The sequence below is a fragment of the Camelus dromedarius genome, chromosome 4 (assembly GCF_036321535.1).
Source record: "Camelus dromedarius isolate mCamDro1 chromosome 4, mCamDro1.pat, whole genome shotgun sequence".
NCBI lineage: Eukaryota > Metazoa > Chordata > Mammalia > Artiodactyla > Camelidae > Camelus > Camelus dromedarius.
Window position 1 is genome coordinate 64,617,713 of NC_087439.1, and position 72,089 is coordinate 64,689,801.

The 72,089-nt window shown below is 38.5% G+C and overlaps 2 protein-coding genes across 5 annotated transcripts in view; both read left to right on the forward strand.

Annotated features, from left to right (window-relative positions):
* Positions 1–4,679: 4,679 nt before the first annotated feature.
* LANCL1 (LanC like glutathione S-transferase 1) lies at positions 4,680–35,276 on the forward strand. 4 transcript variants are annotated; one of them, XM_010994792.3, is made up of 10 exons: positions 4,680–4,730; positions 5,043–5,139; positions 8,588–8,705; positions 20,285–20,492; positions 27,207–27,342; positions 27,880–28,026; positions 28,838–29,020; positions 30,847–31,023; positions 31,467–31,539; positions 32,135–35,276. In XM_010994792.3, the coding sequence occupies exons 2-10, from the start codon at positions 5,059–5,061 to the stop codon at positions 32,209–32,211; spliced, it is 1,200 nt and encodes a 399-aa protein (XP_010993094.1). In that variant the 5' UTR covers positions 4,680–4,730; positions 5,043–5,058; the 3' UTR covers positions 32,212–35,276. The 4 variants fall into 4 exon arrangements, with proteins under 4 accessions (XP_010993094.1, XP_010993093.1, XP_031307699.1 ...); XM_010994791.3 differs by having other exon boundaries at positions 4,699–4,808; XM_031451839.2 differs by lacking the exon at positions 4,680–4,730 and adding an exon at positions 4,735–4,834.
* A 34,918-nt stretch (positions 35,277–70,194) lies between these two features.
* MYL1 (myosin light chain 1) overlaps positions 70,195–72,089 on the forward strand; it is a 20,970-nt gene continuing 19,075 nt past the window's right edge. The window contains exon 1 of the mRNA XM_031451841.2: positions 70,195–70,624. Within this exon, the coding sequence (XP_031307701.2) occupies positions 70,484–70,624 (141 nt within the window). The 5' untranslated portion in view covers positions 70,195–70,483. The remainder of the gene's footprint in view (positions 70,625–72,089) is intronic.

The following is a 72,089-nucleotide window of genomic DNA, read 5'->3' on the forward strand; positions in this document are numbered from 1 at the left end:
CTTTCCCCTGCCAGGAAATAGGACTCCAGATATGCCAAAAGAACACCTTGAAATGGGACATTTTGCAAAGCTTTGGTGATAAATCATCTCATTCCATAGGTGAGCTGTGTACAGTTGAGTAGGGATGGAAGCAAACATAATCCGCCTGACTAATGCTTCACGGTAGTGAGAAGGCTGCTCTGGTAAGGGACACTTCCCATTTCTACCTTCATTATGCATTTTAAGCATAGAGAAGAGATGGGGATCTGCATAACTTTAACAACCTACATAGGTACGTATTTTCAACAATAAAGGGAAAAACCTCTTTTTTATTTTGCTAGTTAAGACATGGACTGACACTGCTGATCAAGAGCCTTTCTCACATGTTAAGCATAGAGAGGAAAAGACAGTTTAAATGTTTGTACAATGTTTTACCAACTTTCTGTATTCACAGTCTTTAATCTCCCAAGAAAACCCCAGCACACCTGTCTCACATAATAGCATCTCTCACCCAGCCAGCGGGTACATTTAGAGAAAGGAATCTGTCAGCACACTAATAACGGTCCTGACAAGGGAGGAAGGGAGTGCTACCAGCACCACAGGAAATACTATCTCCGGGAAATTAAAAGCGTACCATGGTGCACGTGGGGTATGTCTGTTCATGCCCTTGTTTCCCCCACTGTCAATACCTCCTTTCAATCCCAGGATTCTGTACTGTAAATGAAACAGAAAATTGCTTCAGTATTACACAGTCCCAGATGGACGTTAAGCCAACAGCACGGCGATATTAAACTCAGACTTAGAAAACTCTTGTTTTTACTTCTTTGAGCTGAAACGGAAATAGGGTATTCTCCACAAAAGATGTAATACTTAGGAGAAAAGTGCAAAAAAATAGCCATTTGCCTGATTTTCTGTGTGCATTTTGTTTTATTTTGTTTTGAGAGGGGAGATTTTTCTAGAAAAGAAAAGAAAGACTATGGAGTCTTACAATCTGTCTTCTACTTTATGTCAGTGACCCAGAAAGTTCAAGGGAATACAGAGAAGACTTGGTTGCTTGGAGGTCAGAAGCAAAGGGAACACTACAGAAATTTAAGCATGTTGCCCCTTTGATAGGAGACACACAGTATCAGTGACTAGAATTTATGCGCTGGAGACTGCTAACTGACCATCACAGTTAGTCTCTCCCTTCTTTCATTATAGGTAGGCACACAGCAGCTCAGCAGAAGACTTTTTTTTCACAGCCTCCTAGGCAGCTAGAGGTGACCATGTGCCTGAACTCTCACCACTGGAATAATGTGGAAAGTGATGGATTCCACTTCCTGGTCTGAGGTTGAAGGCATCAGATGTGCACTTCTCTGTGTTTTCCTGACCTTCCCACAGGGATTATCTGGAATACAAATGTGACCAGCATGGATCTTGCAGACAAGGATAACACACTAATGGAGGGAGAAACAACAAGATGGAAGGAATCTGTGACCCTAAATAGCTACATGGAGCAAAGATAACCTCAAGTAAGAGAAAAATTAATTTCTCTTCATGTCATGCTTTTGAGCCTCTTTATAAGTTCGCTTTCACTGTAACTAATACACATTATAGCATTTTGAAATTAAAGTCTTAGAAGAGAACTAAAGAGTCCACAGATGACACATGTTTTCTCAGTTTAATATAAATGTTCCCAGATTTCTAGAGGTATTTTTTAAAGGCAATAGTATAATGACTATTTCCTGAGAGTTTACACAAAATAGATTCACAAATTAAAAGAAAGAATATGGCAATATTTTTCAAAAAATAACATTCTAAATTTATCAAAAGTGGAATGGTCCTTAAAAAATAATCAATAATCAAAACCGTGTTAACCACAAATGTGTGCAGCCACTATAGCCAGAGGTGAAAATGTATGTGCTGTTATGGGCTGAATTGTGTCCCTCAAAATTCATGTGTTGAAGCCCTAACTCCCAGTACCTCCACATGTGTCTGAGTTGGGAGGTGCAGGTTTTTCAAGGAGGTAATTAAGGTGAAATGAGGTCAGTAGGGTGGGCCTAAGCTGATATGATTAGTTATTTGTATCAGAAGAGATCAGGACGCAGACACATATGGAGAGAAGACCATGTTAAAACACAGAAGACAACCATGTGCAAGCAAAGGAGAGAAGCTTCAGGAGAGAACAATGCCGCCAGCACCTTTATCTTGGATTTCCAACCTCAGAACTGTGAGACCATAATTTCTGTTGTTTAAGCCACCCAGGCTTGTGGTACTTCATTATGACCACTCTAAAAGACTAATACAGGTACGTCAGTGTCAAACACTTTTCTTCTGAGCCAGAACCAAGGAGAAACTCTTTGGGTTCCTTCTAAAACAAAACAAAAGAAACAAGTTCTAAATGATTTCTAGTAATTCAAATCTTTGGGTTTTTTCTGATTAAGAGAGGACTTGCCATGCTTGGTTAACCTTTCAAAACAATTCTATACCCTTCCAAAATAAGTTTAGATCCATGCTTCACACTAGGTTAAAAACTAAACTCCAGATAGGTTCAAGACTTAAATGTAAAAATACACCCATCCTTGGGGGAAAGAATAGGTAAAATGAGGTGGAGATGTACTATGAAAATATTAAGTATACAATTAACTAAAACAACTAACTGTACACAGAGCAACACAAATAGATCTAGAACACACATTGTTACTTACAGCACTACTCCACTTTTTAAAAATGCATACCTAGGGAAACCATGACATATTTTCCAAAGAATATGCAAATTAAATATGTTGTGGTGATTGCCTCCTGGAAGAGAGGAATGAGTAGGAAAATGGAATTAAGGGAAAAGTTGAACTAGAATTAGGGTCTTCCATGTACCAATGAGCGATACTAAAAACCAAAGAGTAAAATTAATTCATTTCTGCACTGAGATTTAAAAACACACACACACACACACACACACACACACACACACACACACCCCTATAACCCCAAGTTCTTCCTGAGTTCCTGTCAGCACGTTATTCTCACAAACCATATTTGCAATGACACTGGAGTAAAACCCTGCAATCTTATTAAACATTTTTGGTTACAGTCTCTCACTAGTTCACAACCAGGATCAGTTTTGTCCCTCTCTCCCCCCTCAAGGACTTTTGGCATTTGGCAATGTCTGGAAACATTTTTAATTGTCACCACTTGGGGACAGGGTGCTACCAGCATCGAGTGGGAGGAGGGGTGGGGGATGCTGCTGTACACACTACAATGAACAGGACAGCTTCCGCAACAAAGAAGCATCCCTTCCAAAACATGAGCAGTGCTGAGACTGAGAGCCCGTGCATGACCTCACTAATTATCCATTCACTTCTTTGGTCTTCAGGAGGCTGGCCTTCCAAATGCAAGACCAAGATGCTCCTTTCTTCTTTCCCATCTTCCTCCTCCACTTAATCTCCTTCCATCCTCCTCGTCCACTCTTCTTTCATTTCTGTTCAAACACAATCTACTCTTTTATGATGCCGTCTCCCTCTAGGAGTCATTAATCTACTCAATATCACACTGATACTAACTGCTCAAAGACTGTGAATGGATAAATGATAGTAAGCCTTTAATAATTTAAGAAAAATCATTGATGAAATGCCTTTCACTTCTTTCCCTTTTATCTCTTAAGAGATGCTTCTCCACACACATGTCTATTAAAATAGGAACGGTGTCCAATTTAAGATTCACTGAGGGCTTCTACCAAACCTTCATGAATCTGGTGAAGGAGCTAACAAGTAAGTGTCTCAGGAGGGCAGCAGTTTAAAAAAAAAAAAAAAAAAACTGAGCCAGAGGGGGTCAGAAGTAGACTTTGGGATGGCAGCCACAGAGGGACAAGTTTGGACCAAGGTGGAGCTGGGGCGGGGACTGAGCTTCAGCAATAGGCTTGAGACTAGGGTCCTTCATTGAAACAAGAGGGAATGAAAGAGAAGAGACAGTGACTCTTTCTATTTACCTGAACTTCAAAATTCTCTGAGCAACAGAACGGGCCTAATGTGTACCAGGTGGGATTTAAATGTAAATGAAAGCAAAAATTTTCAAATACTAGAGACTGCTAAACTTTGAGGTTGAATGATATGGATGTCCTGCTCTACTGGACTTTGTTATTTTTTTTTTTAAGGGATTTGATATATAGTATTATAGTCCAATTTAGGCTAAGGAGAAGATTAAGTTTCTTAAGAGCTGTAATTTGTGTTTTTGTGTTATTTTTCCTGAAGTTTTAGCAATAGCCATTTGATATCTTGCCCTTGGCCACTCACACCAACTGAGTGCCTTTGAGGTTAAATTATCATAAATTATTTCCAAAGATTGTTGTCATTGTTGTTGCTAATGATAGTGGTGCTTTTTGATTTTTTAAGAAATGAAAGAAAAAGTTTGAAAAGTATATGAGAATGTTCAGATCTCAGAGCAGTCTTTTTTCTTCTCCAGGTTTTAAAAAAAAAAAAAAAAAGTCTGATTTTTGGTATCATCTGAACTTGAATTAGTTTAATTTTTTTTTTTTTTGAATTTAAAAGAGAAGAAAGGTAGGACACATTGGGCACAGTTGCTCCTTATTCTAAGATATGTCCCCACTCCAGAAATTGAGTCACCCTGCATCATCCTTCAGCAGCCACACTCCTGTCTCTTTAACAAACTGGAAATGAGAAGGGGGCGGGCCTCCGGAGTGGCGAAGGTTCTGATTGGTCGAGCTAGGCAGGAAGTGGGCAGTGAAAGCGTCGCTTCTGTTGTCCGGAGGCTGCGGGGTGAGTGGCCCGAGGCTGCGCAGGGCTTCGGGACGCTGGACAGACAGTTGCTTCAGCTCACAAGAGTGCCAAAGTGGGGTACAAAACGGGTCCCCTTCATCGCGGTGGGTTCGGGGCCCTGGCAGCCTTTTCGCGGAGGTGCCACGCCCTAGCGGCTGGGCCGCGGTGGGCCCGGGGTCCACTCGGACCACCAGGACCGCGCAGTGGCCCAGGAGCTGGAAAGAAGGTGTCTCCTGGGCGCTGGCCGCCGCCCTCGCAGCTCAGCCGAGGGCCCTATCTCAACATAGATTCTCTTTTTCCCCTTTTCTGCAGGCTCGTTTCTGGCGTCATGGCTCAAAGGGCCTTTCCGAATCCTTATGCCGATTATAACAAATCCCTTGCCGAAGGCTACTTTGATTCTACAGGGAGGGTGAGTTTGGGATTTATCTGCCTGCATCCCTGCCTTAAACGCCCAAGTGTTTGGAAAGGAGCTCATTTTGACTAAAAGAAAGGCATTATCAGCCCTTTTTTAAAAATATAGAATTTCAGTATAAACGTATGAAATCTATTTAAAATATGTAAAATATACAATTTGAGCTCTAACATGTTGAACTTCTTTCTATAAGGAGACATTGTTAATATTATTAATATTAATAATTGAAATAACTTCCTTGATAATTAAATTATAAAAGTTGGCAGCTATGCAAATTCTGGGTAATTTTGCTTTTTTGACCATTTTTGGTTTGTATTTTAAAGAAAGGTGAGAAATTTTGGTGATATTTCACATGCACCGTGTTACTGTTTTATGACTGAACAGGAGTACAGGCAGGGTAAGGCAAAAAGTAAACCAAAATGTGGTAAAGACGTCTTTATACTGAAAGTGCTAAGAGAAATTTGGCACATAGGCCTGAAATTTTTTTGCACCATTTCCACTCTTCCCAAGACATCCCCACAGCTGGCAATAAATAAGTAAATAACTGGTAAATTAAACTGGTTAGCACCTCACAAGTCACCGTGTGAAAGAGAACCTGGACATGAGATACCAGAGGCCTGTGTTTTCTTGTGGCTCAGTTGTTAAGAGGGAATACAGTTCTTGTTAAGAATACCTGGTTGAGAAATCTTAGGAGTTAGGTTGGAAGAGTGATCTCTTTACATATACACACTTTTTTTTTTACCAGTTCATTTCTTCTAAGCTCATCAGTCATGCAAAAAAGCATTTTCACATGTGGTTCTTAAATCTTCAAGATTTCATATCTGCCAAGTTAACTTTCAGTGATTCTGTTGGTTCTTTCCCTAAAACACTTGTCATTATAGGTGAACTTGGGTGAGTAATGCAGGAAGGAGGAATGAAAGAGATGGAGAAGAGCTGGAGGATCGAAGGGTGCCAAGATGTATACGGAGCTAGAATCAATGTGGTTCTTTTAAGACCAGAATTGAACTGCACAAACAAAGCTTCTGAGAATTACCTTGAAGTCAGATGGCTTCCTTTTGGCCATTTGGACCTGCGTTCTGCCCAGCTCTGCAGATCCTGAAGCTGAAGCACTTGTCTTGTCTTGTTGGAGGAAGACATGCTGCTTCATGCTTACTTAGCAAAGAGAACACTTGAGGATGGATCCTAATGTCAGAAGCTGTCAATAAAATGTCGCTCACTATTTAGGCTGTTTATGAAGTAAATGCTTTTTTACAAATTTAACTCTGTTTTCTAAGGGAGAAAAAAAGATATCCATAAATTTGAACTCTGGCCCCAAAATTATAGTGGGATTTATTGACTAGCACATGTTTTTTGGAACCATCCCAGAAAGAAATTGACCTACAAGTTCTAAAATTGTTTAATGTTGAACACCAAGGATCAGACCCTGGAGATCTGTCCTCCTTAACTTGTTAACACAAAGATTTCTATACAGAACTGCTCTGTTTTCTGGTATCAGAGAAAAGGGCTTTTAGAGTCTTCAAATTATTGCCAGGTTTGAGTAATTTCGTGGTCTGCCACAAGCAATCAGTGTTCTTAGGCAGCTCCCCTTTATTAAATGCAATTATGTGACACACAGAAAGTAACTTCCATTCTTGAGGCTGAGGCATTTGCATTATTCTTGGTTGCTTACAGTAAGTCCAGGCAAGATGATAAATTATCCATGATATATGAACAGGATATGTCATGTTGTCATGTAGAGGCACTCTTCTATCTAGTTGAGATTTATAGACCTTTTATATTAATACTGAAGTATATTTTATCTTACTAAATGTATATTTAAGGCTTGTTGAAATCTTAACCTCTTGGCAGAAATTGTTAAATAATGGGAGTGTGTCCATCAAACACTGTGGTTTCTTCTTTGGAGTGTGGATTAAGGGATCATGGTGATGCCTCAGAATAAATAAGCCAGATGTGACTGACTGTCTGTTTTGCCTATCAGAGATACTCTTCAGAGCATCAGTAAAACTTAAAATCTTTTGTTATTATCAGTAATTCTGATACTGCCTTTCTTACTTTTGTCAATGTTAAGATGCCTTTTTTTAAAAAATGACATTATAATGCACACAGGGAGTCGTCAGGTTTGTTTTTACAATCCTCATTTGGTGAAATAAGATGTTTGTACCCCTGTCATGTTTCCTGCCATTGTTTCAGCATTTTACTGCTTTGTGAAATCCAAGTCTGGGAATCACAGCAGATTCCTAAAATTATTGAGGGATACATTATGGTGACCTTTAAAGACACTTCATGATTCAGGGTATACAGAACTTTCAAAATATTTTTCAGTTACCTTTGGGACAAATAACAATTATTGGATAGACTTCACCATTTGCCCCGCATCCGGGCCTTCATGCAGATGTCACAAACCCCACACCCCAGCCTTAGTGTGTTTTCAATCCATATCCAAATCATTACTTTTTATAGACCATTGGACTGCTTAAAATAGTAAAAATGTCAACATTCACATCCCTGAGTACAAAAGGCATGAGACACACAATCTCGTTCGATCCTCAGTACACCTTTTGAAATTGGTGGGGCAGGTATTATCCTGACTTCACAGGAAGTCATAAAGAAGTTAAGGGGTGAGCATGATCACTCAGCTAATAGCAGACAAGGATGTAGCCAGTCTCATTCATGAAGCGATATTTACTTTTTTGAAGCCTGCTGGGTGCTGTACTGGGCGTGGGTTTTTGATGCTAGGTCTCTTTCCACTCTGCTTCAGCCTCCTGAGATCGGTGAATTTATTCTGCATTTCTTATGCTACTTCTACAATTTTTTTAAATGATTATCTATTTTTTCTAAAGGGATTTTGATAAATGTTCATCTTCATTTTTTAAATAACAGAAACAATTCATGTGTTTCTTTAGAAAATTAACATTGCTGCTATCTGAATACTAAAAATCCAGTGGCTTGAAAACAGCAAACATTTTCTGATTTCTGTTTGGTTTAATAAAATGACTTTTATTATAATAAAAATATTGGTTTAAATAATAGATGATTCCTGTCAGGTGGAAATTACTGTGATCCAGTTTATCACTGGCAGTCTGATAAATATTTAAGTTACAGCAAAATTATTTAAGTTACAGCAAAATTAAATATTTAAGTTACAGCAAAATTATTTCCTCACATGAGTAAGAAAACAGAGTAGTACTTTTAAGTTTAGTTAATTTGTTCTTGCTGTTAAAAGTAAAATAATTATCCAGTCTCTAAGGCAAAAAAACAAATGTAGCTTAAGTAGAAATGAAAGACCCTCCTATTATTTATTGAAATATACTCATTTTACGCTATTGCATCAGTTACATGTATGACTGAAACACCAGAAAGCACTCCACTATTTTTGATAGCCTGTGGTCTGTGACACCAAGTGGCCCTTATTTTTTGATACTTGTTTTCCCTCTAATACCTACAGCTAACTCCAGAGTTCTCACAACGCTTGAACAATAAGATTCGAGAGCTTCTTCAGCAAATGGAGAGAGGCCTGAAGTCAGCAGACCCTCGGGACAGCACCGTTTACACTGGCTGGACAGGTATGGAGTGCTGCCTGTGAGCTGGCACAAGCATGGTGAGAGAGAGCCTAGGCATTACCTTCCAGAGCTGTGTGACTGAATGGTGCACCCTTAAACGATTCTGGGGAGAACACAGTGCCCTCAGCCTAACCTGGGTGTCTCCTGGATCTTTAGCAGTGCTTAGAATTTAGGGCAGGGTAAACATATTCATGGAATTCATGCCTGACACAGATTTGGATGGCTGCCATACTTGGAAGAAAAATTTATGTTCAACATTACATGGTTCATTCGGAGATGGGATTCAGTGGGAAGAGTTCCATAATACAGTGCATGAAACAGGAGAATTTACCTATGGAAATAAAACATGTCCAGAATTGTCTTTTTTTTTTTTTTCTTTAGGTATTAGTGATCCATACAGGGACCCAGGGTCAAGTATAGATTCTGTGAACTAAACCTTCCATTTGGTCATTGCTGGTTGGTTGACATTCACTGTTTCGCCAGTCATTAAGAGGTCAAGAAAGTTTGGGAGAAAATAGTACGTGGCTGTCAAAAAAGGTGAGGGGGAACCACAGAGGGAAAGTTGAAGAACTGCAGCTAGCTTACTAATGCAGAGACACAGAAAGACAGCTTTCTAATCTTGAAGAGAGCACAGCTTAGAGACTCCGTGTTTCTCAGTTACTCTCAAAAAGTAGACAAGGAGGAGCAGGTCTTCAGCATAAGAAATTTGGATTTCATTTTAAGGCAGTGGTGCTTATCATAAAAAATGCAGGTTCCTGGACCTCGCAGCCGAGATTCTGCTTCAGCAGGTCTTGAACAGGGCCCAGAAATCTGCAGTTTGCAAGCCTCAGTGGTCCTGATACAGACAGTCAGCTTTAAAGTGTACTTTGAGAGCTTTCCTATGAGAGAAATTTACTAATAGCAGTCTCTTAGCAACCTCTTTTAGTAATGGCAAGTGATTCAGTCTTTTCTGATGGGAATTCTTTAAACCCTGCAGCTGTGTCATATTGGCAAATGAGGCACTTATTACCATAAATCCCTCTGGTCTCTCTCATACTTATCCCGGAATGAAGGGTTATGAATAATCAATTTTTCAGCCAATAATTGAGAGTTAAAAAATTATTACTGTACATTAATGTTCAAAGACAAGAATTTAGTACTTTAATAATAGAATATATTGAATGAATTTTGGCTCTTAAAGGAATGAAGATCATCAGTTTGTAGTTTCATGATCATTTGACTGTTAAAGGACAGAAGTAAAACACATTTCTTGTTAATGTTACCAGGATTGACATTTGAGTGACAGGAGTCAGAGTGTGTGTGTGTGTGTGTGTGTGTCCCAATAACTAATGAGTGACAGGAGTCAGAGTGTGTGTGTGTGTGTGTGTGTGTGTGTCCCAATAACTAATGTTATATTCCAGACACTGATGTAACTGCTTTGTATTAAATAACCCATCTAAACCTCAGAATAACTCCATGGCATGGATATCATTCAGACCCCCATTTCGTAGATGAGAAAACTGAAGCAAAGCAAAGCTGAGTACCTTGTTCACGGTAACGCAGCTAGTAAATGACAAAGATAGGATTCAACCAGCAAGCTTGGCTTGGAGTGCAAGTGTGAGTGTATGAGTGCATCATGTGTCTTTTACTTCTCCTACATCTGGGATCACTCCATATATTTTATAAGTGAAGAAGATCTACACGTAAGCTGTAAGTTGGAGTAATTTGAGCAATGCCAACATGATGCCACTCATGCTGTACGAACTTTTTAGACATGGCTAATGACTAGTCAGTGTTAAGTGTTTTAGAAAAAAAATCACAATAAACCCTGCTAAAACATGACAGGAATTTGGAAAGGTAGAAGAAAACATGGCTTGTTAGATAGGCAGGAGTAATTGCTATTAAAATGTCTACTAAATAACATTATTTGGGATTGGACATAGAGTAAACCCTCTAAAAATTTATGGGCATTTGCAGCTAGAAAGTGAAATCTCCAGCGCTGTTCTGCAAAAGTTGTTTTTCCCCTTCCTAATCCTGAATTAATTTATTCAGCATGGTTTCAGGATGAAAAATTAACTGGGCCAAAACAAACCTTTTCCTCATAATTGTTCATATTTGAAAAGGCTTGTGGAGGATCTTCTTGAGTAAAATAATCGCCTATCGTCTGAAAGCAATTAGTAGCTCTTGCAACTGTTAATAAGCGATATTTGAAATGAACAGCCTCAGTTCTTTTCACTGAAATCCTCCTTTATAAAATTTAGTACACTGAAGTATAGTGCATCATGATTTTGATGTATGACACATGCCAGCAATAAACATTGAGTTGTTCTTTTTGGCCTTAATCCTTTCCCGGTAGATTTACAAGAGCTCATTAAGTATCTGTTCCCAGCTTGGGAGGCAAGGGAAGCCATTTGGTCCTTTAGATGCTCCATCAAGAACTGTTCCATGTGCCTGTGCACATAGCAGCAGGCAGTGCAGGAAAACAGCAGGCATGGAAGCCCCTTAAGATCAAATCTGAAGGCCCGCTGCTGAGTGGTGGTGGGTAGTGTCCAGGGGTCTGTGGGGACTCACCAGAGAGCATAATGCAACCTGCCATTGGGCTGCTGTGGGTTTTATTCCAGGTAGATCATAGGTTCTAGGGGAGAGAGGATTTTAAAGTACCTTATAAAATGGAAAACATGAAACACTGGTGAGGAATTGTTACTATAAAGGATTAAATGAGCAGATGAAGTATTCTCATGTTAGAAATAAGCATTTACTAGGAAAGATTGGTTCCCTTGCAGATAACATAGTAGAAAAGTTAAGTAAACCCAAGGGATGGCTGATCTCACTAGTGTCTTCAAGAGAGAATGAGGAAATGTGCTAGCCTTCATTTAATTTTATTTTTTTCCACTCTTAACTATGATGATTCCTAAGGGAAATGATGATCAGCTCATGCTTAAAAAAAAAAAAAATACACAGAGGACTCTAGGGGATTTAGTTCCAAAAGACATGACCCAATCTTATATAACCAACTCAGAAAGTTAATGAGGCCAAGATTGGCCTGTATTTCCTCTTTTCAAGTATTAGATAACATTTTAAATAAGAGGGTATGCAGCATAATCCCTGGAGTAATATTAACTCACACTCCAAATGCAGGTTATTAAAGTGTTTAAAGATGCTGTTCGTCTGATCTGCCAAATGTATAGCTTCTGAGCTGCAGCTTTAGTATGTGGGTCTTAGTTTCTGCTGATACCAGACTTATTTAAAAGGAATCACTCTGGTCTGATGTCTTTTTTTTTGCAATTTGATCTCCTTATAAGTAGCTCTTAATCAGAGCCAGCATTTCAATGTCTAATTTGAGCCGTGACCAAGTGCCCTTCACCTTCATGAGAAGCACCTGTGCCTTCCAGCCAGTGTTGTTAGGACAAACGGAAGGGATCAACAGCATGGATCTACACCGGGTTTATTAGAGCCCTTCGCAGTGACTGCTAGACAGATGGATGTGCCAAGAATGTCGCCTGCTTTCTTTGTACCTGTAGGTTATCTTAAATTGCTGAGACACAGGCTTGAAGCAGCTCTAGGGTTTAGATGCCACCAGTGTGCTTGGGTGAAGCACAGAGAACGGGATGAGACTGTTGATAGGTAGATCAGAAGAAATGGCCAGAGGTAAAGAAAGAAGGCATATCTAGGCACTTGATTTTTACAGACAGTACCAAGGAGACCGGGACCACATTTTGTTATTTTCATTCCATTAACTTCAGTAGTTACACAACGCCAGCTCCATAGTTGATGCTTGATAAATATTCGATGAATGAACAAACGAATGAGTGGACAGAGAGTGGCCTGCCATTGCCACTGCAGCTGCCACCTAGCAAACTAAATGTCACAAATAAAGCCAGGTGGAATCGGGAAAGGGCAGGGATCTAACTCATGTCATGTCTATTAGGATGTGAAAGAGTCAGTTAATCACAAGTCTTTCCCTTCAGCCTCAGATGCAGTTGAGAAATGAACTTAGAAATGAGGCCGGTCTCATAATATCTGCTTTATACTTGGTAAAGCTGGATAAAGAGCATATGTTTAGACCTGGACATGAAATAGGCTTCCTCCCTTTTGCCCCCAGTTTGAACTTACTTCCCCAGACTCAGAGAGCACCTAGACAGCCCAAGGTATGGATTACCACATAAGAAACAGGATTGAGAGGAAGAGAGAGCCTGAGGACAAGAAGACTTTCAGAAAGCTTGAGAGGCCAGATGCACGTGTGTCGGGAGCACTTGGCCAGCTGTCCCCAGCCAGAGGAGCCAGTGAGGGCGGAGAAAGGCAGGGAATGGAAAAAGGAAGAGGAGAGTATGGCTCCCTCTGTACTCTCTGGCATCAGAGATGAGACATGAGAAGTGACTCATTCAGCACACACAGAGATTCACAGTCTAATGGGGTTGGGCATTTATTGAGTGAGTACTATGTCCTGGGAATGATTATATTGATCAGCATGATTCACACGCAGTAACTGGAGTAGCTACTGTCATTTCCATTTTATAGATAAAGACTCAGGCACAGAGAGATTTAGTAAGTAGGGTAAGATAACACAGCTGGGAAGCGGCAGAGCCAGGCTTCAATCCCAGGCAGTGATTCCTGAACCCACGCTCTTAACGACGACTGTGCTGAAGGATTTATCACCTGTTAATGGTAGTCTGAATAAAAGACTGGGAGCACTTCCTAATTTGATGGTTACACAAAGCAGTACACTGCAGGGCAACTGAGGGAAGGAGGGAGGAAATTATGATGTCTCCTTTTTAAAATTTTAATCTCTTTTCCTCTTGTGCTCTGGAAATAAAGGAGAAAAGAAGATACATCTTCAGAGGGCTCATTTGCCCTCTATTTACTTTTCCACTTCTTTGTGTGGGGCAGTATTATTAAATCAAGAGTGTAGAGTGGCAACTGGTTTCGTCCCCAGATTACCTGTATGAAAAGTACTGGAGTTGGAAAGCCAGCACCATGCCCGGCTTTAATCTGAAGACTGTATGGATGTACTAGTCAGGGCAGTGTTTACTCCAGGGTTTGTGGAGAGCGCTACAAATAGTAACTGCAGTCACTGGAAAACAGGAATCCTACCCTTAAGACACTGTCATCTTGTTGAAGAAATGGAAATTCACACACTCAAACACACACAAAATTGAGGCACAGTTACAAAACATTGCATTACAAAGTACCAACCTACTTAGAAAGCAGGTGATCATACTGTATGGGGTTAATCAGAGAAAATTTTCGTTTCTTATATTTTCATTAATCTGAAAGGGGAAAAAATGACAAGCTTTTAAAGTTTCAACTAGGAAACAGTTTATTTGAAATTTAGGTTGGAACAACCCATACCCCTTCCTTTAGGAAGTTCTTGTCTACACATCACTGTTGAGACCCATTCTTGGGCCTTAGCTGAGCACCTCCAGTGACTCCAGCAGTATCTGTAACCTGAACATGGTTTTTCCCACCAGAGTACATGAAGAGTCTTCAAAAGCACCTGGCCTGCAAGGAAATAACTTGCAGAGCTGAAGTGGCAAAGGTTTTTACATCAGTGTAGGCTGTTTGTAAAATAAATGAATAGTGTTAAGAAGCAACCTCTAAAATGCAGAATTACAGAGAAGTGTTTTGAGAGCTGCATACATCTGTGGAGATTTTTATCATCTCCATAGATATTTGAGATGCACCAGGGTCTTGATTGGTCAAGATGAATAGGACTAATGATCCCTCAGAAATTCAAAGGCTTAGTATTAATTACTACTCAGCAGCTGGCTATATTTATAGTACTACTGAGGATAAGTAGCTGAGTAAGGAAACTGCATATTTAAAGTGTCCCTAAACAATTTACCCTCCCTCCCTAGAGTACTAGCTACAGAAGGAAACCAAATAGAAAAAATCTAGTTCAGAGCTTTCATACTGAGAGCCAGGATGGGTTCCTGTTACAGCAAAGTTTTATTTGGTCCTCATAGTCTATTTTTTGTCTTTCAAGTAAATTAGTTGTCAACATTTCAAAACCAAGTGACTCCTAGGATGAGACATGAGGCAGTGCCAGACATCCGGAACTTCTTATAAAGAATGACACTGTCCCTAGTGTTCAGAGCAGCACTGTCCTTAGACCTTTCTGCAGTGATGGAAATGCTACTTTGCCATCCATTACAGCAGCCACTAGCCACATCAGGGATGTGACAGACTCAGTCACATTGGCCACTGCGGTTCTGAGCAACCAAACAGGTTCCAGGAGTTATAAGATGGAAGCAGTAGGTATCTGGGCTTCTGCTGGCTTCTCAGATCACAGAAGCTGATAAGTAGGTTCTGTTTATTTCTTAGAGGGCATTTATCCAACCTCTCTTCCCTGAACTCCAGATTCACACACCCTGCTACATGCTTGACATCTCTGCTTGGATGACTAATAAATACCCCAAACCCAACCTGTCCGAGGTTTGGCTCCCTCTTTCTGCCGTCTCCCTGCCAGGCCCCATTTTAGACACTTCCAGGGCTCACCCTATCTGGTGTCCCTCTCCTGGGCTCCTGGGAGGTTACACCTCTTGATGTCATTGTAGCTAGGTGAGGCCACCTGTTCTGGTGCAGGGGCCACAGGTGGAAGCCAAAGCATGCAGCTGCAGGTGTGTGCCCGCGGTACTCTTCCACGGGGCTCGTGTCTAGATCTGCTTCCCTAATAAAGGCCCACATGTTCAGTCCCATCGTGGAGGTCCTGGACTAACACCTGTAGCCAAATTTATCTTTGAAAAACGCTGTTTTTGAATGCTGCTACTCTATATAAACTAGCAGATTGGCATCAAATCTAAATTTCTGTGTCTGGCTTTTAATAATCTGAACCCCCAAGGAGGTCCAGCCTTACTAACCAGGTCATCCCCTGGTCTTCTTGTGCACGTGGATTTGCTCAGCTGATTCCACATGCTGGGAGTGCTGTTTGCATTTGCTCCATTTTAGCCTTCCCACATGTGAAGCCTCCCTTTCAGTCCATGCCCCACCCATACCTACTTCTCCTTGAGGTGGTTTTTTTTCCCCCAGGATGGAGGGGATACTCTGCCCATCTCTCTCTGTTCCTTCTCCAAGTCAGCTTCCAAGGCTGTGAATAACTAAAAAACTAACATGCTATTTCTGAAATTAGTGACTTCCCATGCATGATTCTAAATGATACTTTATTGATTGTTTTTGACTGATGTTACTTAAATTTGCCTGGATTTGCATGTAAAATAAAGGTGGTATCCCCAAAACAACTTTCCCATACCCTTTGGGAAATGAAGACCATCCAGAGTAGGAATAATCTCCTTTTCCTGAAGGACGGTACTCATTACTTAACAGAATTAGGACATTATCGAAATATTATTGATCACCGTTAATGACTTGAGTATTAATGGGAAAATAATGGCTTAGATTTTGCTGTACTCAGTTCTCAGCATCTCTCTCTTCATGTGGGTTATTTTCTCTTTTATAATATGTCAATATGTTTAAGTCATATATATGAGCAAATCTAACAAGATAGTAAAATTCAGACCAAAAAGCATTGGTTTCCATAGCTAGCGACAGTAGTTATCATGGAGTGGACTAGCTAAAAAAGAAGATTTAACTTAAATTTTGTACCAACAAAAATGTCAGAATTCATCCAGAGTCATAAAAGGTGGGGGAGGGATTTTTTTTAAATTATTCTAAAATCTAAAACAGTTTGGAGTATATTCTTACAATTAATTGCAATCAAATTTTAAGTCTCAATTCAGTCTTCTCTGGTCTGGAGGAAAAAGTGAAAGGGTAGAGGAAGAAAGTAAATCTCTATTATTCTACTTTTTGTTTAATAAACAATAAAGGAGGAAATTTTATCTGCTATTCAAATTTAAGTCCAAGGATATTCTTGATTAAGTAGCATATTCTGTGATTAAAGAAAACATTAAAAAGTGTAAACTCCATACATCATCCTATATTGAGTCTCATAAGCATATTTGATGGCTTTTATTCTAGAAGCCAGTAAGAAACATTCTTTGTCATTATATTAAATGTCTTTTAGAGACTGGAATCATGTTTGGGGATGAGTTTACGAATGGGTACAACTGTAATCGTCCCTCCAAAATCTGGCCATCCCCTAGAGGTGTCGGCGGGTCTCAGAGGATCGCCCATCTAGCAATTGAAGGTAGACGTCTGCGAGTCATCTAGACATCTCCCCCTCAGACGTTCCTTACCACTTTCTGTTGATTTTTGCCTTCCAGACAGTTATCTTTACAGTTCAGTCTTACTCCATCTCTACTGCAACCACTGTCTCTCACTTGTATTCCTGAAATATCCTCCCTAACTGCTCCCCCTGCATCCACTGTTCCATACTCTTTAACAAACCTTATAGTGCAGTTACAGTGAATTTTTAAAATAAGAAATTTAATTATGCTATTCCTGTGTGTTAAAATGGTGCTTTTCAAATAAAACTTAAAATCCTGAACTGGTTTACAAGACCCTATGTGGTCTCCAACTACTTTGGGGGAAGGGGCTGGGATCCCCAGGAATTGGACCATCACCCACTTTTTGACCTTTTATGATCAGTCTTGAAACTGTCATGGCATCTGTGGGAGTACCATTTAGCAGCTATTGTGTTTCAGTGAATGTATTTCTACCTACCTCTCCAGCTTTGAAGAGAGCTGTATTCTTTAGGACTAAGCTTACTAGCATGTGGGAATACACCTGAAATAACAGTGGCTTTAACACAACAGAACTTCTCTCTTGTGTCAGTAGACAGTCAGGGACTGGTGTGGCGGCAGCTTCAGAGTCCTTTGGGTTTTAAGTTTCTTTGATCTTGATGCTTTACCATCCTCATCACAGAGCTGCCACTTCATGGTCTAAAATGGCTGCTCAAGCTACACCATCACATCTGCATTCCAGCCAGGAGGAAAGAAATTGCAGGTCCCCCGCCTTTCAGGAACATTTTCTGAAGCTACCCTCATTATCCCCACTATGTCTCACTGGTCAGAACTTACCCATGCACATGGCCATACCCAGCTGTAAAGAAGACTGTTCTGGGCAGCATGTACCTAGCTAAAACCCAGGGTGTTATTGTTGAGAGAAAAGGGAGATAAATTTGAGAGGACTGCTTAGCAGTCTGTTATAAGAGCTAAGTTCTTATCTTCGAGAATGGAATGTGAATCAAAACTGTCTGATACAGAAAAATCAACAGAAAGCACCTAACATACTAGAAATGTGGAGGCAGATACTAAGGAAATGGCTAAAATTATTGAAAGTGGTTGCTTCTGGGAGGCAGGAATAGAGTAGGGCAAGAAACGGCAAAACTCTATTAAGCCTTGCAGTACTGTTTGACTTTTTTCAATGAAGAACAAATTTATTTTGATAAAAATTACATGTGAAAAGAGTAAGCATGGACTGAGGCAGGGCTGTGAGTAGGTATGAGGGCTGGATGAGTTTTCCCTGCAGAGCCCTTGCGGTTGTGTCTTTATTTCCCACCTTGCCAGTTACCTCTCAATCTTCAGTATTTATGCAAAGTTGATGTTATAAGCATGAATATTGTCAAAGGTTAGAAGATTGTAAGAATCAGGTTCAAGACAGTGGGTTATAGGCAATTCCCCCCATTTTTTCCATTATCAAACTAGGCCACCTGATGTATAAAATATTGATGAGGCATTAAATGTCTTTGACTTACTGCATTTTGTCTTATTTTCCTGACCTAGACTGATTCATAGTAAGCTTGTCCAGGAACATTTTTCTAATTGGCAATAGCACTCCTCACTTGAAACCCTTTTCACCGTTGGCTGTCTTGCAGCAGGGAGGAAGGTAGGCACTGTAAACTGCAAACAGCAGAAGGTTTGCTTAATCAAAATACGCAGACATAGAGGGCCAGAATTGAAGGATGAGAGAAATAGAACTGAGGTCATGGGGAGCCAATTCTCCGGTGATCGAAAAGAAAAAAAAAAAAAACTTTTCATATAAATGAAATATTGTGAGACTTTGAGAAATGACTGTGTTTTTCATGAGAAATGCATCAGACCTTACAATTGCACACCTTAATGGGTTTTGTTTAGTAACTATTTAGGCCAAGAGAAATTCTTGATAATGAGAGACAAAGGTCTGAAAAGGAAGACAATCATTGGGTTTGTATTTAATCACTTTTTATTTTCTCTGGTCTCAGTCATGTCATTATCTGGCTTCAGTGCCTACATAACTTAATTAGGGAAGTTCTGGCAGCGATGGGAACAGGAGGGCAAAGTGAAAGGGTAACAATTTAAACGGGTTGCCTGCAGATGCCTGCTGTGGATGGAGATGAAGCCTATTAAGGACCTAATTCTAGAAAAAGCTCTTGACATTGATCATTTGTGAAAAGGAGAATTTTTTTTTTCCTTACCCACATACATGGTTTTGTACACTTATGTCTACAAACCTTAAGCACTGGTACATCTGATCAGCAGCTTGTGGAATTACTAACACCAAGCCACTTTGAAAGAGCAGACAAGGTTATTAACTTTGGCAGGAAATGAAAATTTGGCCTCAATATACATGTGAAATTGAATTGTCTGTAGCACAAAGCTTTGGAGATTACCCATGCAAAATGAGAAAAGTATCTAAATTTAAAATTGTCCTCAGTACAGTGAAAAGTAATTTTGCAAACTGCGTTTTTACTGCATTGAAATCCATGAAGAGATTGGCTCTATTAATTTAGATTTAAACAGAGACTCTGTATCTTCTAAAAATGGTAAATGAGATGGAAAATGTACTTTAAGGGGAGAAATGAGTTTCTGGAAATGCTGCAGGCAGGCAGGCAGGCTCCCTACCCCACATCTTTGAGTCTGCCCTGAGACCAGTCGGCTTCAGAGGAAAGGATCCGTCTACTGTGACAGGCATTTGGAACGAAGACGTGCAGACAAGGCCTCAATTACGTATAGCCAGCTTTAAGAGCAGGATAAGAAGCAAGTCAAGTAAGGCTCAAAGCAGAAGTTTTTGGCAGCTTCTACAGCACAGTTCCTAAAGTGGCTGGGTCCTCGACAGTGAGAAAAAAAAAAAAAGAGGAATTGAGTTCATTTTCTCAGATCTCAGATAACTTAGTACTTTTCTTATAATCCCTGCCTGGAACAATACTGGGTAGGGGACTTGGTTACTCTGTCTTGTCATGGAAGAAATTATCTTCTATGCAAAGAAAAATTGAGTTTTTCCTTTGCTAGTCTGTGAATTTCTTTAGCTCACAAGAACAAACATTTCTTGTTTATTATTAAATTAATTATTATTTGTTAAATAAGTATGTGGCGATTTATTTGGAACCATAGGTTTATGGCCTATCATTTAACCATCAAAAAGAATATATTAACACAATAGCCAGAGTGCAGGAAGGATTAATATTAAACTTGGGTTTAGAGTTCTTACAGTTCCTATTTTGATTTAGAGTTGTAATGGTAAGGAAACTGGGAACAAGTGGTTGCCTGCTGGTTCTTAGAGCTATTTAGTAATAAAGCTGAGTCAAGAACTAAGGTCATCTGAACTTCCAGATAATTTACATGTTTATTATAGCTTATCGAAAATCAACACTGCTGGGTCGGCAACACACACAAAACATACAATCAAATGCCCTCTCCTCATCTGTACGTGATTTTCTTTTTGCTTTCCAGGTATTGCTGTGCTTTACCTACAGCTCTATGATGTGTTTGGGGACCCTGCCTACCTACAGATGGCACATGGCTACGTAAAGCAAAGTCTCAACTGTTTGAGCAAGCGGTCTATCACCTTCCTCTGCGGGGACGCGGGCCCCCTGGCAGTGGCTGCTGTGGTGTACCACAAGATGAACAATGAGAAGCAGGCAGAAGACTGCATCACCCGGTAATCATGTTTCTTTCTGAGAATTATTATCTATGTCATGAGGCTTTAACTCTTTGTGTGTTAGCAAAAGAACATTTTAGTGAATTTACCTCTCAGCAGTAAATCTTAGTACTGGCATTTGTCTCAAATTATTCCTGTGATGTAGTTAAGGAACAACCATTATAATCCCTATTTTATTGCAAGATACAGTGACACTGACACCTTCCAGATCAAACATCAGTTCAGTAACAAAAATGAGATCAAAAGCCTGATCATGTGATTACTAATCCAGAGTGCTATGCAAGATCAGTAATTCAAAGAAGTGTGGTTCACGGCAGGCAGTAGGCTGGGAGAGGCCTCCTGAGGGAACACAAGCAGATTCAAAACTGCTTTTCTTACGGGCAAGTGACATGCAAATCCAGGTTTTCATTTTTAATACAAATCAGGGCAACTCACTAGAAGCTTGTGACTCATGAAGATTACTAAACTTTTGCACTCATAAACTACATTTATTACTTTACTGGAGTTTACTGAACACTCTTTCAGAATTGTGCTAAGAAGTCTGCTGCCATGCAGCTCTGCATGCAGTGCTGTTAGGCTCCCACTGACTGTGCTAACAAGCAGAGTTACAATTCCAGCAAAGGGTTTTTTTGTTTCATTGTTTAGTAGACTTGACTTTTGAGAGCAGTTTTCAATTCACAGCAAAACTGAGAGGAAGGCACAGATATGGGTGTATTTCCCAAACATCCCCCTACCCCACACACTCATAGCCTCCCCTGTTACCAGCATCTTCTACCAGGCAGTCCTCTGATTGCAATCAATGAACCTACATTGACACATCATAATCACCCAGCCTACAGAGTTTACTCTTGGTGTTGTACATTTTGTGGGTTTGGATAAATGTATAATGACATACATCCATCATTATAGTATCATACAGAGTAGTTTCACTGCCCTAAAAATTCTCTGGGCTCTGCCTATTAATTCCTCTTGTCTCCTTCCTAACCCCGGCAACTATTGATCTTTTTAAAAAGGTCTGTCTCCATGGTTTTGCCTTTTCCAGAGTGTCATAGTGTTGGAATTGTATAGTATGTAGCCTTTTCAGATTGACTTCTTTCACTTAGTAAAATGCGTTTAGATTCCTCCATGTATTTTCATGGCTTGATAGCTCATTCTTTAATGCTGAATAATATTCCATTGTCTGGATCTATCCACAGTTGATTTATTCATTCACCTGCTGAAGGACACTTTAGTTTCTTTCAAGTTTTGGCAATTGTAAGCAAAGCTGTTATGAACATCCATGTGCAGGTTTTTATGTGGAAATAAATTTCTAGCTCTTTTGGATAAATACCAAAGAGCATGATTGCTGGATCATATGGTAAAAGTATGTTTAGTTTTGTAAGAAAAGTTACAGTCTCCCAAAGTGGCTGCACCACTTTGCATTCCCACCAGCAACGAATGAGAATTCCTGTTGCTCCACATCCTTATCAGCATTTGGTACTGTCAGTGTTCCAGATTTTGGCCATTTTAATAGTTATGTACTGGTATCTCATTGTTTTAATTTGCATTTCTCTTATGGTGTATGTTTTGGGGCATCTTTGATTTTTTAGATTTCTGGAGTTCATGGAAGAACAGAAGAAAAGAATTATTTGTAAATTACTTTCACATCTCCTCCCTTTTAGAGGAAGAATCTCTAAGTCTTTTCAATTCAATTTCAGGAAATCCAAAAATACTTGATGTCATGATTTATTTAATAAACCTACTTATTTATTTTACTTTTTTACCTAACCTTCTTCCTCATATCACACAGCCATTTTGAGATGTCACAGACACTCAAAGTCTCTGTATGGTATCCACTGCCAACATCATATTTCAGCGTCCCTTTCCTGGATTTTCTTAATATAGTGGTCTTTAAGAATAATAATGTTTAGTTTTAGAAACCAAAAGGGCCTTTGTGATCAATGAAAGTCTAATCCTTAGACAGAGAAACTGAAATCCAAAGAAATCAGAGTTTCCCTAAGGTAGGGATTCTTAACTTTGGAATTTTGAGAATTTTAGGGCTTCCAGAGATATATTTAAAACCCCCAAGTTGTATTCAGCATGAAGAGAACATTTACACTTTTCTTGGAAAGGGTCTCTGACACCGCAGAAGGAGTGTGAGTGTGAGAGAGAGAGAGGGAGTGAGTGAGTGTGTGTGTGTGTGTGTGTGTTTCTGCTCAGATTGTCCTGCAGTTGGCTGAGGCAGGTGGCAGGGAGGATAATGAATAGCACTAGTTCTTTGTACTGCTTGATTTATACTGTTTTCTCCCTTCCTTCTACGCATAGATAGTTGGTGCCTCTACACGAATAAAGAGCATTGCCTGTTTTGTGCCCAGTTAAGTGACTAACTTCACATATATTTTACTTTGGGGCCAGTACTTAGAGTGATGAAGAACTCAGGCTTTCTGGTCAGAAAGTGTATACCCTCTCTCTTTTGTTGTGTCAGGAGTAAGTAAAGGACTTCTTTTTGATAATAAAAGGCAAAAACTCTCCCCAGTAACACCCTGGGGAAATATTGCTAGGAGTGAAACAGAATTATCCTGTTTTTATATCTTTATTCTTCCTTCAGTGACATTTCAGTGACTTGTCTCTTCTAAAGATCAGTTGCTATTAATATCAACATAGCAAAACAAATAAATGGAGCTGCAATGATGTGCTTCTAGGTTTGAGAGTTTCTGAAAACACATAAAATAACCATTATGTTTCATAAATGCTGTTATTTCTTCATTTTATCTTAAGAATATAGCACGTAAAACGTGCAGCTGCAAGTCCTACCTTTAGTAATTGGATCCAGTTAGATCCAGCAGTCTTAATGATTTGAATTCAAGTCCAGAAGGAAAAAAATGAAATACTTCCTTTCTTAAGTACTATCTTAATGAGATGCACTGAACAATATTTTTGAGTATTTGAAAGGTACTTGCTATCTACTTTGAGCTTTCCAGATGCAAATGAGTTTGGTGGCAAAATGATTGGTATGCTAATTATGTATCGCCACCTAGTGGTAACACAGGTCATAAAGTTGGCAAATAAAGGAGTGGTGTTTTCTAATTCAGTGGTTCAAGCACATTTTATTTAGGTGAGAACATCATTGGAGCTAATGCAATAATTATTTTGAGTAACTTCCATAGAGCAGTGTTTGTTTAAAAATTGACAGTCCTTTCCCTTTTTGAATAGCTTTTTCAATACCCTTTACAAAAGTAAATCAAAAGTGCTTTTTCTTTTCAATAGAATTCTGTAAATTCTATACAATTTGATTCATTTATATTAAAACTTGGTAATAAATTCTTATCAAAACTCTTGAGATGTCCATTCTGTTTACTATAATAGTTGAGTTTATATCTAGTAGACATTTTATTTTCTTAAGGTTTCAACATTACTGACCTGCCAGTTCTGACATGAAAAAAAAATAGAATTTTTCTTAGTAAATATATTTAAGTTCTTTAAAAATATTGGGGGGGTGGAGCTGTGTATGTGATACTGAAGTAGAAAAAAAAAGGCCCATAACCAGCCAGATAACACTGTTGACATTGGGGAGAAAAAGTCAGAAAAAGTATTAGATGATAGCAACCTCTGACCACTGTGTCTCTCTTCCTAACATAACCACTGTTCCACTGTGAGTTTAACGCCTGTGTTTGTAGTGGAAAAATATATATATATGAGCCAGTATTTGCATATTTAACCAGTTTGAGATGTGTCCATCGACTGAAGTGTAATATGGAAAAGCTTAACTTTGTCAGTAACTGCAACCAACCATGCTTGTCCAAACCCCCCTTTGCTGCTGGGGAGTAGGTTCCCTTATAACTTTTTCTCAGTCATTTTTCATAACTGTCAGCCCTTTTTAGTCACTAAAATCTCATTCTGCTTATTAAAACATGTCTTCTTCATTTTTAATGAAGTCTTCCCCACCTACCACCACAGGCTTGTAGAAGTGGTGGGCAGGGGTTGGGAAAGGATTATTTTCTCTTTCACAAGTACCTTCCTTCAGAGCAAAGACTCTGTACCTATTGATGTATGGCTTGGTGGCAGCAACAGTTAAGTGTTTGTTTGCTTGTTTGTGTTGTTTGTAGACATTGGCAGCTTCCAGAGATTAGCGATAGGGGCTGTGTATTCTCTCAGCTATAACCTTACCACTGAGTAAATGAAGGCACAAGCAGTTAACCAGATTCTACCAAATGTGCAAACATTTCTTAGGAAGAAGATACACACACATACATACGATTAGTCTCCACCCTGTTCTTGTGGCTCAGAGAAGCCACATTGTCCTTCGGCCCTTCTCAGAGCTTACTCATCCAACAGTGGTATAGCCTGTACCATCTCCCAGATCTCCCATCCATCTCCACGCCCCGTTCCACCAATGAAAGCCATTTTCTAACATTCCTTATTATGCTTTTATCAGATCTTCTAGTGTAGATTTTGATAAAGTTTTTTTAAAGTGACAGGTATCTCTGAATGTTGATTCCTTATTAGAATAATTCAGATATAACCAATCACTCCAGGAGTATGATTTTTGATACTCTGAATACTTATTAACCATTTTTAGTATATAAACTTAGATGATATATATATATATATGCATATATATATGCAGGTGTTGTTTATACTTACCTACTTTAAAAAAATAAATTTTTAAATTAGAAGGGACTATTCATTTTATAGATGAGAAAGTTAAAGTACAGAGATTAGAGATTAAATAGCATATTTAGTGCCAAAGGCAATCAATCTCAGGTTAGGTCACTTTCTGGAAGGGCTAATGGCCTCTCATAACTTCTCTTTTCTGGAATTCCATGGCTCTCTCATCTCATACTTTTCTTGTATACTAACATTATTTTGCCAGGTTTCACAAAAAAATTAAATTGTTTTAATAATTTAAATGGTCTCACATTGAATGTATAGGGACAATTTATAGATAATTGCGATGTGCTTTCAGAATTTCATGTGATGAAAAATCTAAAATAGCAAAGACATTTTCCCTATCTATCATACTTGCTGCCCTTCACCAAAAAAACAAAAACAAAAACAAAAACAAAAAAAAACTCATTCTCAGAATTCAGACTACAAGTACAGTCACTTCACTTCCCTGAGCTCTTATCCCTCTGTGAACTCTACCTACTTTCTGGTTCCTGGGGATTCCCTTTTTGCTTCTCTGGAAAGAAATCTGAGGCTTTTGGTGACCCTACTCAGCCACATACATCCCACAAAAATGCCTGCATCTTGGGGCCAAGTGATGGGGAGGCTCGAAAGAGAAGTGAAGCCATGAGCCTTCCCCCACTCCTGGGACTACCCGTCCCTTCAATCTGTAGGACAGGCCCCCCACTCAGAGTGTTGGCGCCTCCTGCCTTCACTTCTGCTGCTACCAGGAGATTGCTTGTGGCCTGGGGAGTGAAAGAACAGAGAAAAGAAAAGTGGAAATAAATACAAATGAGGTGTTTGACCCACTCTCTCTGATGGTGAGAGTTCCCTTTCCTGTCCTTCCTTGAGGAAGAGCTGAAGGGCTTCTTCTGGGCTCTCTCTGTCAGCCCTCTGATGCCCACTTCCAGGGTCAGGCTGCCCTGAGTTTGGGCCAAGGAAGTACCAGAAGGGAAGATACAGTAAATTCACTACTGGTTTGGCAGCACTTCAGATTCTGGTCACCCTATTCTGCCTGCTGCTGTTCACTTTTCAGTCCACAGATAGCTGCTTCAGGCATTCTCTCCAGGTTTTGCGCTGCATTTACTGGGAGAGGCCGGGTGGAGTATGCTTACTCCATCCTACCTGGAATCAAAACCCAGAATAACCCAAATAATTTTTTTGAGAAGCTGAACTGAATCTAACAATAGGGAGCTAATAAATTATAATAAATTCGTTCAATGGAATACTGTGCAACTGTGATAAAGAATGGACTACTCTGTGTGTGCTGATAAGGAGTGGTTGTCAAGATGTGTTGGTAAATAGCTTATTAGCTTTATGCTTATATATGCATAAAATAATTCCAGGAATATGCAAGAAATTGATAACCATGGTTATTTCTAAACAAGAAGGACCAGAAACTGAGAGACAGAGGAGTCAGGGAGACTGACTGATGCCTTTGAGCCATCTGTGTGTTACCGACAGTGGCAGACCAGGCTGCTGTGCAGACACTTCAGTTCAGCGAGGCTGGACGACACATTCAGGAGCTCTCCAGTCAAGGGGACAACTGGGGTGCAGCAAGCATTTCATTTTATGGACACAGATGGCCTTTTGAGTGTTGACTTAGTCCTGTCCTCAAGCTGAATGCTATAATAGTCAGCAATTCTTAGCTTCTCTGACCCCAACTGCCGGTCTTGGGGCATGCTGCCGTGAGGGACTTAGGGAGGCTGCAGGTGGCCTCAGCCGTTCTCATGAGTTCCTTTCTCTAAATTTCTTATCTGTGAGGTCCACTGTGAACTGAAGAAAACAAATTTAGATGAGGGTTAATCTTTGAACCCTGATTACCCTTTGTGGTCTGGGGCAGCCCACTTGATATTATATAATGTTATGATATGTAAATATACTAAAATATTTCTATTTTATATATTATACTATTATATATTTAAAGTAATATATAATAACTTCATACATGTATATATATATAATCATATACATATGTTTGTATGTGTGTGTTTTAAACGTACCATCTTTAAGTATTTACCACTGCCTGATCCCTTTCACATTATCTTAGGCATGTGTTTTTATTCCAAGGCTAATTCACCTAAATAAGATTGATCCACATGCTCCAAATGAAATGCTTTACGGACGAATTGGCTATATCTATGCTCTTCTTTTTGTGAATAAGAATTTTGGAGTGGAAAAGATTCCTCAAAGCCATATTCAGCAGGTACCACGTTTTTGTACTTTTTGGAGTCTTTCTAGGATCCCACTTAACTATCTGCCTCAATTATGGTTTCATTTCCTAGTTAGCACATCCCAGGTGCCTGGAAGGTAAGGTGTATCTTAACCTCTGAAGGTCAGGCATGAACCGGGAACCAGCAGCTTCACGTAGATTGCTGTTGGAAACGGAGTGACTCAGAGTAAGAAGTCCAGCTGCTCCATCTGAGAATTTGGAGCCCATGCAAAGCTAAGGGCCAGATTTCCCTTCCTCGGTGCAGGTGTCCCTTTTGTGCCTGAAGGAGTTTTGCTTTCCTTTGACAGGTGAATTTTTGTGAGAGGCAATGAAAAGAGTTCAGAATCTTCTGGAGCGTCCCTCTGTTAGGCAGAATAGCCACATGTGCTTTTCTGAGTACAAAATCAAACTGTGCCCATCCGTGGCCATAAGATGGTGTCTAATTTGCCATGTTCCCCAGCACCTCTTAGCAAAAAGTTCTTTACCTCTATTCTGGTTCTTTCCTTATTTCAGTTGGTTTTCTCCCACTAGATTTGTGAAACAGTCTTAACCTCTGGAGAAAACCTAGCTAGAAAGAGAAACTTCACGGACAAGACTCCACTGATGTATGAATGGTACCAAGAATATTACGTGGGGGCTGCTCATGGCCTGGCAGGAATTTATTACTACCTGATGCAGGTAAGAGGTGATGACGGTGAGACTAAAATGTGCTTCCTGACAGTGCCTGCTAGGAGGAGAAGACAGGTGCTCCAGCTCTAGTTTTCATTCTGTCCACAACTGTATCACTCCCCTGGTAATTACGTGGCCTAAACAAGCAAGAGCAACGTTTGCCGAGGTGCATGTAAAGTGTGCACATGTAAAGGCGCTGCACTTTGAGATGATGCTTGAGTCGTAGATGACCATGCTTGCCTACCTCGTCCACTTGTGCAGACTACGGCGTTTTCGACCTCTTCCTCCATGTGAAGTGCCCTTCTGCTCTGCTCTCTCAGCAGATGCCTTGTGTTAGTATTACTCCACATTATAAGGCACAACCCATGAACAAATTCCAGGAGTAAGAACAAAATCAATAGAAAACTCAAGAGGATATGCTGCCTAAAGCTCACTCATAGCAAATCTAAGGAGCTTTTTCAATGGATTTTGTAACTTACATGAAAAATAGCTGAATATGCTATGCCCAACAGTATGTTTATGGTATTAAAACCGTAGGAAACTTCTCTTACATTCTTAATATTGGCTTAGGAAAATTATTTGTATGTATGTAGATAACAATAAATACTGAAAAATAGTACATACATAAGGCTCCAAGTGTTAACTGAGAGCCTAATTTTAGTTTGTTCCAGTAGCTGAAAAAAATGGGTAGAATCCAAAACCTCTTAATGACTTTAAACTCCTTTCAGTCATGTTCTCTTTCTGGTTTAAAACTCATCCCTGAGGCTTGGGAAGGTCTGTTTGCTTCAGCAGAACTAATAATTCCCTTTCTCATTTTTAGCCCAGCCTTCAAGTGAGCCATGCGAAGTTACACAGTCTGGTCAAGCCCAGTGTAGACTATGTCTGCCAGCTGAAATTCCCTTCTGGCAATTACCCTCCCTGTGTGGGCGATACTCGAGATCTGCTAGTCCACTGGTGCCATGGTTCCCCTGGGGTAATCTACATGCTCCTTCAGGCCTATAAGGTACTACGAATTTTCTCATTTTAGAAATAAGTTGGAAAACATAATATAAAATTCTGTAACTCAAAATTAATTTTTGTATAATTCTTGATATATTGAGATATACATATATATATATATCACTTGTTGGACCTAAAATCACTTTGCTAGATGGATTATAACTCACTCTGACAGTATCCATCTGCACCATAGCAGACATTACTTCATAGAACAGGAGCCTGCCTCGCTGACAAGTAGAGTAGCCAAGATTATAGATAGCATCAGTGGCCAAGCCAAGGTAAGTATCCAGGGAGCTTAATTAAAAATAGAAAGAGTTCTCCTTGTGCACTGCTGTGGTCATGTGCTACAGAAAGCAGTTTGGCAGCTCCTCAAAAAATTAAACATTGAATTAACATAGGATCCAGCAATTCCACTCCTAGGTATATGTCCAAAAGAAGTAAAAACAAGGATTCAAACAGATGCCTGTACACCAGTGTTCCATGGCAGCGTTATTCACAGTAGCCAAAAAGTGGAAACAGTCCAAGTGTCCATCAGCAGATGAGTGGACAAAATATGGTGTATATGCAAAATGGAATATTATTCGGCCATGAATAAGAACAAACTTCTGATCCATACTACAATATGCATGAGCCTCAAAAATATTATACCAAGTGAAATAATCCAGATACAAAAGGACAAATACTGTAATATTCCACTTCTATGATGTGATGTTTAGCATGAGGTATCTAGAACAGGCAAATTCATAGAGAAAGAAAGTAGAATAAAAGTTACTAGAGGCTGGGGGCGGATGGGGAGGTAGATTATTGCTTTATGAGTACAGAGATTCTGGTCTGGATGTTTGGAAAGTTTTGGAAATAAACAGTGATAGTTATACAACACTTTAAATTTAATCAGTGCTACTGAATTGTACACTTTAAATGATTAAAATGATAACTTTTATATTATGTATATTTTACCATAATAAAAAATGCAAATACCACTTCTTAAAAGCATTCTAATGGAAAAGCCACAATCAAAGAAGAAAAGGTTTTTATTTGAGGGGAATAAATGGAAGTAAACCAGATATCTATGGTCATTGATGCCAAATCCACAAATTTTAAATCTGTAGACTGTAAATAGGCATCTCATAGTCTAAATAACCTATTAGTATATCAAATTTTGCTTTCAGAAAGTTTTATATATTGGAAACACTTAAAACTGTCTTATTCTACTTTTAAGGCCACTTAGTTTATAGTGAGATATTAAAAATGTCTACTCAGAGAAAATATTTCTCAAGTCTTTGATCAAAATATAGGAGTTCACAATAGATTGTAAAGGTGTACCTCTTTTTCCAACAAAGTATAATGTTTTTAATCCAATCAGTTTTTATAATCAATTTTATAAACACTTTCTTCTCCAGTATGTAAAGAAAATTCCTAATAGTGAAGGGCATCACGTTACAGAGAAGGCAGTGGAGTGTTCTTTGGAAAGTGACTAACAATAACAGCAGATTGCAAGTAAAATAAGGCAACTTCACCAATGACACCCACGTACACCAGCACGCGCGCATGCGCACACGCACGCACGCACACACAAAACTCAGACCGTGCAGACAAAGCCATGCCCAGTTTCATACTTAAAAACAAATAAAGCAAAGCTAGTGAATTACTGCAGTTTGTCCCCACTGATACAACGCATCTCTCTGGCTCTAAACTCCTTATCCTTTCTTGCCAAGCCACCTGCCTCCTTCCTCTCTTACCTTGTCTCTCTTCCTCTCCTATCAGGAAAGAATGTCAGTAGACGTTTCTTTTATACCCCCTGTAATAAAACTGTGTCCCTTAACTCTGCAGGTGTTCCGAGAGGAACGCTATCTCAACGATGCCTATCAGTGTGCCGAAGTGATCTGGCAGCACGGGCTGCTGAAGAAGGGGTACGGGCTGTGCCATGGCGCTGCAGGGAACGCCTACGCCTTCCTGACGCTGTACAACCTCACACGGGACGCCAAGTACCTGTACAGGGCCTGCAAGGTAGGAGGCAGAACCACCCAAAAGAAGGCACCTTCGCCCAGGAGGGTGTGGAAGGGTCTCTAATGAATCTAATTTAATTCATTTTTTTTTAAACCATGTCTATAGAACAAACACAGTTTAAGCAAACCTTCAAAGCTATTCAGTTGAATTAGCTTTTTTTAAAAAAAGGATATAATTCTACTCAACAGCGTTTATGGAGATGTAGGGTGGTTTTGTCCCTTTCTTTCTCCTTTGACAACCTTGGACGCGTGGCTCAGACAGCTCATTAAATTCCTCCCATGCTTCATACTCTCTTTTAGTCCAGCTGTTTCTCTGCATTAACCCCTTTCCCTGCTGTGGGGATAGTTTTTTACTTTTCAGAGTAATTCTTGGGGACAATCACTCAATTTTTAGGGGTCTGTAGAAGAAATCACTTCAGTAATTTAACTTGGTCTCATTTTCAGTTTGCTGAATGGTGCTTAGATTACGGAGAACATGGATGCAGAACACCAGATACCCCCTTCTCCCTCTTTGAAGGTATTTTTCACACATTGCTTGGTTGCCTTTTAGTATCAACATTTACTTCTCTGCTTAGTAATTAATGTATTTTTGTATTTTAGTTTTATCAACAAATTAATTTTATAGTTATTTCTTAAACTACTTCTTTATTTCCTAATACGATAACTCAGTATTCACAATCTGTTACTGCATGGACCACCACAGACCCAGTACTAGGATTCATTATGGTAATTACTGTTTGTAGAACCAGGGACGTGCTGGGCATTTTGCAGATGTCATCATAAATCATCTTAGCAAAAACATACATTATTATCCTCATGTCACACAGGTGAGGTTTCTTAGGCTCGGACAGGTAAGTAGGGCCACAGTGAAGGAGCTCACATATGGTAAACGGCAGGGCTGCGCCTTGAACTTGTCTGGGTCCACTCTCCCTCCTATCTTCCTTCCTGGATAAAGAGGCTGAGCACCTCACTAGTGATCTCCTCTAATGTTGAGCTGCACCATATATAAATATAAACAGATGCCCACTTCATTCAAATCATTTACATTAATATTGTTCATGCCTCTATGTATCACTTTGTGTAATAACTTTTGCCTGTTTCTTTTTGTTCAGGAATGGCTGGAACAATATATTTCCTGGCTGACCTGCTCGTGCCCACAAAAGCCAAGTTCCCTGCATTTGAACTGTAAAAAGAAAGTCCGCCCCCTGCGACTCACTGCATGAGCCTTTCTGTGTATCAGACCTGGGCTAAAGTGTTCGTTGCTTTTCAAGGAACAAGAGTCAAACTGTGTACTTGATTTAGTTGATTTTTTTCCTCAGAATTTGTCTTTAGGTCAGTTCCTTTTTTATCATTTACTTTTACTTTAAAATATCCAAGGAATGCTTAATTAACTTTAATTTCATTCTTCTCCTAAAGAGAGGGTAGGCGATATGTGTACTATTTTGAGGGCATATATGTATCTATTTCAGACCTTTGAGGCAACCGTATTCTTACTTAAGCTTATAAATATAAACGTCTGTTACTATTCTAAAAATGTTTAGAAGAAACTAAATGTAATTGAAGATAAATACATGATTATTGTTGGATATTGTCCTCCACTTCTTCTCTTTAGTATTTTTTATGATAGTTTATGACTTTGCTTTTCTCTAGGTGGTTGATTATGAAAGGGGACAAAAATACGACTCTATGCTTCCAGGGCAAATACTGGAAGAGTTGCCAACTGGGCTAGGGACCTAAACACCATTTTTCAAATTCACAATGCTTATTTAAACTAGAAGTCAACACACTTTTTGAGATTTGCCTCTCTTTGTTTAGCAGAGCATCCAGGCTCTGTAATCCAGCATCTTTATCAAAAACTTCTGAAATATGATGGTCATTGTGAAAATTCTGATTTGAAGGTTAGTTCAAGATAAGCTAACAAAAGCAGGTTATTGTTTTCTCTAAAATAAGCTAGTGTGTTTTGGAACTACTTACATACATTTATTTGTTCTCTGGAATTAATATAAGATCAGGAAATGAGTTTTCTATGTGTGAATAAGTTGTGACCTAGGACTTGAGCCCACCCTGTCTAACTGACCTTCTAAACTTTGACTTGCGTTAGTTACTAACTTTGCAGTGACTATGCTTTGTAAAATGCTGGCTGCTTGGTACAAGCCCTAAGATATGTCCTGCCTGTCTATCTAGATAACGGTCTTTTCACTAATTAGTAAAGCATTCTACTTCTGTTTAAAATGGGAGAGGGGTGCTATATATTCAGTAACTTCAACAAAAACACTGAAGTTTTGATATAAATGCTGTTTTTGAGGAGGTATTATCCAGTGATCACACTTTGAACAAATGGATCCTGTCTCTTTGCATCTCCTAGGCTTTAACATTCATCCATTTCTGAGCCTTCAGGATTGGGCATTTATCTGGTAGATGAAGAATCCGTGGTGCTTCAAATTCTGTACAAATGTTTTGGCTCATCAGCCCCCATTCCTCCTCCTGCCAATGCTGACTTTCCCAGGCTTGTTTATAGTCTATGTGTTTTGACTGATTTTGGAACATTTTGCAACTTTAAAAAACGAGGTCTAAGAATTTTAAATGTGCCTATTTTATGGCTCCCTCAGTCACAAAAAAATGCTATTTTTATTGGAACTTTGAACCAAATCCCCACTGTGTGTATGTTGGTTCCTGTGGGTAGCAATCCCCTGTTATTTTCCATTTAGCACCAAAATAGCCAATATTGGAAATTGACCCTTTAAAGGCTACCGACAGTAGGATCTAAAACACAGCCCACTGCTCAGTTCCTAGGATTACCTTATTCCTCTGTGACTTGTGCTGGTTGGGGATAACCTTGTGCCTCTCAGATTTCTGAAGTGCTGCTGGTAAGCTGTGTACACGATGTGCCTTTCCCGGGAACATTTAGATCAATGGTGTCAGTGTTCACGGTAAAGCTAATTTGCCTTTGGCTGGGGGTCCAACTTGAAAGAATAAAGACCATTGGGTTTAGTAAATGGTCTTACTCTACCGTACCTGCACTTTTAGCTAGTATAGTTACTAACTAAAGAAAAAAGAGCAAAACATTTTCTCTTAACCAGGGGAAACTGATCACAGTGCTCCAAACATCTTGATTAATTTAACCCTAGGAAGATATCAAGGCAGGATGAAGAACATTTTGAGTAAGATTTTTGTTCATATTTGGATTGCAGTTTAATTGCTGTCATCCATTAACAAATTTATTAATACAAATCTAATTGAGGTTTCTTTTTTTTTTTTTAGCTTTTTATGAGTTATTAAACTGGCAGGATTTTATATTTGTGCTGTTCATTTTATTTATGTTTAAGAGCTAAGAAAGTTGGATAGAATTTTAAACTCAGGCAAAGGCTGTAAAATTCAGACTAATGCCCTAACACCATGATAGAGACAGAAAGAAACTTCTACACTTTCTTACACTTAGAACCTTTCTTAGTTTTGAAAAGAAGCATCATTTCGGTTCTATTTCTCTTACATCATTTTTCTCTCAGATATCTTTTTGGTTAAAAAAAAAAAAAACTTTCCCAAAATTGTTTCCCAAAAAATACCCAATAGGTATCTCTCATCTCCATGCAAAGACTATAAGTAGCAAAGCTTTAAAACCTTACTGAGCAGTATTCATTTATCCTGTCATGTGTTTCAGTGAACAGCATGATCAATTATTTACATCAGTCCCATTGAGCTTTGGTCCCATCAAGAAGTCTGTAATCCTTAGAGCCATTTGGCTCCCTTTTCATCTTTGATGTCAGTTCCAGTTATTTGGCATTGTGTTGGGTAGAGTATTAGGTAAAAGTGGCCATTTTCTCTCTTTTTACCACTTCCCTGCATAACTGAATTGAGAGATAGACTTTGCTCCTGTGTCCTCAGGTCAGTTTGTGCCTGATCTTATGATGCCCAGCCTTTTCTTATCTGAGTTTGAAATACAAAACGTGAAGAGTAAACATTTATTCATCTACTCCTTTGGCTACTCCAACTCATCTGTAGTCCTTTCACTACTCATACTGAATTCTAATTCCAGTTCTGCCTCCCCGCAGTAGGTCAGAGCACCCCATTTCTGTATTGTTAAGCTGTAGAAGAGCTGTTGCTCTCCTACAGGTGTAAAGCAAAGTGTTCGGGATGTTCAGGGATCCTACGCCAATGTTACATTGCCATTTATTGGAAAGGGCTGGGATCATATGTATTTCTATGTTGTGTAAAGGATTTAACTTACTGGTTCTCAATAAAATTTTATTAGGACTATCTATTGTCATGTGCTTTTTGTTTGCTCTGGTTTAAGCTTAGGAAATATTTTCCTTCAATGGTAAATGATGCCTTTTCTCTATACCCTCATTCCCTAGGGTTTCCTCCTGACTTTTTCTTCATTATTGGGTCAATTTTATGAAAGTAAAAATTTATTAGAGGAAAATATTTAAAATCTGATTGTTATAGAACTAGGAGGAACCTACCAGGCTTCAAGCAGAGCAGTATATTAACTATCTCATACATATGAGAATCCAGCCTGCAGTTAGTAACAAAGTCTAATTCTAGAAATTAATTTCCCAGCTGACCAATTCTGAAAGGAACTTTGAAAAGAGGGGGAGAGATTAAGTGAGGCATAATCATAAAATGCGTGTGCAGAGGTTGGAAAGGAGTTCTGCCGAACCACCTGGCATGGCTGTACTGCTGCTTTTCATGACACAGCTGCTTAGTGTCACCAAGCTCACCAAAACTTGTCAAACTATAAAATACTTGTTTTCACCTCCAAACTACATTTTGTCCCCTGGTACATATGATTAAAATGCCCTTCATTTCACTTGCCTATTGCTAGAATGACTCATAATACTAAGAATAAATGCAGTGATTTTTATTTTGCTCTTCTGATTGAATAAAGGTATAGATGGTGGCATCACATCTTTAGATGTGGGCAAGGAGGTATGAGAGGACAGTGCTTTGCAGAGGCCACCCAGAGACTCCAAAGTGATGCCTGGAGCATTCCCCCCTAACTTTCCACAAGATCACATTTCAGCGGGTAAAGCCAGCGAGATCTGCTTTCTGGTTTACTGTTCCCTGACTCATCTTCCTACTGGAAGAAAAATAATGACAAGCACTTTAAATTGCACCACAATTGTAACCTCATGAGCAAACAAAACTTGGAAGACATAATTCATCTCCTGTGACTTACCCATAGTAGTTTGGTTTATTTTTTCCTGAATTTTGCATTAGAAAAGACCTTTGCCTCCCTGCTTCTCCTCATAGTCTCTGAATAGAATAATAATCATTATGTCATTTGTTTTCCCAAGATAGTTCCCACTGTGGATTCAGTGTTACTAAAAGTCTCATGTATTCTCTACTTTTATAAGTATCATTTAAACTGAGAAAAACCTACAAGTCAGCCTCCTGATAGTTTGCTTTCTTATTCTATTTCCCATCCAAATTCCCCCTCTGCCTTCTGAAGCTGAGGGTCAATAAACAAGGCAAGGGAACGCTGCCGTTTTTACAATGGAGAACATGTTGGCGTCACTGGTCCCATTACATAAGCTCTCCAAACACTATTTTCCAGAAGCCATGTGCTAGTGCCTCCTCTGGGATTTATCTGACAACTTCATGAATAATGGGAGAAAGCAGCAAACACAATAAGGCAAGAGGTGAAATAATGAGGATAGATGAAAGGATCTTAGCAGGACTACTGCTCACAGTCAACCAGTTTAATTTCACATTTCTACATTATGTTAACTTTTCATTCACATGCAAATTATAACCATGGTGACATTAAATCTGTAGCTAATGTTCTATCACTCTACAAATACGCGTTAGGGAAAGCATTTGTGAGGCACTTAGTCATTATGCAGGCAAAGGCAGGACTCTTGATAAATCAGTTTATAAAGTAGTGTCACAGTTGCCTAATTTCTCTTCTCTAATGGAGCTGGGATATTATGAAAGGTATTTGTAACCAGAGAAATACTGATGTGGCTCAGAGTGAAAGTTGATGGTTAATATTGATTGTTCTCTCCAGATTCAGCATTCAGAAATTAACATCACCCCCTTGCTGATATAATCCAAACTGCTGGCACCGTCTGACTATATGCTGCATAGGTGCCATTTTATTTAATCATGCCATGAGCAATACTTTAAAACCATTCATCCCCCAAATTCTTTAAACACGGGTATGTTGTATGCAAGTTGCCTGGCGGGGCATTCTGTGTACATAAGATATACATCCCTTCTCTGTCAGCTCGGAGTCTGGTGAGGAAGACGGGGAAGAGACAAGCAGTGACAAGGAAATCTGTTCTCCTACTCCTGTTAATCCCCCAGCTAGTCCTTCCCCTGTTCCACAGATTTCAAGTGTGTTCAAGCCTCTCCTGTGACCTGTGGTTTCTGTCCATATTTGGAGATATTGGAGTTCAGTACTCCTGCAGGGAGAAGATGTTTTAAAGCCACTCAGCCAGTGCAGAAGCACTCAGGGTTCTTTTATTTGGATCACTTCGGTGATGAGTAGGTGGAAGAAAACTTGAGGACAAAAAGTCACTCATCCTCAGTGAACAACTTCTCAAAAAACCAGCATTAGATTTATGAATGGTTTAGGTTAAATCCATTTTCTTTAGGAATCCTGTAAAAATGCAAATATTTTTGAAGAGAGAGCTCAATCAATCTGCTAGAGCACCTTAGTAATTGGCTCATGACCTACATAGCAATTAATTTGAAGGACTTCAAACAATGTTAATGGTGCTGCTAGAATGTGATAGGTACAGCATTTAGCTAGGATTAGGAGTGTAAGGTGACATCTGCTCACAAAAGACTGTTTAAATCTGAAGATAAATATAAACAAGTGATTTCAACGAGATATGGAACCTCAACAGGACTGGATTTGGGTGAGTAATGAAAAGGGAAAGACAGAAGTGTATGAGAATCAAAGAAACTTGAAAGAAACATTGAGTTTGGGGCTTCTCCACCACATGTGCATACAAATCATTGGGAATCTTATTAAAATGATTCTAAAATACCAGTCTGATGGGCCTGAGATTCTGCATTTCTAACAAGCTCCCAGACGATGCCCATGCTGCTGGCCACAGAGCCTTTGGGTACCATGGGACTAGATAATGCATCACGGAATCCCGACTCAGTGCAGAAGGAAGGCAGGCCAGGAGCTGACTGATGAGTTGAAAGGACCAATTGATGTGTATGATCAAAGAGCACATGCTCTAGCAGTGACAGCATGAAAGAGCTGGAATAATTGAAGTCTGATTTCTGATGTGACACAATTCCAAATAATGTCAAGGCAAAGGTGATCAATTTCACGTGATGGTGATTGCAGCAAGTGAAAGAAGTGGACTTGGAACAAATATGTTTATAATTTTAAAAATTTTAATGGAAATTTTGCCAAGGACTTGGAATCTTTCCAAGGAATCATAAGCTTCTGGTAATATGAGAATCATACGGAAGATAATCTATAGTAAATAATTAATTTGCGTCACCTAGAATCAAGGTTTGTATGAAGAAAATTAGAGCCTTCTGCCCCTTGTTTAGAATTTACAAGGAGCTATGATTAGCCAGCCAATTTTTAAAGGTGTTTTAAACACAAAAGCAGATCAATCACATTCCTTTCTCCAATTTTTTTAGCGTGTTCTGAGTAGTAAGTGTACACCAGAAATGTTATTTACCCTTATTTTCCATCATCTATCATTTGCCACATTTCCTAAATGAGAATTTCATAAAGTGGTGTGGATCCATAGCGCCTCAGAGGTCATTTATCCAGAGACATGTAAGTGCATAAGAACAAGGCTGAACCCAGAAGCTTGGAAACATCACTAGGAATAGAAAAAATTAGTTCTCAACTCCTAAGCTGAAAGGCTGATACAAGTGAGTGTGGTCATACATTCCTCCTCACATAAGCATATTCCCCAGGTGTTCTATACCAGAACTGATCCAAGACAAGATGATTCACATAACCAACGCATTTTCTACCACTTATTACAGTGAATGGACAGCAGATTTTATCTTTTACCAGTACTTACCTGCCAGGTTAAAACCTGAGTTTTGTTCATATCTTATTGAAATGTATTAACAGACCTTCTGTAGGGTCTGGCCTTGATGGCCTTTTCTTCTGTTTCCTTGAAGAAGCCAAATTCATCATCTTTCTACCTGTCACTTCTCCAGGTTGCTCCTTCAGCTGAATTTCCTAATTCAGTTAATGATGTGACTGACTACTGGGCACTCAAGCCAAAAATTGTGAATTAACATTCTCAGACTGTTGGTTCTCAAAGTGCAGCCTCTGGCCCAGCAACGTTGCTTAGCTTTACCTGGAACTTGTTAGAAATGCAAATTCTAGGGCCCAATCAAGACCAACGAAGTCACCAGTATATAAAGATACACTGGTGTATAAAAGAATCTGCTTTAACAGCCCCAGGTGACTCTGATCACAGTCAAGTTTGAGAACCATTGAATTTAAAGATAACGAGGCTAGTATGATGCATTCTATAGACATTTAAACTTTATCGTTTTCAACCTGCTGTTGTCCTGTTGTAGAACACACGTATTTGTAGGCCCATGAAAAATACCTAGGCCCAAGGCACTATGCATTGCCTAATGGATAAAATAGCTCTGCTCTGGTTTATTTCCTCCACAAAGATGTTCTTGGAACAATGGGTACAGCACAGTGGTCCCACTGCTGGAAGAGGAGGTGCTCTGGATAGGATACTTACTGAAGTAATCTTTTTAGATATATGTCTTCCCCCACCAGACCCTCCGTGCCTTAACAAAGGGCCCTGTCCAAGCACTGAACCCACCGTGTATATACAGAGGGTGACACATAGAGGGCGCTCAGAAAATGTGTGTTAATCCACCAAACCGAATATGGCTCAACCAGCTGGAGAAATGGACTCAGGAACCCTTACTTTGATTTATTACATGCTGATTAACGATCTTATGTTTAGCTTATTTCTGTTTCCTATTTTGTTTAGTACAGCTTTGTTTGATTTGTTTAATAGTAACCAGCTATTTAGTAACCTGAACATTTGAGTTGATAATATAATGAAAAACAGATTTTTGTCCAGCAGATGTCAGTAGAGCTCAGTTTAATAATTTCAATTGTTAACGAACTTGACGAATAAATGGAGGTAATGGTGGGGAGAAGATACTTGAAGCCAGAATAGCATTTCTTTGTAGACATTTGAAGAAATGATGTCTACATCAAAAAACCCACATAACCATTCAGGCATCCTGGAAATGAGGCACGTATTAACTTCAAAACATGGTTTCAATGGTAAATGTCTTCTACTTCAAAGTTCAAAGCAGTTTAAACTAGACATGAGACTATTGTTAACCAGAGCCAAAATCATGAGAGATGAGAGGCCTGCAGGGCTGTGTACATAAAATTATTTAAATGTAGGTTATGATGCTGGTTGAGACTTGTTTCTAAAGGTTAGACTTTATTTCACATCACCAGTTATTTGGATCACACTTCTTTCTCTAGAGTAATATTAAGCCATACTTTACACGTCTAGAAATATAAAGGTCTTTCCATGGCTTACTTAAAAGGAGAGAGGTCAAAGTAAAAGGGAGCCCGGAGTGTTGTATTTTTTAACAACTGAAGGAAAATTCATTTAAAATTCACTAAACCCAAAAGAAACTAATGAAGCCATCACATGTAAAAATTATTATAATTATCATTTGTATTATTATGCTTTTCTTAGCTCTGAATGTCTAATTTGTTTATACCTAAGAAAGTTAGATCTTCCTGGTGAGCCTAAAGGGCGTGTCATTATCTAGCAGCAGGTCCTGGAACCAGGCCTTCTATCTTCTGGCCTCCAACTTTCTTTCCAAGGTCCTATCCCCCTCCAGCCCCCAGGGTTCTCTCTGCATTCCAACTGTACCTTCCTTTCAGTGCCTTGAGGGCAGATACATGAAACCCCACCAAAGGACCTCGGTGTCCTGGATGTCTCCCTGGACTCCCGCAGGCATTGGGCAGAGGAACAGATTTCAGAGGCAGATTAAGAGGCCTTCAGACATCTTGCCTCACCTTAACTTGGGCAGGTCCAGTTTAATCGAGTGGCTGTTATGGTAGCTACTCCTATTTTATTGGCTAATCCCAGCCAGAAGTAAATAAAACGGATTTCTTAGTGCTCGGTCCCCTTCAGTACACACACAGACACACACAGAATCAAACTCAGAGCCCTGTCACAATTTTCATATCCTCCTTCACTCTCTCCCACCCCAGTCCCACCACGCCTCACATCACTATAAGATTCCCAGATGTACCATGTACGACAGATTGGTAATTTCATAAAAATCACCTTCCTCCGCAGCAGCCCATTTCCTGTACTTCTAAATTACCATGACTTAATAAGGAGAAAGGAAGTTTATATTCTCAGCAATATTAGAGGATAAAAAAAGACACGAAGCAACTGACTTTCATTAATAACTTTGCTGGAAAGTGGCAAGGCAACATCTGGAATCCTTATTACCTATTTGGCATGCTGCTCATCTCCATGGCTAAGATTCAACATGACAAGTTCTGTCAAAAGGAAATAAGCTCCATCTAGTTAAATTAGAACGATTAGGGTCATTTAGATAGAGGAAGTTTAATTTGTATGGATCTAGAAATTTTATACAAACTGGAATAAATACCTAAGTATTTAATCTTCCCTGAAGCTCAATTTAAATTGAAAGAGACGATTGCATAGGTCTATAATGAGATGAGACATATTAGAAATTAATCTAACTATTACTGCACTGTGAGCATGTGGCCCAAGAAATCAAATAGTATTTTACCTGCAGTTTGTACACAATAATAGAAGAAAACGTTCCGCTAGAACTCATTAACCGTCCTATTCGTTTATGAACTCCTTAAATGAAAACATGAACACCCAGAGTGAACTTGAATTTTTTTTCTGCTGCTATTTAAAAATTCTACCAAATTTTGCTGCAAAGTAAATGTCAACAGAATTCAGTCCTAACCTTAGCTTCTACAATAGGGGCGTTAACCTTTCTGGTGTCAGGAACGCCTTTCACAATCTGTTAAAGACTATGGATCTCTTCTCAGAATAATGTTTTAAATATATAAAATAAAATGTATAGGGCTTTTGTTTTAAACATGTAAATAAGATTTTAATATATAGGATTGCAAAGGAAATCCAACTACACTGAAATACAGATATCCAAGTAGTTTTAAATGTGATGTAGTATATGTGCTTCTTTATTAGGACATCTAATAAAAATCTAGTGATGTGGCTAAAAACTTTATAATTCTGAAGTAGTGATACACAAAAATAACTGCTATCATGTGGTATAAAAATACAGGTGATTTCTATCAATGATAAAGCCTCAGGAAGCGCAAACAACTGTGTTTCTTCCCTACATTAACAACTGAGAGAAATGCTTAATTTCAGTTAGAACTTAGGGAAGATCAGTATGATTGTTTTCCATCCATGTTTGCAAACCACAAAATCTACTTAACCACCACCAAAGGTTGGTTAAGAACTCCATCTCTGTAGTTAAGTAGTTGGGTATGATGCAGTTAAGACTAAGGATGCTCACTGGCACATGCTGACAGCAAAAAGGATGCAAAGGGGGACTGGCAGTTTCTTGGTTGACTGAGTAACAGCCTGGGCAGATATGAGGGCTGGATTACCTGTCTTGATCACAGAAGAACTGCTGAATCTGTTTCACTTTGTGCCATGGGGCCCAGCCGAGGCTGATTCTAATTACCTGATTTAAAGAACTGGTCAAAGACCCTAAGTCATGTAGCTAATTCTACGTCTTAGGGTATTCTCTTATTTAAAATATCCTTTTCACCTGTAATGTAGCAGTAGTGTATCTTGTTCTTGTAAACTATTATCTTCTTTAGTGTAAAGAACATAATACTATCCTTGAAAAGGTCGTGTTTCATTCAACAACATTTATTCAGTGCCAATTCTGTGCTGATGCTATGAGGGCTGAGTGCTAGCTAATGGCTATAACCCTGTCATTTTTCTGAGGCTGGAATCCTATCCTACGTGTCTTGATTCCCTAAAGAACTAGAGGCAGATTGACCTGGAAGCTTCATGAAGCTTAAACTTCAGAGCTGCTCACTTGCACAGGCCCCACTGAGCACTAGGAGTTGCTGAGTTCTGTAGAATGTTCTGTCTAGGTAAGGGGGAAAGCCAGGTTTCATTCAGAAGCATTTCTACATAAGCAATTCTGATAAATTGCCTAAAGAGAGCTGAGAAGAAAGGGACTTAAATCTCTAAGCCTCAGTAACATGTTATGATTTCTTTTCTCATTCTAAATGAATATTTACTTTTACACCTAAGTTTGTATTTGTAATTGCCTTTTTGTAAAGGGGGTCCCCCAAATCATAGAAGATTCAGTTCCAACAAACCTGGATATGCTTCTGTGCCTAGCACAGGTGCTCAATAAACATTTCAGTTAAATTATTAGAAAAATAACTTCACTTCTGTAAAACAGAGTTGATGGTATTGATCAGTGACCTAATAGCAGAACTGGAAAAGAGAATTTGAGGAAGATTTTTGTATGATAACAATTCGATATACAGCACCTCTAATCTTTAAAAGTACTTTTACATTTACACTCACAGCATGTTAGCACTTTCAAGATCCACAGAGATCTTTGAACGTTTCCTTCTGCAAACGTGTGAACCATCAGTCCCAAAGAGGTTAAGCAATTCAAGGACACACAGCTAGTGGCAGACTGATTGGGGGTGGGGGAGAACAGAGTGCTGATTTCAGAAAAGGTCAGGGGAGGGCTGTCAAGATTTCTATACATTCCCCAGAACCGAGTCTTCTACTTCTTTTTCCTCTTACTGGTAACTACTCTCCCAGAACAGCAAAAGATAGCCTTGCCCCTCTTTGTACCCTTTACACAGCATAGGGCAATTTTAAGGGGCAATGATTAAATATTAAGCTAGCCTGGTATACATTAACCGAACACTTCTAAAAACTCTTAAGTCTAAGTAATCCTGCACCTGTGTTTAGAGAATGAAGCAGAGTAACAGAGGATAGGAGTCGGGGTTGGCTTGAGACTGGAGTGAGAGGAATGTTCCTTAGGGACTGCGGGCTCTCCTCCGGGCAGATATGTGCTCTGGGGAACACTTGATGCCCACAGACTTTTGCAGTGACTGCAGTCTGTCACCATCTCACACTGACTCCAGGCTGAAACCAAATCCACTGTTAGTTCACCCCCCATCAATCTGGAGCCAAGCCTAGAAATAGTTCCACTGCTGCTTTAATGGCATCTGGGAGGGGAGCAAATGTTCTACACGGTGGCGCCTGTTGGCTCTAATCAGACAAATTAAGGAGTTGAGCGTGTTTCTACCATTTGGTTTAATTTTATTTTAGTCCCCAAGTCCCCTTGCTCCCATATTAAGGCCTGGCACTTTCTCACTGGCAAAGCTCATGCTGCCTTGCCACTGAGAGCAGCTTCCTCAAGTAGAAGCCCCACATGCCATGCCATCCTGAGGGGCACCGGGGGTCCAGCAAACTGACTGTGCAGCTGTTCTGTAACATCAAAGAGGCCGTCTCTTTGTCTTGACATGCTTAAAATCATCACCCTTCAAAAATAAACAAATGAAGTCTTCCTGAGAGAGAACACGAGGTGAATTTTTAGGGTTGAAGGGCGTTTCTCAAGACTGGACTGACTCTCACTTTGTTCATAGAGACAGCATAAGGTTAGAGTTCAAGAATAACATCTGATTTCATCTTGGAAGAGAGTTACTACTCAACTCACAGTTTTTCCTCCTTTGCAGTAATATTCAGTTGAATCCCTTCACCTTGATGGTATTTTACTGGTTTTGACCTACAAAGTCTACAGTTTTATATAGTTCACATAAGTATGTATTTATATCTTCAGGGAAATCCCATAATCGCAAAAAACTGCAAACGACATTGTTCTTGGGTTACTAGGAATCTTCTACAGTTACAGTCAATTGGGTGCTGACACGGAACAGCTTCTCTTTGCAAGTTCATGTATCACCTCTCAAATATATAAAGAAAATGCAGGCGGGTGAATAAGGGGTAAAAGAAGGCAATGCTAGTTGTCATTTTCTTTGTTTCCCCCTCTTCCTATCTGCCTACTTAGCTGTAAACTGTGAACCCATGCTGTTGAATAGAGAAAACCTTACGCCAATCAAGTCATTTTGCCAATAAGTCCATCTCTTATTTTAGAGCTGAAACTGTGCCTCGGAACATTATCTACATTTCTCGCAGAAGACTGGTATAACAGCAGAAAAGATCTGAATCCTAGTTCCAACACTTACGAACTGTGTGATTTGGGGCAAGCTGCTTAACATTTCTGGGACTTCAGATTCATCAAGTGTAAACAGACCAAAATACTGTTCTTCACTTTATAGGTTCGTTTTGAGGGTTGGCAAGATAATGTACATTAAGTATCCAGTCCCCAGGCTCCTAGTGAGCACTTGGTAAATTATATTTCTTTCTTTCTTTCTTTTTGAGGGTAGGATATTAAAGATGCAGACAGCTAGCTATTTGTCCTTTCTGGAAAGAGTGAGGAGAAAGAAAAGTTTGCGCAGTGCTTATTCTTCTATGTTTATCCCACTATCTTTCTGTCTGTGCCTTTTCCGTTCTACTTCTTTTCTACCTTCCTTGGAGTCACAGCAAGAAATTACCAATCCCTACTCCTATGTAAGTTTCATGAGCCTTTGAATTCAAAGGGTTTGAAACCAGATAGAAAACTTGACAACAAATCTTAAATATCAACTTTATCTGAAAATCATTCAAGATGGCTTTCCAAGGAGACAAAGAGGGCCTTACGAGATGTCGAGAGTATTCCGTAACTTAACCTAGGTGGCAGTAAAAATTCATTATGCACTTTATATAAATTATGCCTCAATAAAAAAAAAGAAAATTAGAAAAATAACTTCCTTTCTTTGTATTTGTCCTAGAAACCTGTCATCTCCCTTTTTAAATTACTGAAGAAATGGAATAGTTTTAGAAACTCCAGATTCTAGTTTTTGTTGCCATTTATTAACAGAGCTAATAATTTTTTTAATGAACTGGGACAAAGATTTCAAAAATTAATAAAGATTTAACCTGGACTGGAAAAGAACTGAGCCTGGGATAATAGTGCTTCTCAGCCCTTCCACCTAGCATGAAAAGATCTGATAGAGAAAATGAGAATTGGGGAGGTGAATGAAGTAAATATAGGTCAGTTTCACCCAGGACTCCCACCCCCACTCCCTGTCAGCCCTAAAGGCAAACACATTAGCAGGCACACAGGGTCTGAAGAAGTTGAGTGTCCTGATCTATGCCTATTGTTCTGACTTAATTATTGATCATACCCCTTTTCACTATCAAAGGTGTCTCAGTTTGGAAAATAAATTATATGGTCATCCTATCAAGAAGTGTTAGCATTGTGCCTTATTTTATCAATACTCTTCTTGATATTGCAGAGAAACCTAAGCCAATTCGTACTTCACAATCAGTCGGTCCTTTTAGTAGATATCAGTAGCCTCGCACAATGAGAGAGACAGGTGAGCCAAATCTCCCGGTAACATGGCTACCAGGTTGGCATATCACCTAGGAAACAAATCTCAGACAGAATTCTGTCATTAATACACACACAGCAACAATTGACCAGCAGTCACAAAAGCATCCACACAGGCAAACAGCCTGTCCTGGGAAGCTCTGTCAAGTCCAGCTCAGTGGGCACTGGAATGAGCATCTGGCACAAAACAGTGTCCCAGGGAAGATATGATGATGTTCTAGAGGCAGGATCGTCAACTTTCCTGTCAAGGCAGTCAACTGAATTCCTCATTAAGTTACAAGGACTGGCAATAGATTGGTCCTTGGAATAGAGCACCTTCCAAAGGGTGTGGGATCGTTGATTTTTCCATATTTATAAATCCCTTTCTAGAGGTACCTGTTCTATATTTCCATCCAAGCCTTATACCTTTAACACCACTAAGTTCTCCATTAAAAAAGCATCTCTAACTTCCCTCATGCAAGCTAATGAACTCTCTACTGTGGGTTCAGAGAGCAACATTTGAAGGACTTATTTTCTCTGGAGGTCACACTCATCAGAGTTTTGAGTGCTGAAGAACCACTAACATAATGAGTGCTCCTGCTCCTAGGGAATATGTTCACATAAACTATATACATATACATATACATATCATACTCTCAGTTTTAAAGCATTTATGCATTTAAAATTAAGTTACAGACAACGTGCTTGATATGTGTTTTGTATTACATATTCAAGTACACAGCTTGGACTTTGAAACAGCAACAAAAGTGACCAAGGATCAATACTGACCTCCCACTCTCCCCTCCTCCCCACTTCCCCCCAGAAGCAGGAGCTTAGATATAAGCCTTAGGCAAAATGGAGTCCTTAAGAGACACATGAACCCCTAAATCATAAAGATTTAGTGGAAAGGCACTAGAGCAAACACTTTCTAGTGGAACGGTGTTCCCCTCGGAGTCCGCCTTTACATGGTGCTCTTTCTGTCACCCTCCTCCTCTCCCTTGCTGCTGGCTGGTATGGTGAATGGGACCTAGAAGTGGCCCCCATCCCATTTTGGATGTCACACAAGAGCTGGCAGAACCAGATCAAGAAAAACTAAGGTTCAGGCTGGCTCTGTTTGAGGAATTAAGGATATTGCTCTGGTCTTTCTGTATGATTTCTTATCTCCTTCTCTAGCAATTAAAGGTACGCTCCAAAGCCTTATAAAGATCTAGGTCAAAGGGAAATAGAAGCAGGTCCTTTTCACCTGCATCAAATCTTAAAGTAAAAGAGTAAAAGGAGTCATCAAAACTCACATTGATCTGACCAAGTAAAGACCAGTGGGATTCAGAGGGGTTCAGACTCAAATCCCTAGAGGCTAACGAGTTCTACATATCCCTGGAGCATTCCTGAGGATTCTAGCAAGTGGCCACGCAGTGTCATCAAGACCCAAGTTTGCACCAGTAGGCTAGTGTTGTGCCACACACACCTTAGACATTCATCCCTGTCAATGATATAGAGTTCTTCCCATTTAAAACCTGTCTGAGCAACAATCATAACAAAGAAGAGAGGGAAAAAACTAACTGATATATCTGCTGATAAAGCTCATACTCAAGGTGGGAGGGTATGACTCAAGTGGTAGAGCATGTGCTTAGCATGCACGAGGTCCTGGGTTCAATCCCCAGTACCTCCTCTTAAAATAAATAAACCTAATTATTCACCCCCCAACACTAAAATAATTAAATAATACAATTTTAAAAAAAAAAACTCATACTCCAACTTGCAAGGGCAAGTACAAAATGTTACAAATTCTACAATTACATTACCACTGCATTTGTTAAACCAATGATAAAATGAGTGATGTCAGCTTCCAAATGATATTCCACTGAGATCAAGCAGTTAATAGCCTGTACACTGAAGTGTGCTTAAAAAGATAAAACACTATATTTTTGAGCCATCTAGGTTTCTAGTTGGAAAGTCTTCCTGGTTCCAGATGTCTTATTGCTATGAACATTTCCCAGCATCATTTTCTTGGATTGTTCTCTCATTCATTTTATTCTGAACTGCTTAGGAGAAAAGAATATTGTTCACATAATCTCTTAAGGATGGAGAACAAGTAGACTCAGAAAAGAGAGTTCAGAAATACTCTGCTGGAGTTCATTTTAATACCATAGCTGAAGTTTTGTCCCTTTCCCTTTGAATCCTTCACACAATCAACAAGATATATTTTAGGACTAATTACACAAATACCAGCTTAAGCCCTATTATATTCTCCAATAGCCTTCAATTAAATGCAATGGCACTGAATTTGAAAGAGCTTTGCACTGCCTCAAAACCTCCAAATGGAAAGAAAATATGCATGTCCAGAGAGTTCCATGCAAAATGTTAAATATTAATGATTTCAAAGAGATCCTCAGATCTCTACAAACATTTGTCATTAAATTCAGTTATTAAAAGCAATTTCTGGGTGTTGTAAAAATATTTAAACCAAGGAGGGAGAGTATAGCTCAGTGGGAGAGCAAGTGCTTAGTTAGCACACACGAGGTCCTGAGTTCAATCCCCAGTGCCTCTTTCAAAAAACTAAACAAATAAACTTAATTACCTACCCCCTGCAAAAAAACACATATTTAAACCATTCTGGGTGTGTATTAATCTTTATTATGAGTTACTTATTTAATTTGCAACATTTACTAAATAAACTGATATTTATATTTTAATTAAAGAAAAATCTTGCAATCTCAGATACAGAATCATTATGAAATTAAGAAAACACTAAAAATTCTGAATCAGAAACCTGTCAACAGGAAAGTAACAAAGATGAACTGAGGCATTTCTCACCATAGTGTAGGAAGCCCTAGCACGGTTTAGCCCTCTGCCCCTACTCTAACTGGAATTCACACACTATTTATTCAACACTCTGCCAAGTCTATCCAAGCTCTGACACCCACAATCCAGTTTGACAGCAGCTTTACCTATACCCTGGAAACACTAGACACATTTCCTGAGTATACGAATGACCCTTACTACCTCTGAAGAAAGTTAGAATCCCACCAAAACCATGACATTTTGAGTAAATTCTACTGGAAATACAGCAACTGAAAAAAAAAAAAGTAGTGGGGAAGCAACACTGGTCACCATTTATCACAGTCATTCAGGAAGCCAACTAGAGGAAAAAAATGAACTCTCCCTTGTCCTTGACATTTCCATTAAAATCCCCTGTATCAGAAAATGAAATGGAGACAAAAAGAAGGAGATGGAGCAGTAACTGTGGGAAGAATCCCAATTTTGCCTGCATCTCCAGATTGACACAGGAGTCTACAATGAATGGAGATCCATGAACTTCCTACAAAGCATATGTAAAGGCTGTATGGTAAAGTAAAATTGCTAGAAATCTTGTATTGAAATTTTCATTCAAGGACATGAGCCATCCAAATCTGAAGAGAGATTTGAGGGGGCATGAGGAAACTTAGGGGTAATGGATGTGTTTATTACATTGATTGTGGTGATGGTTTCACAGATGTATAGACACAGATAGATATATACATATACATACTCACAATTACACACTTTAAACATGTTCAGCCTATTGTGTACTAATTAAGCCATTAAAGCTGTTTTAAAAGTAAACTAAAATAAATCAGATTAATAACACGGAAAAAATAATTTGAGGAAGACATAACATTTTAAATAAATTGTAGAATTATGCAAATAATTATTGTTAACAGTAAAAAATGATTCTTGAAGAAGAAAATTCATAATAAAAAAATAATGCTTTGGATCTACAATTCCATATTACATCAGCAAATTCTAGGAAATGAGGAGAAGGTAAATGTGTACTCAAGTGTTCAGCTTTCTCAGGGGGAAGCCATTAGAAACTGCTTGATTGTTGTTCAGAATGAAGTATATTTGTAAGTATCTTTAGTGTCAAGTTATCCAACAATGGGTGTAAAACTCCTAAGTAGCTAACAAAAAAGGGAAAAATTAAATAAGGAAAATGTAATCAATTCTCAAAGACAGAAAGTTTTACATACATCAGATTCATTTTTTAATAAAATTATACTGAGATGAAATATACAAAGTTGATACTACTGACACCAATCTCCCTTCTTTAATGGGATTTTATTGGAAACACTTAATGTTACCAGAAAGCACTACAAAGTTGGCTTCCAGAATATTTTACAATCATGTCACTTAGCATAGGCATGTTCTGTGAATATTAATAGCTTGATTCCAAGCTGTTCATCAGCAGTGACCTTCAAGCATGCTAAGTACTCTTTGCAAAGCTTGAATTAGAGAAAGAGATCTTACAGCTGAGAGTCTAATTTCTTGTTTACCACATAAAAATGAGGGAACTGGAGGGAATAAGGAGGTGCTTCATTTCCTCTATGGTTCTTACAATTAGTACTAAATGTATTTTAATTTAAACATAACTATCAACACATTTGAATATGATATATCTCCAAAATGGAATCATTGGGAAAATCACCCTTCTGTATAGCATGAGTGCTATGCAACTGTAGTGACTGACCCTTGAGATTTTAGCACAAGCATAGAAAAATATTCCAAAAGGGCACAGCAGAAAATCCAGAAACAGATTATCAGATATATGGACCCTTGTTTATAGGAAGTATTGTTACAAGCCAGTAGGGGGAAAAAATAGACTGTTCAATACATAGTTTTGAGATACTTTGTTATTCACATGTAAAAAATTATCACTATTTTATTTACTTCATACTCAAAAATATAGAAATATAAAAGACAAAATCTAAGAAAAATTTAAGAAACTTTAAGAAAATATCTTAAAGAACTTTGATTAGGAAGTGATTTCTTTAAAATGATTTCTTAAACAAAAAGCACAAGCTCTAAAAGAAAAGATTAATAAAATTGATCACTTTAAAATTTAAAAACCTGTATATAACACATGAATAAAAAGACATGCCACAGAAAAAAGAGAATATATTTACAAACCATATAAAATTATTTATATTCAGAATAAAGAGCTCATTCAAATGAATACAAAAGAGACAAAAAAAAAAATCTAGTCATAAAAACACCTAGTCATAAACCTGGGCAAAGGCTACACACAGGCAATTCACAGGCGCTAATAAGCATATTATTAGCAATGCTCTACCTCATTAATAATTAAAATGCTAAACAAAGTAAGAATATTAATTTATCCCACTCAGATTGACATATATTTCAAAAGCCTGATATTTTCAAGTTTTAGTGAGAACTTGTAGCATCAAGAACTCTCAAATATTGCCCGAGGTGCTGGGTTCAATCCCCAGTACCTCCATTAAAAAAAAAAAAATTTTTTTTTAAAGAAAAAAAAGAGCTCTCAAACATGAGAGGGATGTACAATTAAAGTCTCTCGTTGGAGAGCAACAATATCTAGCAACATTAATACTTGCACCCTATGGACTAGCAAGTCCATTCAATATACCTTAAAGAAACTCGCAAATATACAAAGACATATATATATAAGAAAGTTCATTTCAGCATCAACAGGAGAATGGATAAATAAAGTATGTGGCATTTGTACAGTGAAATGTCATTCAGCCATAAAAAATGAACAAATAAGAGCAACATGTATCAATACGGATAAATCTCAAAAACAAAACTAAATGTATGAAGCAAGATGCAGATGTATATGTATAATTCATTATAATTCCCTATATTTTATATGTATGAAAGGCAAGAGAATAGAATAAAACAAGGTTAACTCAAAGTTCAGGACGAATCTTATGTTAACCAAAATTTCCTGAGGGGGAATTAATATTTACATGTGGTTATCCATTAAAAAAAAAAGTCTCTTTTCCCAAAGACATTGGAGTCTGATAACATTAAAAGCAAGCAAGTAATGAAGGGGCCTCAATCACATCCCTTTAAATCTGCAAAAAAAAAATGCACAGTGAATCACAGTTTTTCTGGCACATCTAAACTGTTAGAGGCTGCATCTGGAGGTGATAAAGAAAAAGGAAGGAAAAGGAAAAGAAGGTATCAGTTGGACTAACTGGAGAAGGCTAACTCTACATAAGTAGGGTTGCAAGATATAGCAAATAAAAATACTGGGTGCTAAGTTAAGATTGAATTTCAGATAAGGGGGAAATAATTTTCTAATATAAGTATATCTTAACATAAGGTTACTCTCATAACTCAGAAATTTGCTCTACGCATGGGAATTTCTGTTAGGAAGTAATGTGGAGTAACAAAAATACAAAGAAAGAAGTTAAAAACAGGACTCGGCTGGCTTACAAGAGTATTTGAAATGGCATGTGAAAGAACGTGCTCACAGTAGTTATTCAACAAATAACTTTTAAAAACCAATTTAACAATTATGAATGTTTAATATGACAGTCCCTTTACTAGGTACTGGGGCTATAAGGGTGAAATAAAAATGATCTCTTGTTCCAAAAGAGCTCATTTTTGTGTGTGTGGAAGATATTTACAAACCATATAAACAATCACAGCACAACCTGAAATATTCTGCTATAGAGCTGTGTTCAAAAGATATAATCACCCAGATCAGAATCAACAGCAGACCTCCATTCCTTTTACATCAAACACCAGATGCCCTAGCCTTCCATGTAAGGGCCTCCACGACCCAGCCAGAAGATACCTTTGCAGCTTTATATCCTACCCCTCCCTCTGCAGTGCTTTCTATTGGTACACTTCCTTAAACTCGTCATATCCTTTAATACTTTAGGTCACACTGTTCCCACCAGGCCTTCTCCTTATCTACTTGCTAAAGGCCAAAACAACCTTTGGAGTCTAATGCAAAATGCTCTTCCTTCACAAACTTTCCCCCATTCCTCTCAGTCAGAGTTAGTTTCTCCCTCCTGTACTCTACCAGGAAAGTTCACTTAGATCACCGCTGTGGAACCCAGATTCACTGGCTTTAGACTGTAAGTACCCCTGTCTGTCACCTGCACTAGATCGTGGGCAGGAACGTGGTCCACTTATTTTTGTGTCCTCCTACCCATGGCATATGGTACGTGTTCAGTAAGTGCTTGCACTGCCTTTCCAAGTGGATCTAGGCTAGTATTTCTATGAATGCAAATAAACAATCCTGACAATAAAACCCCTTCTCAGGTAAATGCCTGAGGGCAAGGTTTCGAATCTAATAAAGACATGAAAACTCGGCACATATTTTTTGTATTAAGTGACCCAGAACTGTCAATACAGCATACTCCAATGTAAATGAAAGGATAATGACTAGACATTGTGAAGCAAAACAAAGGTGCACAGCAATATGTAAAATGTAATCTTGTTTTCATTAAAACTACCACTATTATTATTAATAATAAAAAGTTACTGATAGAAAAAAACTTGAAAAATATATATTAAACTATTATTGCTGGAAGTGAAATTATGAAAAATTTACCCTTTCTACACTATAGATTTCTGTGGTATTTAAATATTTCACAGTGAGCAGGTGTTAGTTTTATAAACAGAAAAACAATAATTTTTTTTTAAATAAATTAACCCCAAATGTCTTGAGTCATGGAATCTTTTGCTTACTACTGTTTTCATGTTAAAATTTTTACTTTTGTTTAGCACATAAAAATAAGACTTTCCCTAAGGTGAATGAGTGGCAATAATTTTATTTTCAAAGTAAAAAAACAAACAACAACAAAAAACACTTCCCAAGCCTTTCTTCTCTTCTGTATTGGAGATCTCAAGGAAACCGCGACCTGGTATCACACATTAGGTATCAAACGTTAGGACTCATATAAAAGGCAAAGATAGTCAACCAAAATTATTTCCTGGCTTTTCTCCTGTTCTTATTAATCTGACATACTTAGGTACTTTTTCTGGTCTGATCCTCTTCTATGTTAGTTGAATTTTTTTTTCTCTAACACTCTCATAATGGTCAAGTGGAAACCAGTCAAGTGCAGTATTGACTTAGCAGAGAGTAAGGGAAGCAGGCGTGTCAGTATTTTCTGCCGCCCTTGGGAAGGTTAAGGAGAACTTAATTCAACTTGAAGTGGTGTAAATATCCTGTGCTGAAGCCCCTTTAACAGAACTGATGGAAGAGAGCTAACCGCTGTCTCAAAGCAAAAGCACATCTCCAGTGATCTGCTTTCCAGCAGTTTTGGGTAGAGGCGCAAGCATGGGGGAGTGGGAAGCAGAATATGCTTCCTGAGCTGGTAAGGAAATTTAGACTAGCCCCTGACCTATCATTCATCAAACGCTCTTTTCAATATTTAAGGTATTACTGAGAAGGTAAAAAAGAAGCATGTGTTATCTTGAAACGTCCTTGAATGTTCAGTGTTCAATTTTATTTGGGGAACCTCTTGATCTTGGGACAGCTGTGAAGAGCTTCCCACTTCTAGGGTCCTGGGAAGGAATCGGATGGTAGGGGGACTCAAACCAGAACTGAGTTGAGCAGTGATCTCCATTCCTGTCTCGGATTAGGGAGAATTCACATCACAAAGATACAGTTCCTTTCAACAAATGCCAGGGGGATAAAACAGAATAGAGATACGGGACTTTCAACTTCTCTTTTTCGGTGTTACAGAACTGCTGGGTGATTTTACTTCTCAACAGCATGTTTCTTTCACTGGGTAACCTCCCTCCCCCCATTCAACATTCCCTTCTTTTATTCATTTATCCCTTTATTCAGTGAATATGGATTAAATGCTCACTATGTCCAAAGCACTGCTAAGTACTCATGACACCATTTCACAGACGCTTAACACCCAGGAGTACTAATAGGTTTCTGCTTCTGCTCACAGAGAAGGGGAAAGTGGACATTTGTCCTCTTCCCTTGCATCCTGGCTGCCAGCTCTCCCTTGGGTATACACTGAGCCTGGCTCTCAACAGCATTAACCTTTAATTAGTAACCTTTAATCTGTATAAACTGATTCAACAGTGGTTAGGAATATATGTGAATTGAGAGTCAATAGGCATTTTTTTTTCACTTGCTCATTCATTTATGCATCCATTCCATTGTCATTTACTAAAAACAGTCTACAGGCTTGGAGAGTCAGTATGTTTTTGAGTCACACTTTCAAGCCTTTTCATACAGGGAAAAAAACATTTTTTAAATTTGATTCAGTAGATTATAAACTTTACATTAGAATCACCTGGAAGGTTCTTCAAACTCCTGATGCCCAGGTGGCATCCATACTACATAAATCAGAATCTCTGGGAATGAGTCCAAACATGAGTGTTTTTTAAAAACTCCCCGTTTGATTCCAATATGCAGTCAAGTTTTGAGAATAAATGCTTTGGGACAACTACATCTTGGTATCTGGGATTTATTTTTTCTTATTCCCTAGGTTTTTGGTTTGTGGGGTTTTAGGGTTTGGGTTTGTTGGGGGGTTTTTTTGGTTTTTTTGGTTTTTTTGTTTGGTTTGTTTTTTTGCTGTATTTTTGACAGCTAGGATGCTGGAAATTCCACTCTGTGATACTGAGATGTCATTTTCTTAAGATCATAGATACTTAAATATGATTATTAGAACTTAGAATAGTGTAGCCATTCCAGGATAGCCAATGCCAGTGTCAAAATCTGTATTTTTCCACCTAAAGATAGAATGATCAGAGACTATTGAGGGAATTTCTAAAGTACTTACAGAAATTTAATCTGTGAATCTCTGAGCACTTGCCTGGTGATAAAAGGGCAGCAACCCTACTATATACAGGTAAAAAGCAAACCACCCTCAGAGTGTCCCTTCATTTTTTCCTCTCCTCCTTTTACTGAGCCCTTTTGCAATACTAGAAAGGCAAACAGAAAGAGCAGAAGAGCAAATAATTGTTCAATGTTTATATTTTAAAGATTATTTAGAATATCTGGGGAAAGCAGTTTAGAAATTTTTAAGAGGCCAATTCTCCCTTTTATGAACCTAGATTTATTTCTAAGGATCTTTATTTTTAATGCCCAGATTTTTATACCTAAACCAAGCATTACAGCTAAACAATACATTAAGCCAAAAGTGACCTAACACAACCAACTCAGTTTTACAGATAAAAGTGAGAGAGGAGTACGTGATTTTACACAGAATAATCATCTGGATAAAAGGTAAAATCAGTGTTGGAAGCAGCAAAGGTTTTTATATAGAAAACATGGAAATGCCAATTTAAAAACTCACATAAAATGCTGTTTGCACACATTTGACCATTGTTGTATCTCTATACCAATTTTCACCATCAAGCCAAGAATCTTATAGTTCTCAGAAGATTTCAGCACTTCATTCAGATTTTTAAATTATGAATTATTCTGCAAAGTATAAATAATAAAATAAAAATCCATATACCTACCACTAGCTCAAGGAATAAAAAATTACAACTACAGTTAAACCCCAGATCCTATTTATCCTCCCCTCCCTCATACAAAGAAAATTTCTATATTAAATTTGGGGTTTGTAATTTTCATAAATATTGTTCTATTTTTTATTCTGTCTGTAGACCATAAATAACACAATATTGGTTTGCATGTTTTAGGCTATATAAATGGAATCATGCATGATGTGTGTTTGTACAACTTGATTTTTATATTTCATTATAATGTTTGTGAGATTCAGCTAAGTTTATGTATGTACTATTTTATTGATTTTTTGCTTCTGTGGAATATTTTACTGTATGAATTATATCAATACTTCATATTTGAAATGGTTTGTGTTGTCATCCATTTGTGTTTTCACCTTTCACGCTTTCTAAATTTTTATTCTAACAGTGCCTCAATGTACATTTTCATGCTCATGTGTTTGAGTATTGCTAATATATATACCCAGGACTAGAATTACTGGTCCATAGAATATATACAATTTCAACTCCACTAGACATTGTTAAACTGATCTATGAAATAGTTATCCCATAAATATATACTCCCACAAGCACTGGGTGAGAGTTCCTAATTTTAATTTTCTGGCAGTGCTCTAAAATCACCTTTAGCAAAACCTAGCCACCAAATCACTTAAATGAGAATCATAATAGATGATATTCTTATGGTATAAAATGTCACTTGATGCTCCATTGCTAAAGAAGGATCTTACAGTCTTTAAAACTTTTCAGGAAAAATAACTTGGGTAGGGATTATTGGAGTATGGATTTTTTTTCTAATTCCAAAAGCATTTTACAAATAAGTAGGATGTAAATTTTATGACAGTAGTTGGGTCTATAGGGATAATATTTATAGAAGTTTTGGTGATTGATTATGACGAAGGCAAGTAGGTAAAGGACTAAAAATACCCATTATGTGTATTGGGCATTAAAATTTAATGACTGGAATAAACTCCACCAAATGCAAATACATTTTTAAAAACCAGAGAAGAAGAAAGGGATAAAACTGCCCATGAGTGAAAGTGAAAGAATTGCCTGGTTTGTGCTGAATGGGTTTCAAGTCCAATAAGCATCTACACACACTATGAAAGTTAAAAGTTAATAGCATGTTTAATTCTTTTTGATTAAAAGTGATGTGATTCTGAAGCCTGGAAATTGTGTATGTAAGTCACAGCACAAAAACAGACCTCAGGTACATGAGGGGAAAAAATGGACCCCTTTGTTTTTTTCAATCTGTCATTCAAAAAAATTGTATTAGTGGAAAATCTTCTGTGTATTTTCTATTTGTTAAGACAGTGATAGGACTAAGGAGAACTCCGTGCATGCAGAACTTGATTTTAGCAAGCACAAACAATATTGTTTTCTTGCATGCAGATGTCTATTATGTTGTCTCTGCATCCTGAGATACCTCCACATTTGAGGGTTGATATTGCTATTAGCTGACTGAGGGAGAAAAAACAGAATGGAAAACTCCAGAAACCAAAGGCACAATCATGTAGGGTTTTGTAGAAGCCAGCCTCCAAAGTGGGCTCCAGTGATTCTTGCCTCCTGGTATTAACACGCTATGCAGTCCCCTCCCACATCAAATGTGACTGACATGAGTAGCAAGTAGTATATTAAGAATAAAGGCATGTGGCTCTGAGGCTAAGTCATAAAAGACTTGCTGTTTCACCTTGCAGTCTTGGATCACTTGCTCTGTAGGAAGCCAGCAGCCATTTTGTGAAAACACTCATTCAGACACACAGATAAACCCACATGGCAAGACACTGAGCCCTCCTGCCAACACCCAGCCCCTGCTAGCTAGCCACAGGAGTGGACCACCTCGGAAGTGGATCCTCCAGCCCCTCTTGCAGATGTCTGTGGCCCTCGTGAGAGTCTCTGAGCCAAAACCACTCATTTAGGCTGGTCCTGAGTTCCTGATACATGGAAACTATATGAGATAAAAAAATGTTTATTGTTGTTTTAGGCTGTTAAATTTTGAGGTAGCTTGTTATGCAGCAGTAGATAACTAATACAGGGCTGGAAAGGGACAACAAGACCAACTCTCTTTGTTCCTTTCTCCAAAACTGTAGTAAATGTGTCTCTTTACTTTTTTCTATTTAAAGAGTTATAATAGCCTCCCAGAGAGAAAAACATCTAAGACGCGAGCTTCAAGAAAAAAACAATATAATAAAGAGAAAAATGTATCACCCAAAATGAGTTTGTTCATTTGTTTATTCAACAAATATTTATTGAGCCTAATACTATATGTCAGATAGTGTGTGCTAAGTCAGAGAACTACAACAGCAAGCAAGACAGCCCTGAAGGCTACCTCATGGAATTTACATTATATTCAGTAAAATGCACAATAATCAAGTAAATAAATAATTCAAATTCTGATAAATGCCATGAGTCTTTCAAATGAAGAGCTGCAATATGGAATGAGGGGAAGTAAAACCTACCTGAGAGAGTGTGATAGGTAAGGCTTCTCTGAGGTAACCATTGAAAGAAAGGTGAGAAGGTCAATCCAGTGAGAAACAATAGCATATCCAAAGGTCCTGAGGTACAGAGACACAGTGAGTAAACTGATGAGCCAGAATGACAAGAGCTCGAAGTGTGAGGAAGAGAGTAGCAAGAGGAGAGGTGAGAGCTCATCCATTTTTCTTCAACATTCCGGGAAAAACAGGATCACTATGTGCAACACAGCACATTACAAAAAGAATTCCACTCACATACAAGGCCTGCTTTAGACAGTCCCTCTCCTTCACACCTAAAGAAATATAATTTGAGGGAAGAAATGGGACCAAACCACACACCAAACTTGAGCACTCAGATTTCCCACTCCTCCACGCCCTAACCAAAGGGCTTTCTCCCTTTCCCAGGGTATCTTGGATTTCTGTGCAGTATCAATGACAGCCCTATAGATGGTCTTTCACACCCCTGTGATGGTGGAGTCCAGTCTGAAAGCTGGAGAAATGTACAAGAATATGTATACAGCTCAAAAGACTAAATTTGAGGGGAAACCGAAGGCATACTGTATTTAACAGTTATTGGAGACATAAAAAGATTTTGTTGGAAAGTTTCTGGCACTTCTCAGGGGATTGTGTGACAGCTTTGGAGTTCCAAGACCAAGTTTCCTGAGTGTTCAGACTTAAAATTCTGCCTCTGTGCAAGACCTTTCAGACTCTGTTTGCTGAAGAAAAAGACCATGAAATGTAAAGGCTGGAAGTCACGTTGTAACACTGCTGGCTGGCCAGGTGCTGAGGGGCCTCGTGCTATTTATTTAGCCATGTTGTAATGCCCTTCTCAATGCCAAATTCATTCTCGCCTCTGGAAGATTATTGAAATGGGACTTGTGAGATACACAGTCTATTTCAACAAACAGCAATCTAATTCTTCCTTACACATTCCAGGGAAGGGGAAAAAAAATCACCTTGCCAGCAGGTACACAGACTGAGGGCACACTGAAGCTACAAGCATCCTAACTGCCAAAAGGACACCGAGAGGATTTTAATATATACAGTGCGGATGTGTCAGAAGCAGCATCTTATGAGGGGTTTAATCTGTTCATCTGAAAGAGTGCCGCACAAACGGTCCCATGGGGCTCCTCTCCAGGGCAGGCGACGTTTTCACTCTGTAAAGAACCTCACTTGATGAGAATCAATATGTGTGCTTGGTCTTGACTACAAATAGTTCACTACAAGCTGAGAAAGAGGCCCTTGCAGCTCCATTTTGCCGCCTTCCCAGCTTACATGGTCCTAACTTCCTCCGTGTCAGAAAAACCACAATTATTTGATATACAAGAATGTATGTGGCAATTAATAAGCTAGAAATTGCACGCTGAAATTTACACAGGGGAACACGTGTCTGACATTTTTTAGATCCTGGTGCGGGTTTACAGCGGGACAAGCGTGCCCTTGGCGCTGCCCCCCGTCTCCTAGAACTCCTCCAAATGCTCGATCTGAGGCTGCCAGTCCCTAGAGAATACCTAACGTGCCACAGTGTAGCCTTCTCGAGACATGGATACTCTCCTGGGCCTGAATTAGAAAACCTTGACCAGGACGAGAAGAAGCAAATGCACTGTCAGCCACAGGCTATTCCTGTCCCTGCAGTTGCTGCCCATTCTCCTGGAGACAGCCACACGCATGCCATCTGAAGCCCCCTAAACACACCTGAAAACAGGGTCCCTCAGTCCCTTTGACTCCATCTACTGTCACTCATTTTACTTTGGAGGGCAGTATTACTTCTCCTTATTGAGATTTTTATTAAATTATAATGTACATTTGGAACAGTGCAAAAATCTTGTGTACAGCTTGATAAATTATTGCAAAGTGAATATATTCGTATAACCACCGGCCCATTCACTCACCATCACTACCCCACCCTCCTCTCAAAGTTAACCACCACTCTGTCATCTAATGCCATCAGTAGGTTTCACTTGGTTTTGCACTTTACATAAATGGAATCATATATATATATATATATAGTTTTCATTTTAATCTGAGTCCTTTGACCAAACACTATATGAGATTGATTCACGTTATTGTATGTACCTAGAGTTTATTTTGCTGTGTAATGTATCATTAAGTGAATGCACCATATTTCACCTGTCCTTTCTACTGTTGATGGACATTTGAATTGTTTCAGCTTTGTGCTATTATGAATAATGCTGCTAAAAATGTTTATGCACATATGTAGACATTGTTGTAGGGCAGTGTGCCTAGCAGCAGAATTTCTGGCTTTTAAGGTATGCACACCATTAGAATTTCTTAACATTTTTGTCCTGGAAGATACTTTGCACTTTATTTCCCAGAAAAACATCAACTCTCAAATGCCTCTTTTGCCAGTTTGTTCTTGGAGCTATGCTAAATATTACAGAGTGATGGGGGCTGCCGGACAGTCATTGTCCTTGGGCACTTACGCTCTCAGCTGCCCTTCCCCGGTGATAACCAGGAGGCATTTGTGACCGGGGCAGGGGTCTGACCAATCGGCGAGGGTCCTCCTCCTGCCATAGCCCCTTTTCTTGAGGTAAGCGGCTACACCATGTGCCCTTCCATGCCACTGTCTGGGATTTTCTGTCCCCTTCACACTCCCCTCTTGCCAAAATTACATACTACAGTATCAGAATTACACAATGAAGCAAGCACTGAACAATTTTAATCACTATAAATGTCCTTCCTTAAGAAACCTTACAACCCCACCTCCAAGGGAAGAAGCTCGCTAACGTGAAGAACCAGGCTGACTCCGTTTCCACATAGTTCGTCATCTCTCTGAAGACAGAATTCCTAAGCACTGACCCTGGGTTGCCCTGGTTGTGGCATGACCTCTAACAGGGTAACTCTAAGAGCAGGAGAAAAATAATACCGGCTCCTGCTTACACAAGGATGGGATTTGCTGAGTGTTAAATAAATAACACTGGTTAAAAACTTAGTGATGAAAGGAGTGTAAATATCAAAAAAAAAATCTTCTTTATTATCCACCCCTTGTCCCTAAGAAAGCCTGCTTTTAATATCTGTCTACTCTTGAGAGGAAACAGTAGAATTTTGCAGTAAAAAAGAGATGATGGATCTCATCCATTTCTCTCATTTTTAATTTAAGCCTCTCTGAGGCTATGATAACTGTCAATGGTCACATAATTAGTTAAAAGTAAGCCAGATTTCCCTAGTCAATGTCCTAATGGAGAAAAAAATTCAACCACTCACCACTTGCTTTAGCTTTGAGGTTGGCATATGTAAATCACATAATCATTACCTGAATAAATCACAGATACAATTCCTATTGGGGCAAATTGTGACTGGAATGGTGTGTGGCTACATAAATACTACTTTTTAGGGCTTGAGAGAGTCAGAACCAAGAACTCCACTTTTTATTCAATTTGTTCAGTGGAAAAAGTCAGTGAGAAGATGTGATTTCCATATAGGTCTCACCCACCAAACGTAGCTTGTAGTTTATAGACAAAGCTCAGACAAGGAAATAAATTGCAGATGATGGAAGAGCTTTGGTAAGCAAATTTAGGGGGCATGGTGGATACGTCAACTAAGGACTAAAATCTAGAGAAGTAGCTATTGTAGCACAGAATTATACGAAGCCGACTTATTCCAAGTGCTTGTCATTGGCAAGTTGCCACATAGTTATCACACAGACATGAACTGCGCTACATAAGAGTAAGGGGAAAAAATCCTGAGCCTTAAGTGAAAATTTAACAAGTAGACTTTTATGTGAACTCTGTATTTTAGTTACAGCCAACCCTTATTGTTGGCTTTTTAAATTATTTTATCATTTATTTATTATATAGGTAATCTGCAATCACAGAAGAAACGAAGAAAGTAGATTAGCAAAAGGAAATCCATTCATAATTTTACCACTCAAAAACAACTATTAACATCTTGCTCTTTATACACACACATATTAATTCTTCACATATCCAAGTTAATTCTTATTTTACCTAGAGAGATATATCAAAGGAAATTGATATAAAATTTTAAACCTAACGTAGTACTTTGTTACACCAAAAAGAGTGATTACCACAAATGAAAAAGACATTTCATGTGAAGAAATTCAAATTCTCACGATTATTGTTTACTACATACAGTTGTCCCTCAGTATCCAAAAGGGATTGGTTCAGGAAGCCCTCCTTCTCCAAAAACACCAAAATCTGCAGATGTTCAAGTCCCTTATATAAAATGGTGCAGTATTTGCACATAATCTACACACATCCTCCTGTAAACTTTCCATCATCTCTAGATGACCTATATATAATGTCTAATTCAATGTAAATGCTATGTAAATGGTTGCTGGCATGGGGCAAATTCAGTTGCTTTTTGGAACTTTCTGGAATTTTTTTCCAAATATTTTTGATCCATGGTTGGTTGGATCTGAGGGTTCAGAACCTCATGGATATGAAGGGCCAACTGTACTCAATTAATCAACAATTTCTTTTCTTTAGGAATGTAAAAAGTGTTTATGACAACAAATTCAATTCTAGTTCAACAGGACTTTACTAAAAACTTTTAATGGTCCCAATATGTGGGGAAATACAAAATAAGTATATTTTGTGTCTGCAGGTAAGACACAAAAAAAGCTCAATTATTTGGGCAAAATAATCGGTAGGAGGCAAGAAAAACACACTGAGTTTCTGGCGCTGACGAGGTCAATGACTGTCTTTTTCAAAATCTTAGCTATGAAATGGGAATAATGTTACCTGTCTCCTCCTTTCCTCACAAGAGGAAAGATAGCTAAAATCCATTATACACTTTGCATCCTCAAGATTTTTCTGAGATTGCCATCACCTACTTTTTATTCCAGCCAGTTGGACAGATGGGATTTCTAAGTTATTTTGCAGATACGGACTCAACCAAGAAGGCAAATTTTTAAATTTTAAATGTCTTTTTAAATTTATACATGTAATGTCTAGGAAGGGCATTTGATGCAGCCACTTGCAATCTGCTTTTTAATTTTAATGCTCACTTAATTTTTTTTTTACCAATTTAGTTTAGTATTTCTTTTATGTAGATATTTGTCGTATTGTATATGGCAACCCTTGTTAAGATGGCTTGAGCACTGCTGCTCCCTTTGGCTAGAATCCTTATCCCCTGCCCTTCACCTATTACCTCCTTCTCTTCCTGTTCTCAATCCAATTATCGTTTCCTTAGGGAAGACAGATGCCCTCTAGTTTTTCCAACTCCATGTTTTCATAGCCCCATTTAAATACTCTTTCAAATACTCATCTCAGTATAATTTTAGATTTATTTGGATAATGCTTTACCAGTGCTTGTCTCCCTCACCAGACTGTAAGCTCAAGTTTTTGCTCACAAGTGTGTTTGCATTGCCCAGCACAGTAGATGGTAAGTTTTTAATAAATGTTTCTTGAATAAAGTTTCCTGAGACCACGGATTCTATCTTCTTTTTTTTCCCACCTAATTTGATTGCATCCCTGATCTTTATTCAGCGCTGTATGCAAGGTCAAAGTAGTGTGTGTTAACTGTAGGGCTTCTGATAAATTGACCGGGAGGAACTACTACACATTTGCATTAGTATACTTTTTCAAGCATCATTAAGTAATATCCTTTTTACCTAATCCATATCTAAAGTGAGCAATCCCTCTTTAACAAGAACAAGCTTGCTCTAAACCTAGCTAAGTCAATCATAGCAATAAGTACACTAGGCTCTGTATACTGCATTATCAACAAAAAAGGAACCGAGAGTAAATCTATGCTCTCTGTCCATGGCTTGTGGAAAGATCTGACTGGGCTCAGCAGTATTTTTCCTATACCTAAGAAATAGGAGTACCAGATTAACACACAGCCCTGATAGAAAAGAGGAATCTGAAAACTCTATTAAAAGTTGCTGCCATTTATTCACTTGCTAACTGACACATTTTTAATTTAAATTGACTTCATAAAAATCATTTTGCTTTTCCTTGTGGTTTCAAATAAAACGTATTTAATTACTACAATTACATGTTATTATCCAAAATTATCTATTCATTGTAAACTTTGAGCATCTAATATGGATTAGGCACAACACTGAGTGTTGTCATAATTAAGTCCAGCCCAGACAGCAGTCTCTACATTTTATTCACTTCTCTTTCTCTAAAACATCAAAAAAAAAAAAATCTGAGAACTTAGTCCACTACAACTCAGTACAATTTTTCATTATCTCTTATTCTCTAGTACTTCAGAATTCCCAAGTCTCTCCCTTTCTTTCACTCCTAGAAAATATATTTATAAGCATTCAAAACTCATCTATTTTGATAAACAGTAGCAAGCTCTTAGCATTATCTAATTCTTCAGGGTTAAACTTGGTGGCTGAAAAAATGTGTGTGTGCGTGTGTCAGTGGGTCTGTGTGTCCTTGTAGCTGTGTGTGTGTGTATGTGTGTGTGCGTGCGCTAGGTATGTATCCCAGAGATCCACAGCTTGGGCGCAAATGAGAAAGAGTGGAGAGGAAGGGGCAGTGCCATCAAAAGGAGAGCATGACAACACGTGATACTATGACTGTGAGCCCGTCAGCTTCTCTTTCCAGATTCCAAGCCCCTTTACTACCACTTTTCTACTGCAACACACAGCCGTGACCATCTTGAGAAGCACCGTGTCAACATCTTTCAAATTCATATCCTAAATCATGATATCATGCTTCACTGTCCTGAGGCATGGTAGAAGGTAGTCTTCCTAATCTTTCCTCACTCTCCCTCAGTTGACACTCAGCTTGGATCTTGCTGAAGTCCCCATAACTCCTTTTTCACCTGTCTGAACAGTAGCCAACCCAGACATGCACTCATACATACACATGGAGTTACACAGATTTTTGTGGGTATATTTACACATATGGTATCACACTATACATCATATTCTGCAGCTTGCTGTTTTCGTGTCTTAGAGATTTTATCAGTATATATTGACCTACCTCATGATTCCATGTTTGCACAGATAAAGACTACACGTACCATGTCAATTTAACCAACTTTTACTGATAGGCATTTATGTTGTGATCTTTTTCCTATTAGAAACAATACTGTAGTAACACCATTGTGCAGAATTCTGCTTCATAGGTGTGAGTCTTTCATTATGGCTAGTGTTTCTCAAATCTGGCTTTACATTAGAATCATCTGTGGGACTTTTATTATTTTTCTTTATGCAGGTACTAGGGATTGAACCCAAGACCTCAGGCATGCTGGGCATGCTAAGCATGGGCTCTCCCACTGAGCTATACCCTCTGCAGGGCTTTTAAATACTGCTTCCCATGCTCCCGGGTCCTCTCCCAACCAGACCAGTTAGATCAGAATTTCTGGGAGTGGAAACTAGGCGTCGGGACTTAGTGAAATCTCCCCAAGTAATTTTAACATGCAACCAAGGTGAAGAGTCAGTACTAATTGTGAAGAATTGGAATTGCTGCTGAGTTGAAGGACATATATATTTTATACTTGGAATTCATCTTGTAAACGGTTAAGTTCCATACAACTGCAAATTAGGTAACATCATTATTTCTGCTCTACGTAATCTTCTCAGAACATATACAAGTGTAAACTGAGTTCCAGGAAAGGGTCTCCCTTTAAGCTAATGGCATCTCCTCAGAGATGTCTACACAGAGCAGGTGTCCACCCGACCTCAAGTAATTATCTTCACAGTACTAGGTTTGTTTTCTTTGTCACTTGAGACAATTTGCCATCATTTTGTTTAGTTGATTATTGTCCTTCACAGCCCCCAGCTTCCAGCAGAACTCCAAGAAAACAAGAACCAAATCCATCTTGTTCACCCAGTAATCCTGACGCCTCTTGTAACAGGATCTTGCATGTTATATAGGTGGTCAACATGTGTGATAAACAAATCCCTGTGGTTGCCTCATCAGGGGGCAAGCATGTTAGGCTGTGACAGGGACCAGTGAAATGAAGGGGAAATACAGCTTACTCTCATTTCCCAGGCCCAATGTGTCCAAATAGAAAGCAAATACTTTATCTTGGCCAAAAAGACCCTAGAAACCTACACAATCATGTAAGAAGCAGACTGATGTCGAATCTTGACACTGTAGTAAAAAAAAAAAAAAAAAAAAAAAAGGGATTAGGAGGTAGAATGTGACAAGTCATCCTTTGTAGTGAATTTGTCCCTTCTCTGCCATTCCCCTGAGCTTGGTGAGCCTCTAAAAAAATTTATACAGCAAGTGGTCCAGTTAAGCACAAGGAACACTTGGAGACCTGAGCACGGAGCATATCAGCTGTCACTGAGAACATGATTCCTCAGCTGTTGCCTGCCCTTCCTTCTCCTTACAAGTAAGTCTTGTCACATGGTCCTATAAAAAAGTAAGGGTCAAGAGAGAAACTTCACTTTGATTCTGATTATTAGATTAAATTTCTCAGGATGACAGTTGCAGAAAGGCTCTAAATTCTTCTTTCTCTGCATATAATTTCCGTGTGTAACTAATCATGCCTAACAAAGGGACAAAAACATTGTGTCCAATAGGCCTAACCATTTCAAAAAAGGCTTCTGTGCTATAAATTGTGTACATATTTAGACTTTCCTTCTATCATATGCTGGACCCAAACAAAGGTTATTGACTAAGTAGGAATGAGACCTTACACTCCTTTTCTTTGAAGTTTTAGTGTGAATTGGTTTTACTTTTTTTTTTTTTTTTTTTTAGTTCTTAGGGATTTTTAAATAAATTACTTATTTTAGAATAGTTTTAGATTTACCGAAAAGTTGAGGGCGGATCCCGTGTACTCCACACCCACTTTCCTCTATTGTTATCAATCTACTTTAATTTGGTACATTCATCACAGTTAGTAAAACAATACTGATAAAAGTCCATGCTTTATTCAGGTTTCCTTAGTTTCTACCTAATGCCCCTTTTTTAATTCCAGGATTCCATCTAGGACACCACATTACACTTACTCCTCATGTTTCCTTAGGCTCCTCTGGGCTGTGAAGTTTTCTCAGACTTTTCTTGTTTTTGGTAATCTTGATCATGTTTAAAAGTCCTCATCAGGAATTTTGTAGAATGTCCTTCACTTGGGGTTTGACTGTGTTTTTCACATGATTAGACTAGGTTGTGGGTTTCGAGGAGAAGCCTGTCAAACGCCACCTCAACCTAATGGTCAAAGTTAATATCAAGAGTAACATCGTGGTGATAATGTGGACTCTCAGTAAGATATGAACGGCATTGTACCATTGTGATTTCCACTTTCTAAGCAGAAAATTCTCACCAACATATTTTTCCTCTGTGAATTCATAAATCCATGATATATACTTGGTAACACAAAAGGATTTAGATATGTGGTGAGATCAAGCCATTTCTCCTTTAATATGAAGTAAAGTGTTTCTATTTCAAATTGTTTTGCTCAGAACACATAAGGCACTTCTAATTGTAAGCCTGTAACAGATTCTAAGAGATTTCTGCACACGGAGCAAAGTATTAATATGGGCTGTGAGTTAAAGTAAAAACATATCCATCACTCAGTAATTCCTTTGAAAATCCAAAGGAAAAGAAACTGGTGGACAAATTTCTGCTATGTATAAAAACAGAGTTTTTATTATTAAACTTAGCATTATCTTTTGAATTCTAATTATTTAAATTGGAGACAAGCAACATACTTAGGTAAAATACATTCAGATTCTCATGACTGTCTTATATGTAAGAAATGAGTATCAACAACTAATTTAGGTAACGATTGGGTCCTTGGTGTAGGGCAATACAGGGGAGCGAGTGAAAAGCTCCTCCTGAACCTATGTGGATAATATAATCCAGTAGATTAGGCCACCATGTGAGATCGGGAGACTATACCGTGGTCACTTGTGACAATGAATTATTGCTAATACAAGTCTTAATCTGTCTTAGCTGTAATATATGGAGAGGAGTAGTGACCATCTCCAAATCGAGGAATACTTTTATATCAGATCAAAAGAAAATGGCTAATAAATCTATTATTTTTAAATACAATTATATTCAACAATTAGAATATATAAATGTGTGTATTTATACATATATATACTTACATATGTATGTATATATGTGTGTGCATATATATATATATGTGTGTTCTCATATATGTAATGTATAAATTTGCTCCTTTAAAATCCCAAACTTGCCACTGGGTTTTTTCTTACTAATTAATAACTACTCAGTAATTAAATATCTTACGAGTTAACAAAGTGAGGATGGTACACTGATTAATCTAATGCTTCTTCGTATGAGAGTCTAGCCTTGCAAACAGAAAGCCAAGGACAGAAGAGGAAAAACTTTCAGGCTACTCACCAGAACTTCCACCTTTAAAGTTAAAGTCTTTATCTCTCTGGTCACTTAGGTAAAATTCAAAATTCATCATATCTCCATAGTATGGATACAAAATTTAGGTGATAAATAATTGGACTTGATTCCATTTAGGACGTAAAATGGCTAAGTATCTACTTTGACTGAAAGTTACTTTACTCTTAGAAAAAGTGTTTGGCAAGAGGGTAAATCTTCCAGTTATTTCCTTCCCATCTGATATTTTTTATTATAGGAAAAAAGTTAAGTGATAGGAAGAAGTCTTGAATTATTTCTCTTTAGCATACAGTTCACCACAACTTAAAAGAGGGAGAGAGAGCCAGAGTTTGTGGTCCCTAGAAGGGAAGTCACTGTAAGACTTAATGGGCTTTCCTTATACGTCTGCTTTTTATTTTTAAACACCACCTCTTTGCTGACAAACACTTTCTTGCAAATTATGGCAAGGGAGGAGGAGCATGAGCAAAGAAGCTGAGTGAAAGCTGGTGGTACTCCCTGCCAAAATTCCAGGCTGAAATCAAATCCTTCAGGAAAGTTTCTTAGGCATGGGGGAGAAAAACAGATTTACGACTTCAGTGGAACCATAATTCAACCAAGAAAAAGTATCAATCTGCTGTCACCAAGCAATCTGAAGCTGGCTTTGTCATACTTCTTTCTCCTTTATATGTGGAGGGGGAGGGGGAGAAAAAAAAAAAAAAAAAGCAAGAGGAGTTAAAAAAATTGATGAAGCCCTGACCCTTTAGATTCCATTTATAGTCTGAGCCGGAATGCCATCCCCCTTGACTAGCAAACTGTCCAATCCAGCTGCAAGTGTCAACATTCTGTTAGGCACTAAGTGAAATATATATGCATGCCCTTATACCATTTAACACTCTGGGTCCACCTTCAAGACACTGGGCTGCGGATCAACCAAACCACCACTCCTCTTCCAAGAATCATTTTGACAGGTTCTCTTGGAGGTGCTCCTTCTCTCTTTTTTTTTTAACACACCCTTTTAAACAAAATGGCACCAAAGAAGGACGTGAAGAAACCTGCCGCTGCTGCCCCAGCCCCTGCCCCTGCCCCTGCCCCTGCCCCGGCACCTGCACCTGCACCTGCACCTGCCCCACGCAAAGAAGAAAAGATTGACCTCTCTGCCATTAAGGTAATGAAATGGTGAACTGTTTGGTCACTGAAACATCCTTCAACAGTAGGGAACCCTCAGAGGGGCAGATTTTTCATTGAGAGGAACAGAATTACTAAGCAAACTGGTAGATTTGGGGAGAAAATCCTGATTAAAAAAAATTAATAAACTCTAGCATATAATTTTAGTAAAATTATTATGAGTATGGTACTATATTTGGAAACTGTATTTGATCTTTTTTTTCTGTTTCCTTTTTTCCCTAAATTGTCAAAATGCAAGATTTTTTATTTCTACAGATATTTAAACCAGTGGTTTTTTTTTTTTATGAGATCTCTGTAGAAACTAGATCTCTTCATTAAAGGTACATCAAAAGGAAAGTTTTAGTCCCTACTTGTTTCCAAAAGTTTAGAAACAGCTGATAACCCAGTTGTCCTGGATATATTTATATGACAGCTACTTTAATTCATCTGAAAAAGAGAAGATTTTTGCAAATCAAGTTAATTCCCCCTTCAGTTTTGCTTAATAAAATTTGATACAACAATAAATGAGATCCCAGTGCAAACTACAATGCACTCAAGTGTTTCAGTGGCTATAACTGTCATCTTGTTTATTTATACACAGTATTTCATTCAGAATGCGAGTTGTTCCTAAATGAAAGTCACCCCCCAAAACATTGTAAAAGTTGTTGGTTGTCTGGCTTTTAGCTTATATCTTTGAGCTCTTGCATGCTGATTTTGGACTAAGAAGAATGTGATTGCTTTTCGTGTCAACACTTTGCCAAAGGTTATCTGCTTTTGGGAAAATGATGCTATGGATGTGCCTGTTACGTCAGTGATGTAACGTATCAAGTGTGCACCTTCTCCTCATTCCCTGGCCTCTGTTTGGTCTGAAGGCCAGTTTGAAAATCTTTGTGAAGGGAACCTGCCTTATATGGAAAACTAATGGGTGAAGGTGCCTATAAGGTGATCATTTCACTGAAGCCAAAATTTCTGTGCTCAATAAATCTGAATTTTGCTAACTTAACACTTGTTACTACTTAACATGTTGTTTACTTGCAACGACCAAGCTAACCTATAAATAAACAATTCATTGAGTATTTTAGTATAAATGTATATTTTTAAAAAATATTCCCGATATAAATATTGAATGAGATCACCCTTAGCTATCTGTGATGAAATTAAATAAATATGTTCAAAGTTTTATAATATTTCAGTTAAACATAACATTTGATGTTTCAAAATAGAAGTAGATCATCACAAATATTTTATCTTGAGTTTGTAGGTAACTGAAGTCTTATCTGAAAGAAGTTGGTCATAGAATCTAACACTGGTTAGGAACTATTCTTAATGAATATCCACTTAAGAGGAGAAATGAATGTCATATCTTCCAATAAATGTTCTTCTATCTTGAGGACTGCACGCACACAGTTCATTAAATCAAATTTTTCATCTCCAGCAATACCAGTTAATATATTTTATAGATGCAC

Excerpts from the sequence above, each read along its gene's own strand:
- LANCL1 (XM_010994792.3), top strand. The coding sequence starts at position 5,059 with ATGGCTCAAAGGGCCTTTCCGAATCCTTATGCCGATTATAACAAATCC. Across the intron at positions 5,140-8,587 it reads ACTTTGATTCTACAGGGAGG|CTAACTCCAGAGTTCTCACA; the intron begins GTGAGTTTGGGA and ends TAATACCTACAG. Across the intron at positions 8,706-20,284 it reads CGTTTACACTGGCTGGACAG|GTATTGCTGTGCTTTACCTA; the intron begins GTATGGAGTGCT and ends TTTGCTTTCCAG.